Source organism: Carcharhinus amblyrhynchos, chromosome 3, assembly GCF_965287045.1.
Source record: "Carcharhinus amblyrhynchos chromosome 3, sCarAmb.v2.hapA, whole genome shotgun sequence".
Taxonomy (NCBI): domain Eukaryota; kingdom Metazoa; phylum Chordata; class Chondrichthyes; order Carcharhiniformes; family Carcharhinidae; genus Carcharhinus; species Carcharhinus amblyrhynchos.
Genome location: NC_137326.1, coordinates 113209690 through 113281778, shown reverse-complemented (window position 1 = coordinate 113281778; position 72089 = coordinate 113209690).

The following is a 72089-nucleotide window of genomic DNA, read 5'->3' as shown; positions in this document are numbered from 1 at the left end:
CAAGTGTTGGGGGTTACAGATAGTGCGACATGAACCCAAGATCCTTGTTGAGACTGTCCTCATGTGTGTGGAACTTGGCTATCTTCACTCACTGTACTGTCTGGAGACAATACACATCTCTTTAACCTGTGATCAGTGCTCCTTCCACTCACATTGTCGGCCACTTCAAGACTTGAACAGCAGGTTAGGTGTAAAGATTCGCATTCTAATCAGTAATCTGTAAACTGTCTGTGCTTTATATGCTCTGTCTGAGGCCAGAACTCTCCATTCACCTGACGAAGGGACTAACCCGAAAGCTTGTGCGTTTACTATCAAATAAATTAGTTGGACTAAAACCTGGTGTTGTCAGACATTTTACTGTGTTTACCCCAGTCCAACGCCGGCACATCCACATCTTGCCTGCCCAATGCCAGGATTTGGGGCATGTGCTCTGTGCTGGAGAGGAACTTGCAGTGTGAGGGGGAGGATTCCATTGTCGTGGTCCAAGTAGGTACCAATCACATAGATACAATGGGGAAAGAGGTGCTGCATAGAGAGTTTGAGGAGCTAGACACTAAATTAAACAACAGAACCTCCAAGGTTATAATCACTGGATTATTACTTAAACCATGTGAAAATTAGCATAGGAAGTAGAGAGATGGATACGTGGCTCAAACACTGGTGTGGAGACGTTGGCTCAGTTCATGGGGCACTGGCATCAGTAATGGGGAAAGTGGAGGCTGTATCATTGGGAAGGTTCTGGAGAGGGGATACATAGGCTTACAAAGCAAAAGGATATGGCAGCATTGCAAAGCATCTATTTATTTAGGTGATGATATCCAGAGTATGCAAACATGAAAAAACAGGTGACAAATGGTTAAAAAAAAGCAGATTGTAGGCTCTACTTAAATGCATGTAGCATTTGCCTCTCCCGGCGAGATAATAAAGGCAAGTGAGCCTGGACGATTGAGCGCCTGGCTCGTTGAATATATGCAAAACACTATTTAAATACATTTAAATAATTTATTCAGCTCCTCGGTGGAAATGGACGAGAGGCTGCTTGCATTGGAAATGCGGTGCCAGTGAGATCGTGAGAGCTGAGAAATCAGGTGCGACCCTGTTTTCTGCCATTGATGGGTGAACCGGTAAATTGTGGCTATGGTTACAAGGAGATCAAAACTGAGCAATAAATATTCAGGGATCTGTATCTTTTTGTAAGAACAAGCTGGAAGGAAAGAGTCTTGGTATATCTTTGTCGATATAAGATGGAATAAGTACAATAGCAAGTAATGATCTTGAGTTGCAGGATGTTAAACCTATATGGGTGGAGGTAAGAAATAACAAGGGAAAGAAGACACTGGTGGGAGTAGTCTATATGGTTCCTCATGGAAGCTTTGTTTTTATTCATTTGTGGGACATGGGCATCACTAGCTGGCCAACATTTATTGCCCATCCCTAGTTGCCCATGAAGGACAGTTGAGAGTCAACCACATTGCTGTGGCTGTGGAGTCACATTTAGGTCAGACAAGATAAGGATGGCACATTTCCTTCCCTAAAGGACATTCATTTGATTGATTTATTATTGCCTTCCCTAAAGGACATTCATTTGATTGGATTTGATTTATTATTGTCACATGTATTAACATACAGTGAAAAGTATTGTTTCTCATGCGCTATGCAGACAAAACATACCATTCATAGAAAAGGAAATGAGAGAATGCAGAATTGTAGTGTTATGGTCACAGCTAGGATGTAGAGAAAGATTAACTTAATGCAAGGTAAGTCCATTCAAACGTCTGACAGCAGCAGGAAAGAAGCTATTCTTGAGTCGGTTGGTACGTGACCTCAGACTTTTGTATCTTTTTCCCAATGGAAGAAGTTGGAGCAGAGAATGTCTGTGTTGCACGGGGTCCTTAATTATGCTGGCTGCTTTGCCGAGGCAGCAGGATGGGTAGACAGAGTCGATGGATGGGAGGCTGGTTTACGCAATGTATTGGGCTACATTCATAACCTTTTATAGTTCGTTGTGGTCTTGGGCGAGCAGGAACCATACCAAGCTGTGTTACAACCAGAAAGAATGCTTTCTCTGGTGCATCTGTAAAAGTTGGTGAGAGTCGTAGCTGACATGCCAAATTTCCTTAATCTTCTGAGATAGTAGAGGCGTTGGTGGGCTTTCTTAACCATAGTGTTGGCATGGGGGCACCAGATTAGGTTGTTGGTGATCTGGATACCAAAAAACTTGAAGCTTTTGACACTTTCTACTTCATCCCCGTTGATGCTTCCTGAAGTCGATGACAATCTCCTTCATTTTGTTGACATTGAGGGAGAGATTATTGTTGCCGCACCGGTTCATCAGATTCTCTATCTCATTCCTGTACTCTGTCTCATCGAGGAGCATGAGGGAGGTGGAAAGTGTCATAGATAGGAGCTTTAGAGATGTGGTCACAACAAAGATGCTGGCAGATAGATGGGTGACCGCCGGAAGGGGCAGGCAGTCAGTGCAGGAATCCCCTGTGGTCATCCCCCTCTCTAACAAGTATATCGTTTTGGATAATGTTGGGGGAGATGGGCTATCAGGGGATACTAGCAGCAGCAGCCAAAACAGTGGTACCACAACTCGCTCTGTTAAACAGGGAGGGACAAAGAGGACTAGAACTATAGGGGACTCTGTAATTAGGGGTGCAGATAGGCGCGTGAAAATGAAAGAGGCTCCAGGATGGTATATTGCCTTCCTGGTGCCGTGGTCCAGGATGTCTCTGAACGGACAGAAACCATTCTGAAGGGTGTACAGCCAGAGGTCATGGTACATATTGATACTAACGACATAGGCAGGGAGAGTGATGAGGTCCAGCAGCAGCAGTTTAGGAATTAGGTAGAAAGTTATAAAGCAGGACCTCTAGGATTGTAATCTCAGGATTTCCCCCATGTGCCATGTGCCAGTGAGGCTTGGAATAGGAAGATAGTGCAGCTCAACACGTGGCTAAACAGCTGGAGTAGGAGGGAACGTTTCAGATATCTGAATCATTGGGGTCTCTTTTGGGGCAAATGGAACCTGTACAAGAAGGTCAGGTTGCATCTAAACTGGAAAAGCATAAATATTCTGTCCGGGAGGTTTGCTAGTGCCACATGGGAGGATTTAACCTAGTTTGGCAGGGGAGTGGGAATCAAAGCAAAGGTGAATTAGCTGAAGGGGAAGCAGAGAGTAGGATCAGTAAGACTCAGAGAAACAGCAGGCAGAGTGGGATTGCTTATCAGAGAGGATCTGGTGGACTGAAGTGCATTTGTTTCAATGCGAGAAGTGTAACAGGTTAGGCAGATGAACTTAGAGCTTGGATTAGTACTAGGAACTATGATGTCATTGCCATTACAGAGACTTGGTTAAGGGAAGGACAGGATTGGCAGCTTAACATTCCAGAATACAGATGTTTCAGGTGGGATAGAGGGAGATATAAAAGGGGTGGGGGAGTTGCACTACCGGTTAAGGAGAATATCATAGCTGTACTCCGGAAGGACACCTCGGAGGACTCATATAGCTAGGCAAAATGGGTAGAGCTCAGGAATAGGAAAGGTGTAGTCACAGTGTTGGGGGTTTACTATAGGCCACCCAATTGCCAGCGGAAGATAGAGGAACAGATGTGTCGGCAGATTTTGGCAAGGTGTAAAAGTGGTAAGAAGTCTCAACACCAGATTGAAGTCCAACAGGTTTATTTGGTAGCAAACACCACTAGCTTTCAGAGCGCTGCTCCTTCGTCAGGTGAATAGGATTTTAATTTCCCCTATATTGACTGGGACTCACTTAATGCTGGAGCGGGGGGGTGGGGGGTGGGGGGGGGGGGGGGGGGGGTGTTGCTGGGGCAGAGTTTGTAAGGAGCATCCAGGAGGGCTTCCTGAAACAGTATGTAGATAGTCCAACTAGGGAAGAGGCCATACTGGACCCGCTACTGGGGAATGAGCCCGGCCAGGTGGTCGATGTTTCAGTAGGAGAGCAGTTCGGGAATAGTGACCACAATTCAGTAAGCTTTAAGGTACTGATGGATAAAGATAAATGTAGTCCTCAAGTTAAGGTGCTAAACTGGGGGAAGGCTAATTACAACAATACTAGGCAGGAACTGAAGAATGTAGATTGGGGGCAGATGGTTGAGGGGAAATCAACATCTGGCATGTGGGAGGCTTTCAAGTGCAAGTTGATAGGGATTCAGGACTCGCACATTCCTGTAAAGATGAAGGATAAGTATGACAAGTTTTGGGAACCTTGGATAATGAGAGATATTGTGAGCCTAGTCAAAGAGAAAAAGGAAGCATTTGTCAAAGCTAGGAACACATGAAGCAATTGTGGAATACTAGGAAAGTAGAAAGAAACGTAAGTAAGGAGGGCTAAAAGGGGTCACGAGAAAGCGTTGGCCAGCAGGATTAAGGAAAATCCTTAATATATATAAAAAGAGCAAGAGGCTAGCCAAGGAGAGAGTTGGCCCACTCAAGAACAAGGGAGGGAATCTATGTGTGGAGCCAGAGGAAATGGGCAAGATATTAAATGGATACTTTGCGTCAGTATTCACCAAAGAGAAGGACTTGGTGGATGATGACCTGGGAAAGGATGTGTAGATAGTTTGAGTCATGTTGAGATCAAAAAGGAGAAGGTATTGGGGTTCTTGAGAAACATTAAGGGAGACAAGTCCCCGGGGCCTGATGGGATATACCACAGAATACTGAGAGAGGCAAGAGAGGAAATTGCTGAGGCCTTGAAAGAAATCTTTGTATCCTCACTGGCTACAGGGGAGATCTCAGAGGGTTGGAAAATAGCCAGTGTTGTTCCTTTGTTTAAGAAGGGTAGCAAGAATAATCGAGATAATTACTGGCCGGTGAGCTTTATGTCAGTGGTAGGGAAATTATTGGAGAGGATTCTTCGAGACAGGATTTATTCCCACTTGGAACTAAGTGGACATATTAATGAGAGGCAACATGGTTTTGTGAAGGGGAGGTCGTGTCTCACGAACTTGATCGGGTTTTTCAAGGAAGTGACGAAGATGATTGATGAGGGTAGGACAGTGGATGTTGTCTACTTGGACTTCATTAAGGTGTTTGACAAGGTCCCTCATGTCTGACTGGTGCAGAAAGTGAAATTGCATGGGATCAGAGGTGAGCTGGCAAGGTGGATGAGAAACTGGCTTGGTCAAAGAAGACAGAGGGTAGCAGTAGAAGGGTGTGTTTCTGAACGGAGGGCTGTGACAAGTGATGTTCCTCAGGAATCAGTGGGACCTTTGCTGTTTCTAATATATGTAAATGATTTGGAGGAAAATGTAACTGAATTCATTATTAAGTTTGCGGACGACACAAAGGTTGATGGATTTGCGGATAACGATGAGGATCATCAGAGGATATAGCAGGATATAGATCAGTTGGAGACTTGGGCGGAGAGATGGCAGATGGCGTTTAATCCGTACAGATGTGAGGTAATGCATTTTGGAAGGCCTAATACAGATAGGAAATATACAGTGAATAGCAGAACCATTGGGAGTATTGATAAGCAAAGGGATCTGGGTGTACAGGTACACAGGTCACTGAAAGTGGCAGTGCAGGTGGAGGAGGTAGTCAAGAAGGTGTACGGCATGTTTGCCTTCATCGGCCGGGGTGTTGAGTTTAAAAATTGGCAAGTCACGTTGCAGCTTTATAGAATCTTAGTTAGGCCGCATTTAGAATATAGTGTTCAATTCTGGTCGCCATACTACCAGAAGGATGTGGAGGCTTTGGAAAGGGTACAGAAAAGATTTACCAGGATGTTGCCTGGTATGGAGGGCATTAGCTGTGAGGAGAGGTTGGAGAAACCTGATTTGATCTCACTGGAGTGACGGAGGTTGAGGGGAGACCTGATAGAAATCTACATTATGAGAGGCATGGACAGAGTGGCTAGTCAGAAACCTTTTCCCAGGATGGAAGAGTCAATTACTAGGGGGCATAGGTTTAAAGTGTGAGGGGCAAGCTTTAAAGGAGACGTATGAGGCAGATTTTTTACACAGAGAGTGGTGGGTGCCTGGAACTTGTTACTGGGGGAGGTAGTCGAAGTGGATATGGTAGTGACTTTCAAGGGGCATCTTGACAGGTACATAAATAGGATGGGAGTAGAGGGATCTGGTCCCTGGAAGGGTAGGGGGTTTGAGTTAAGTTGGGCAGCATGGTTGGTGCAGGCTTGGAGTGCAAAAGGGCCTATTCCTGTGCTGTAATTTTCTTTGTTCTCTGGTTGAGATCTGATCCACTATGGTGGTGTCATCAGCAAACTTGTAAATCGAATTGGAGGGGAATTTGGCTGCATTGTCATAGGTGTATAAGGAGTACAGTGGGGGGCTGAGAACACATCTTTGTGGGGCACCGGTGTTGTGAATGATCATGGAGGAGGTGTTGTTGCCTATCCTTACTGATTGTGGTCTGTGAGTAGGAAGTTCAGGATCCAGACGCAGAGGGAGGTGCCGAGACGAAGGCCACAGAGTTTGGAGATTAGTTTCGTGGGAATAGCAGTATTGAAAGCTGAGCTGTAGTCAATAAATAGGCATCTGACATAGATGTCCTTGTTATCTAAGTGTTCCAGGGTTGGGTGCAGGGCCAGGGAAACGGCGTCTGCTGTGCTTCTGTTGTGGGATAGGCAAACTGTAGTGGATCCAGGTTGACCGAGAGGTTGGAATTGATTCGGGCCATGACTAAGAAGCACTTCATAATGATGGACTAGATGGCTTTTTCTGACAATTGACAATGATTTCATTGTCATCAGTAGATTCTTAATTCCAGATATTTTTTATTGAATTCAAATTCCACCATCTTTCTTTATTAATTTATGGGAAATGGGCAGTGCTGGCTGGTCAGCATTTATTGTCCATCCCTGAGGGCATATTAAGAGTCAACCACACTGCTGTGGCTCTGGAGTCACATTTAGGCCAGACCATATAAGGATGGCAGATTTCCTTCTCTAATGGACATTTGTGAACTAGGTGGGTTTTCCCGACAACGACAATGGTTTCATGGTCATCATTAGATATTTTATTCCAGAATTTTATTGAATTAAAATTCACCATCTGACCTGGTGGTATTTGAACCCAGGTCTCCAGAGCATTATCCTGGGTCTCTGGATTACTAGTCCAGTGACAATCCCACTACACCACCGCCTCCCCTGCCTGCCATGATGTGATTCAAACCCGAGTCCCTAGAAATTAGCTGAGTTTCTAGTCTAGTGATAATATCACAAAGCTATTGCCTCCCCAATACACTGTTGGATGGAGCATAAATTAATAGATAATGAGGGCATTGGCAACTTTAATCTTCATGTGGATTAGGAAAATCAAATTGTAGATGTGACCATATGGAAGAATTCAGAGTGTATTCCTAATAGGTTCCTAAATTAATCTGTTGTGGATTCAGCTTGGGACCAGGGTATTTTGGATCTGGTAATGTGTAATGAGGCAGGTTTAATAAAAATAGGATTAAATTGAAAGAAAAGCATACAGTGTAGCAAAGATTAATGGTGTAACATCCCAACTATGTCAAGAGGTTGTGGATTTTAAACAAAGGAAAATGTGGTTTGTAGATGTAGATTCAAATTAACAACAGCAGATTTATTGAAAGGGATGTTGCTGGTACAGAATACAAACTGAAACTAAAAACAGGAACCTCTAAAACACCCCAATGACATCACCATGAAATGTTGTGACTTGCCTATAAAGAAATCATGCTGCTACTTAAATATATAACAAGTGGTAGGTTAGAGGATTGGCAAAGTTCTAAAAACAAGCCGAAATGGACCAAAAATTAACGAGAAGGGAGAACATTATCTAGGAGCATAAACTAGCAGTAATATAAAAACGGACAGTAAGAGCTTCCTTAAATAGATAAAAAAGGCCAAAGTAAACATATGCCCTTTAGAGAATGAGATTTGGGCAATAATAGTGGGAACCCGGAAATGTCAGAGGATTTAAATACTTTGCATAAATCTTCACTGTAAAAGACACTGATAGCATTCCAAAAATACTAAATAATCAAGGGGCAAATGGTGGGGCTATTGGTGGGTAGTGGGGGGGGTGTGCGTGGGGGGTGGTGGTGGGCAAGGAGGAAATAAATACAATAACTATCACTAGAAAAAAAGTACTACAGAAACTAATGAGACTAAAAGCCAACAAATTGCCTGCATCTGATGGGTTGCATTCTAGCATAATAAAGGAAATAGCAACTGAGAGAGTGGGCGCACTGATAGTAATCTTTGAAAAATTGTTACATTCCAGAAAAGTCCTAGAAGAATGGAAAACTTTCAATGTAACACCCTTATTCAAAAAGGGAAGTAACCAAAAGCAGGTCAGTTAGCTTAACGTCTGTAATTGAAAAAATGTTAAATTCTATTACAAAGATAGTAAAAGCAGAGCAATTAGAAATGCATAATATTATCAAGCAGAGCCAGCATGGCTTCATGAAGCAGAAAATCATGCCTGACAAATTTATTATAATTCCTTGAGGTGTAATGTGCATGATAGATAAAGGGGAGCCAGTAGATGTAACGTACCTGGATTTTCAAAAAGCCTTTGATAAGGCACCGCACTAAATGCTACTTAATTAGATAGCAGCCAATGATGTTAGAGGTAGTATATTAGCATGGATAGATGATTGACTAATGAATAGAAGACAGAGAGTTGGGATAAGAGGGGCACTTTCAGATTGGCAACCTGTAACTAGTGAAGTGCGTGAGAGATCAGTGCTGGAGCCATAATTATTTACAGTATATATTAATGACTTTGACAGAGAAGTGAATATACTATTGTCAAGTTTGCAGATGATATAATAATTGATGGGAAAGCAAATGGAGAGGATGACACAAAGAGTTTACAGAAGGATATAGATAGCTAAAGTGAGTGAGCAAAAACTTGACAGATGACATTTTGGTAGGAAGGATAAAGGAGCTGAATATTATCTAAATGGAGAAAGAATGCCGACAGTTGCAGCTGAAAGATTTGGGGCTCCTAATGCATAAATTACAAAAAGCAAGCATGCAAGTTCAGCAGGCGATAGGGAAGACAAATGGAATGTTAGCCTTTATTTCAAAAAAGAATGGAGGAAAGAAAAGGAAGTTTTACTAAAAATATACAAGGCATTAGTTGGACCACACCTGAAATACTGTGAACAGTTTTGGTCCCCTTTTCCAGGGGAAGATATATTGGCATTGGAGATAGTCCAGCGAAGTTTCGCTAGGTTGACTCCTATGGAGGAACTTTCTTGCAAGGAGAGATTGAGTAGGTTGGGCCTGTACTCATTGGAGTTTAGAAGAAGAGGCAACCATATTGAGATATATATGATTCTCAAGAGGTTTGATAGTCTAGATGCTGAGAGGTTATTTCCTCTTGTAGGTGTGTCTAGGATCATAAGGCATAATTTTAAAGTAAGAGGTTACCCATTTCAGACAGATGAGAAGGAATTGCTTCTCTGAGGGTAGTAAATCTGTGGGTTGTGACGGTTGGGTCTTAAGTAAATTCATACCTGAGATAGACAGATTTTTAATCAGTTAAGGAATCAAGGATTCTGGGGATAAGTCGAGAAAGTGGAGCTGAGGATTATTGCATCAGATCAGTCAGGATCTCATTGAATGGCAGGGCAAACCAAGTGTCTACTTCTACTCTTATGCCTTATGGCCTGATGGAATCTTTATTTAAAAAGGGAGAAAGGGATAGCCTGAGCGATCCAGCTGGTCTTATCTTGGTTTTGAGAAAGTTATTGAAAATAATTTCTGAGGGCAATGTTGATTATCATTTAGAAAGATATAATTAATCCATCAGCATGGATTTGTTAAGGGCAGGTCATGTTTCAGAAAGTTGTTTGAATTTTTTCAGGATGTAACAAGGAGTATTGATGTGGATGGTTCACATGGATTTTCACAAGGTTTTTTGATAAGGTCCAACATGGTATCCCGGTGTGAAAAGTAGAAAGTCAGTTGGATTCTCAGGAAAATGGTGAGTTTGATCCAAAATTGGCTCAGTGGTGGAGAACTAAGAGTAATGGCTGACTATTGTTTTAAGACTTGGAGGTCTTTGCCCAGTGGGGTTCTATACGCGCTGTACTAAAGCCATTGCTTTTCATAGTATATATCAGTGATTTACACTTAACTATAGGAAGAGTAATTTAGAAGTTTGCAGTTGATACAAAAATTGGCTACATGGCTGATAATGATGAAGAAAATGTAAACTGTCAGAAGGTATCAATGGCCTGATCAGGTGAGCAGAAAATTGACCACTAGAATTCAGTCTGGAGAAATGCGTGGTAATGCATTTTGGAAAGAGCAAATAAGGTGAAATGGTACACAAAGCATAACAGAAGACTCAAAAGTGTAGAGGAACAGAGGGACATTGGCATACACAAATATAGGAGCAGGAAGACAATACTAGAAATGAATAAAAGAACAAGTTAAGTCATAGCTAGAATAATGCTGTTTGGTCATCACATTATAGGAAGGGGGTGGGTGCACCAGAGGGGATACAGACGTTTACAAGGTTGGTGCCAGGAATGGAGAATTTTAACTTTGAGGAAAGATTTAATAGGATTGAGTTGAGGAAAGATGCAATGGTGCATCCTCTGAGGTTTTGATGCCCTTCTCTTCAGTCAGTTGCAGGATCTTGCACAATGGAGCAGATCATCCTCCGGAATGCAAGGACCTGTGGTGGATAGAACAAGGAATTTGGTTATCAGAGAAGAAATTATAGAAACCCTACAGTCCAGAAAGAGGCCATTCGGCCCATCGACTCTCCACCAAACAATCCCACCCAGGCCCTACCCCCATATCCTTGCATATTTTGCCCACTAACCTACACATCTCAGGACACTAAGGCACAATTTAAGCATGGCCAGACAACCTAACCTGCACATCCTTGGACTGTGGGAGGAAACCAGAGCACCTGGAGGAAACCCACGCAGACAAGAGAAGAGTGTGCAAACTCCACACAGACAGTGACCCAAGGTGGGAATCGAACCCAGGTCCACTGGAGCTGTGAAGCAGCAGTGCTAACCTCTGTGCTACTGTGCCACCCACAGTAGCACATGGATAGCCCATTGTGAATAATGGTTAGCATTATTCACAATCTCACTTCTCATCCGTTGGTATCAAGCTTCTCCTTTCTGCCCAATTGCAACATCAAGCATGAGGCTCTTCCCTCTCTAGTCCTGCTTTGCCATCTGAGATTGCTTGTCACAAGGGCAGAAGTCTGAGTAGTGTTGAGGAGCAGAAGGATCTTGGGGTCCGGGTCCACAGGACTCTTAAATCGGCCTCGCAGGTGGAGGAGGTGGTCAAGAAGGCGTATGGTGTACTGGCCTTCATTAATCGAGGGATTGAGTTTAGGAGTCGGGAGGTAATGCTGGAACTTTATAAGACCCTTGTCAGGCCTCATTTGGAGTATTGTGCGCAGTTCTGGTCGCCTCACTATAGGAAAGATGTAGAAGCTATTGAAAGGGTGCAGAGGAGATTTACAAGGATGTTGCCTGGACTGGGAGGCATGCCTTATGAAGTTAGGTTGAGGGAGCTGGGACTCTTTTCCCTGGAGAGACGAAGGTTGAGAGGCGACCTGATAGAAGTTTACAAAATGTTGAGAGGAATAGATAGGGTGGACTCTCAGAGGCTATTTCCCCGGTTTGAAATGGTCGCTACGAGAGGACACAGATTTAAGGTGCGGGGAGGGAGGTTCAGAAGTGATGTTAGGGGTAAGTTTTTCACTCAGAGGGTGGTGAGTGAATGGAATCGGCTGCCGTCAGTGGTGGTGGAGGCAAACTCGCTGGGGTCTTTTAAAAGACTTCTGGATGAGTATATGGGGTTTAATGAGATTGAGGGTTATAGATAGGTCTGTAGGTTGGTAGGTGATGTGGTCGGCGCAACTTGTGGGCCGAAGGGCCTGTTTGTGCTGTAGTGTTCTATGTTCTATGTTCTATGTTCTATCACTCTCCAGCTAATTCCACTGAGCGCTTCTTTGCAGATTAGTGTGCTAATTTGGCACTCTTTCATCTGTTTTTGCATGTTTTCTGTCATGTGCTATTTTCTGCTGCAGTTAGAAGATGAGAACAAATCTTGGCCACTTGGACAACCAACTTCTTTAACTTATAATCTTCTGATAGACACTGAGGCTTCCTGAGTAACTGGTGTACACTCCCACTTTCATGCCATTTGTGCAATGATGCAAGTATGAACCTTCAACTCTTGCCCACTAGTACTGCTGTAACAACACTTCATTTGCCCATCAGCCCACTCCTTCCCTCGCTGGCACTCATTATTCGTAGTCCTCATGAATACTACCCTGTTCTAACAGCAGTTCATAGTCACTCTGACAGTGCAGAAGATGTTGCTGACCCTCTTTCTGTATTATGCCCAGGTATGCCTATGGACACCACAGCAATTACCCTCTGTTACAACCTTTGTCCTGGCTTCCTTGATCAGGCACAAGGGTCTCCTGGTGCCATTGGTGGAGAAGACCACTTCCTGGCATTCCTGGAGGAGAACCTGGTAGGAGACTTCGCTGAACCATGGGACTATGCATGTTTCCCATGTTCCAGATGAACATGCCTTTCTTGATTGCAGATCAAGACATTAAAGGCTGAGTGAAAATCAGGATGATGAGCTGGATTTCTATCAAACTCTTCAACATCATTGCGGTCACTGCAGGCACTAGGTACCACTTAAAAATGGTACCTGGACCTCCTATCCAATCAGATCATAGTGAGTTTGGTGACTCCTTGCCCACCTCCACCACATAATTATCTGGGCTTCACATCTCCACGGCATTTATTGGCTGGCCACTCAACTGCTAAATTTTTCTGCTATGTGTGGAAATGCCATTCATTACGGGTCACTATGGGGACCCATGCCGGCATGGCTAAATTCCACTTTTTGGCACAGACTTGATCCTCATTTCCTTGCGATTCATTGTCTCATGTGGATTTATGGGAAATTAATAGTAGGAAACTTGAGAGCTGGATGGCTAGGTGACTAGCATGTAGAACAGATTAATGCCAATAGCAAAGGGTTAGATCCATGTCCTGGCTAAGGTAATCTGAGGGCCTGCCTCTTTGCCATACTGTAGTTAAAAAAATCACTGTATTCAGCTGTGGTTCAGTGAATAATCACCAAGGACCTGCCTTTGGACAGAGGACTGATGAAGAAAATATTCATTAGAAAATTAGTCAGAAATTGCTGAAAGGAAGAAATATTTTATATTGTCTCTTTCCTTATTTTGTAAGTTTTCAAGTTGGGGATAATTAATTGATACTCACTGATGTTAAAGAATCTTGTTCATCAGCAGTGCTATTGGAATATGAACTCTATCTGTGTCACTAATTCAGTATTATACTTATAGTATCTTGCTGTACTTAGCTGATATTGTGCTACTTATAAATGGATCTTAGTTTTGTGTGGTAATTATCTCTTTTTAGACTGTGCAAGAAAACAATGGTGTGCATTTCATCTAATTTCCAGTACAATACATTATGGTTAAAGGGTAGTAGTTGGTCCTAGGGCATGCTGTCAAAAGCATGCAAAGAGCTGCAAATTTCTATTCAAATGTACTTGATCTGCTTGTGAAACAGTTAAAATGGTGGTAAAAAAACAAAGCTGTATTGCGCCAAAAGGTTTTTATTTGGTAACGTTATAAATTTTTTTGAACTGGTCTGATTGGATTCCTTAGGAAGTATTAAGGTATGAATCCTTGATCTGAGCATAAAATAGATTATAGCTTTTGATTTTAAAATTGCTGCTATTAATGTTCCTGCATAGGAGCTTTCTGTTAATGCAGTTTATTGTAGTAAATGGATTGTTTCATCAATTGATGTTTTGCAAGGAATGGTTTCTTATTCCACTTGGCTGCTTTATCTCCAGTTGATGTAGAAGGAGAAGTAACTCCACTTTGGATGTTGGGAATAGCTCAGAATTATTGTTTGCTCTGTACTCCAGAACTCTGGGGATTCAGTTATTTGTTGCACTTTAAAGTCATCCTGTAGGTTAAATTTACTACCTGTGGCTCAGACATTGATAGGTGACTTGCATTGGTTTTGACACTTACTCTAAAATCTATGAAGAACGTATTTATTGAGGGGGCAAATTCTTCTTTGATAAATATAAAACCTAGTTCAATTTTTCAGATGCTTATCAAGTTACTGCATGAAATTATGGTGACATTAACGTGATTTAATATTTTTCCTTTGTTCACTTCATCGAAGTTTCCCATCGTGTTCCCATCAGGCTTTTAACTACCAGTCGGGCTAAATGGCAATGCTTTGATGTTAAGTTGTTGCATTTACCTCATAATTGTGCACAACCAATAGTTAGATTGAACAGTTGGATGAAATGTTTGAATCAGAAAAAAAACCTAACTTTAAATTAATATTCCTAAGCAATGTTGTGAAGTGACTTGTGTCAATTATGCTACATTCAAAGCAGGATTGCAAATAACTTTTAACACCAATATGTCAATGTTTTATGCCTGTTAGATTTGGAAATATAAGAACTTCTGATTATATTTTCTTCTCTACCTCTAATTTAAAATGCGCAATGGAGGCAATTTCTGGTTAATAGGAACAAATAAAACATAAAAAGTGTAGGTAACTAAAATACATCACCATTTTCATCTAAACCTAAATGGCAATAAGTTTAGGCATATGGTTTGGCATGGATCCTTTAAGTTTTACCTAGTTTTTAAAAGATGGGTGGTTTCTATCAAACAAAGAAAATTCACTATTTTGTTTGCTACTACTACAAATTGTGGATGACCTTCCTTGACTGTGTTGCTAATAAACGATAATGCACTATTTTAGATAAATCATCAAAAGAACTTAATAATGCAATTTAAACATATCCTTGTGAGTAAGTAAAATCCCACTTTACTATGATGTTGCAGATCTTGAGTCAGCCAGTGGGGGGCACTCATAGCATTCTGATGGCTCTGCATGAGAAGATTTCCAGTATCTTTTGGACTTCACAGAAGTTGACCAAGATTTAGTTTTAGTATAGTTTGGGCAATGAAATTTTTGCATTTTACCGAGAATAAAGGTTTACATCTCGAAAATATTTCATTTTCTAAGATTTAAAAATAAATCTATAAAGAAATTAACTGTACATTTGCATTTTAAGTCAATATTTCCAGGCAGTAAGATTTGATTTATAACCCAAATGAACTCCGTAATACTTCATCTTTCCAATATAGCTTTTTTTCAAAGCATCTTCCATAAAAGGCATTCAGTATGTTTCCACTATTCCAACATGCACAATTTTTCACTTCACTTGTTTCTGCCACTCTTGCTACCTGTATTGTAGTTGCAAATGGATAAGTTTGTCTTGACTATGGCCGAGCATTTGTCTTTTGGATTGGTGGGCAAAATACACTTGGTACAGGACTGAATCAAAGAGGCCACAGGCTCCAAGTTCAATTCCTAGTTTTTTAAAGGTAGCTGACCTCCGCTGCAGCAATGGTTGCTCTCCAATTGGCCTCAGTACCAGGAGAAAACTGAACCAGGTTTTGAATTGCTATTTAATGACAACTGATTGAAATTGTACTGGTGTGAACGCTGGATAACAATCAGCCAAGGCTCAGTTATGCTGCCCTCTATAATCAAATACTCTGCTATCAGACCTGAGTATCATGTATAAATAGAGGCAATTCAGATGAGGTACTGGAAATCTACCAATTCTCGTGCAGTGAAAACCCATGAAGAATTAGATGGGAAAAAATGTAACCAAAATAACATGGAATTGAATACAAATCCAATTTGATGTGCATCCTGCTTTTCCAAATAACTTGTACTTGCTGTTTCTTATTTACAATAGATAGCTCATGGTGTAGAATATGATGCTGTCCACTGTATTTACTGATAGTCTGTGTTGACTCTGTGAAGGATTAATCAAGTTTTGAAATGCAGTAATGAACTATGAAAATCAAATAAATAGCGAGGATTTTTATTTTCTCTTGGCTAAAAATCAGAAACACGTACATCATACTTGAAGATACAGGCATTACGTTGAAGTGGCATGGCTTTTTTGTTGTATAATTGCAAACCCAGCAACATCTAAGACCATTTGTTAAAATTCTTCTTGTGTTACAACCTATATGGCATTCTGCATTAAGCTTTGAAATTAACTTTTAAAGTTTAAAAACCCCAGGCTAATCATTTTGCTACATTTTTATTTCTGATGATTGAAATAAGCAATCCTCAGAAATGTAATTAGCAATTAGAATTTAGTAGAGCTCCATGCATTCTAATGGAAGCTGCCCATCAGTGCAACTTTAAGCAAGTATTCAATACTGCGAGACCCAAAGATAGTGGCCACAATCTTACCAGCTCTCCCTGCCAGGAAGGTTACGAGGCTGATTTTAATATTAATGACATGATTAATGAGTGCCAAATGCAATTGTCCAGGCTCACTTACTGAAGTCCCCTTGCTGATCACGGTCCTCACCGGCGAGGATCATAGGCGGTCCCCACCAAAAGGGACCAGATGTGATGGCTGCACTGGTGGGACCGACGCCATTGAAGCCCCTTGAATGGTCAGTTTTATGGATGGGCAGTTCTCTTGGGGCATCTTGGGATTGGTACCCTGGCATTGTCAGCATGGCACCCTGGCAGTGCTAAGATGGCTGGGCCTGAGTGGGTGGGGCCTGATGGGGGCATGAAGGGGGTGGAGTCTGACCGGGGAAGGTGGGTATAGCTCCATAGAGGGGGAGAAGAGGGGGGAGCTCCGCAGAGGGGGTGATTATGGGTGCGGCGGCAATTGGGGTGTGTGGATGATGATTGGGGACAGGGGGCATTGATGGCTGTAGGGACAATGTCCAGGGTGTTGATACGGAGGGGGGCGGGGGAGGGCGATGTCTGTTTTTGGAGGGATTGGTGTCAGATCTCCCAGTGTACTGAGATTGGAGCACCTGCACAATGGCACCCCTAGAACTCAGCAGCTGACTTCACAGGGCAGCTGAGGCTCCACCTCCCCCAACTGATGAGATTCACATTATGGCCACTGTACGGCAGAGGTGATCGGTCTTACCTCGTTGAAAAAACTGGCTAGAAAACCAACCACTTTCTCACCGGTTCGACACTTAGAATTTTTTTGAAAAAATTCTGTCCAGTATAATTGAGGCATTGAACATTGAATAATTTGTCTTAGTTTTATGATTTAAAAAAGTTACATTTATCACTGTCTCTAAGCATTTCTCTCAAACTATTGTCCAGCACAATTTTTTCAAATCCTTTTATTTAACCTTTTGTTGATAAAACAGAATAGCGACTGTTAGATTTTTGATTTGCCTACAGGACTTGAGTTGGAGGTCTCATGACACAGTGCAGTATCCCTGTCTCTGAGTCAGTAGCTCCAGGTTTGTGTCCCACCCAGCCCACCTGTGGTAGGTTTTCTTCTGGCGGATCCAGTGAGCTATTTGTTGCTGGTGGGATCTTTCAGTCCTGCCAAAGCCTTTTGTTTGTATTTTCGGCCTCACTGTGGAGGTTGACTTCAGTAGAATTGGAAAATTCCCCCATAAAATTTGATGACCAAGGGAGGTGCCTTCATACTGTGGAACATGATATGGAGCTGCAAATTCTCTCAACGCAAGTAAATGTCAAGTAGGAGAGATTCCTGTTGAGCCATGTGATGGAAAGAAAGTTGAAGCCTGTACCGTTACTATCGTCACTCCAGACTAAAACATACATGTGAAAAGGCATGTTACCACAGGAACTCAGACTTTTTGAATGACCTATAACTTATTGTATCACCTCTGTTCAGGATTGTCACAAGAATATCATTGTTCTTATCAGTTGCTTTGTGCACAATAAAGGAAATTAATTTTATACAAAGGTTATCTGTCAAATACTATTTACTTACACAATTCAGATGTTCTCTCAGAGTTTTTTTTACCTGAACCAGCGTGCACATACTGTAGCTGCCAAAGAGAGGGCCACCCATTGCGTTAGTATTTGAGGACGATTTCACTAGTCTAAACACACAAATAACTTCTAATATAGTTCAGGGCCTGGAGCAATCCTCTCATTTTATTTTGTAATGGGATGTGGACATCATTGGCAAGGGCAGTATTTGTTGCTCATCCCTAATTGCCTTTCCGAAGATGGTGCTGAACTGCCTTCTTGAACCAAAAGATGTGAAGTTAAGGTGGATTGGCCATACTAAGTTGCCTCTTTGGGCCTGATTTTACCATTTTCATTCTAAGTGCTGAATCTGGGCGCAATTCAGATCAGATTTGGAAATCTGCTTTCAGGTGCCCCGATACACACTTAGCCTGAAAAAAAAATCGTGGGTCTGAATCGTGCTGTGGGCAGGGCTTAGTGTGCCTGAAACAATTGGAACTCTGAACTGTGCACACACAGTTAGAAAAAAATTTGAAAAAGTGCGCTGCTGTCACACTGCTTCCACGCCGCAGAAAGCAGAGAAACTGGCCTGGAAGCAAAAAGCTGAAGCGATGGCCCCCACCGACATCACTGTCCCCAGTATCCACCCACCCCTTCCATTACCCAGACTGATCACGACTCCCTGCCCCCTACTCCCTTCCCCCCTACCCAGAGAGTGGCAGCGGACACCCCCCCCGCAACAAACAGACAACAATCGGGCCTCCCTCCCCCCCACCAGAGAATGACCTGACCCTCCCTCCTCCTCCTCCTCCACCTCCAATCTGAGTCACAGAGGCATTGGAAGCTCTAAACTCGCCACTTCAGCAGCTGAAGTGCCCGAAACAGACTTTTATTCAGCATGTCCATTTTGGCGCGATTCCAGATTGGCGACCGCAGTGGTAAAGGGGGAAATGCTGATAAAGTTGGGCGGGCAGTTCATTAATTCAATTGAAATGCATGCAAACACACTTAAGTCACTGTTGCGCCTGTTTTGGGTGTGAATTTGGGTGTTCCTGGGTCTTGGTAATGTGGGCATCTGCACGGACGTGGATGCAGATCACGTTAATGGCCTCACACCCAACTTTATCACGTTTTTGCGCCCATTTGCAATGGTAAAATTGGGCCCTTAGTGTCCAAAAGGTGGATTAGCATGGTCAGTGCACGAGGTTATGGGAATAGGGCAGGTGGGCCTGGGTGCAATGCACTTTCAGAAGGTTGGTGCAGACTCAATGAGCCTGCTGGCCTCCTGTGGTTATGGCTCTAACTACTATAGTCCATCTGGTGGCCAGAATTTTAAGTCTCACTGGTAACACCAATAGCTGCATTGGCTGAACTGTCAAGGAGACTGAAAAAGAACAAGGAAAGAAAGAGGAGCCATAGTGCATTCTTTTCAAACTGTGATTACATGGGATACATAGATATTCAGGTTGGTGTCTGTACTCATAGAAATATGACAGGGGTACCCACTGCGCTGTGGAAAAAAAGTGGTGATCAACACTAACAGTGACATGGGTGAGGAATGGAATTGATGGAAAGTTAATATTTTTATTTATTTATGGGATGTGAACATTGCTGACATTTATTTTCTATTCGTAAATGTCTATGATGAGCCATCTCCTTGAACTGCTGCTGTGGAGGAGGAGTGCTGTTAGGAAGGAAGGAAATTTTGACAGTGCAAGAATGGTGATGAAGGACAAGATTCTCTGAGGCCATTCACCAAGCATGAAAGTTCCATTATGGCCACTACCTCCCTCATGAGAGGACTAAAATGGGATTTGTGCCTTCCAGGTTACTGAACGCTATGTTCCCAGTCTCTCCCCTGTGACATGATCAGGTTCACGCCCAGAAAGGGTTTGAATTTGATTTTCATAAGTAAGAATACAATTAACTATGATTACATGGTCATTGCATCGGGCCACGCCAGATGCTGTAACCTCCCTTCCCCTGCTGGAAACCAGTCACGATGACCATACCACGGGTGAGGAGGTAAGTATAGCTCCTGGGCGGTCAGGGGCATAGCTGGGCACCCTCATATTGTTGTAAAAACTCATCTGGTCTCGTTTAGGGAAGGAAATCTGCCATCCTTTCCTGGTCTGGCCTACACGTGACTCCAGATACGTAGCAATGCGGTTCACTCTTAAAATGGTCTCTGAAATGGCCAGACTCAGTTCAAGGGCAATTAGGAGGGATGGCCAATAAATGCTAGCCATGCCAGTGATGCCTATGAATGAACTTGTATAAACTTGACCACCACACTGTTTGGGCAGTCAGGGGCATGGCTTCTACGGTACCCATGGGGGTTTGCATTATGGGGGTGGGTGGTGGGAAATGGTAGTGTGGAGTGGCTATGCATGCATGGCAGTGAGGGGGAGTTCATTGAGAATGGAGGGGGAGGGTGGCGGTCGGATCACCTTGATGCCTGCATGGTGTGGGAGAGTTGACCCGATCATTGAGTGGTGGGGGCCTTTTGAGGGTGGGGTGTTCCCCTTGTTTGCCAGGGATCCCAGTGTGCATGGTGTGGGGGGAGGCTTTAACTTGACTTTGCGATTGGGATGCTGGCCCTATCCGGCCAGAATGATGCTGCAAAGCTTGCGCCGCCGCCCCCCCGCTGTTTTTTGAAAAGGTATGAAAAAATCTGGAGTGAAAATCTGGCTATGTTCTGGGGAGAAATGTGCTGGTTTTCAGTCAAAACCTGATTTTTGCCATTTTTGGAACAATCTACCCATAGTTGCAAGCCAGGCTGTGTGTGTCTTGGAGAGAACTTATAAGTAAGTGGTGGTGTTCCCATAGGACCTTTAGCTGATTGAGGATGCAGGTTTGAAAGGTGCTGTTGAAGGAACCTTGATGAGGTGCTGCTATGCATCTTGCATATGGTATATACAGCTGTCATTGTATACCTGTGGTGACTGGTGTGCTGGTCAAGTTTGTACAAGTTCATTCAAAGGCATCACTGGCATGGCTAGCATTTATTGGCCATCCCTCCTAATTGCCCTTGAACTGAGTCTGGCCATTTCAGAGACCATTTTAAGAGTGAACCGCATTGCTACGTATCTGGAGTCACATGTAGGCCAGACCAGGAAAGGATGGCAGATTTCCTTCCCTAAACGAGACCAGATGAGTTTTTACAACAATTAGCAATGGTTTCATGGTCACCATTGGACTTTTAATTCCAGATTTTATTGGATTGAAATCTCACCGTTTGTTATGATGGGATTTGAAATTTGGTCCCCATGTCCTGTGTCTCTGGATTATTAGTCCAGTGACAGTACTACTGCACCACCCCCTTTCTGGGTCGGCTGCTTTGTTCTGGATAGAGTTGAGCTTCTTGAGTGATTTTGGAGCTGTATAATCCAAGCAAATGGAATGTATCACTCTGTATCAATATCAAGTTTAATGAAGGGTCATCCATACTCGAAACATTAGCTCTATTATCTCTCCGCAGATACTGTCAGACTTGCTGAGATTTTGTGTCTTGTAGAGGGTGGAAAGACTTTGGAAAGTCAGGAGGTGAATTACTCACTGCAGAATTCCTAGTCTTGTTTTAGAAACATAGAAGATAGGACCAGGAGTAGGTCATTCAACCCATTGAGCCTGTTCCACCATTCATTATCATTGCTGATCATCCAACTCAGTAACATGTTTCTGCTTTCCTTCCATATCCTTTGATCCCTTTAGCTCCAACAGCTATATCCAATTCTTTCCTGAAAACAATTTGATCGTAACTGCTTTCTGTGGCAGAGAATTCCACAGGCTCACCACTCTCTGGGTGAAGCTATTTCTCCTCATCTCACTCCTAAATGGTCTACCCTGTAGCCCCAGACTGTGACCCCATGGTTCTAGACTTCCCAACCATCAAGAACATCCTTCCTGAATCTACCATGTCTAGTTCCGTTAGAATTTTATAGATTTCTATGAAATCTCCCCTCATTCTTCTAAAAATCCAGCAAGTGTGATCCTAACCGACTCAGTCTCTCCTCACACGTCAGTCCTGCCAATCCAGAAAGAGTCTGGTAAACCTTCACTGCACTCCCTTCATACCAAGAATATCCTTCCCAGATAAGGAGACCAAAACTGCATAATATTCCAGATTTAGTCCTCCTCATCAACACTCCTAGCTACATCCTCAAAGAATTCCAGTAGATTTGTCAAATGTGATTTCCGTTTTGTAAATCCAACTAACTGTCCAATCCTTCCACTGTTTTCCAATTGCTCTGCTATTAAAGTCCTTTATAACAGACTCTAGGGCCAGAATGTTATTGCCGTTCACGCCGGCAGGTTTTGTCATCCTGCTGCAGTGAATGGAGATTTGGCTGGGCACCAAATCCTCCGACTTCGCTATAGCGGGAGCATGGTGTCAACGGCTGATAAGATCACCCTAGCATTTTCCCCACAACCGACGTTAGGCTGATTGGTCTATAATTCTCTGTTTTCTCCCCACCTGCCTTTTTAAATAGTAGTTGTGTTAGCTACCCTCCCATCTGTAGGAACTGTTCCAGAGTCTATAGAATCTTGGAAGGTGACCACCAATGCATCTACTATTTCTAGAGCCACTTCTGAAATGTTCTGGGATGTAGGTTATCAGGCTCTGGGGATTTGTTGCTTTTCAATCCGATCAATTTCCCCAACACCTTTCCATACTAATACTGATTTCCCTCAGTTCCTCCCTCTCACTAAACTTTGTGCTCCTCAACATTTCTGGTTTATTATTTGCATCCTCCTTTGCGGTGACAAAGTATGTCTGTATATATCTATTTAGTTGGTCAGCCATTTATTTGTTCCCTATTAAAAATTCCCCTGTTTCTGACTGTAAGGGATCTACATTTATCTCCATTATGTTTTTCTTCTTCACATACCCAAGGAAGCTTTTACAGTTAGTTTTTATGTTCCCCACAAGTGTTCTCTTGTACTCTATTTTCCCCTTCTTAATCATTGCCTGAGAGTGTGGAGGTAGATTCAATTGTGACTGTCAAAAGGAAATTGGATAAGCACCTGAAAAAAGAAATAAAAAAGGACTAAGAGAAAAGGCAGAAAGTTGATATGAGCTCAACAGTTTGAATGGCCTCCTTCTCTTCCACTGACCATTGAACGGAAATCAGGTGGGCTGTGAAATTGGCAGGTGATGTGTTACTGACAATTTTGCGTGACTGCCAAAGTTGAATTTTATCTGTAAAATACCTTATCAATCAGATATGGTAAATGGTGACTATTAATATGTTTTGATTTGGCTAAAGCAATGTTTGGGCTAAATAAATGGAATGTCTTGTTTTAAGGTATAAATAACATAATGGCAGGAAATACGATGTTTTCAAGTAAGATTTTATCAGTGGTGTTTCGGGTGGTGCATATGCACCACCTTTGGTAGGTAGGTGAAATCCTGACCATTGACTCTTATATTTTTCATAGAGACTCTAAAAAGTGAACATCTTCATGAATTTCAATCCTCAGTGAGAATATAACTGTTGCATCAAGGCAAATTGTTGAAAGTTTGTGGTTCAGTTGTTGTTCAGTAGGTGTCACTATAGCCAAGACAAAAATTATAAATATGCATTTTTATTCCTCGCACTATTTTGAAATGCAGATTAATGAAGATAGCTAATTCACTTTCAGTGAATCTTTGACACACATATTGAACTTCCCAAGAAAGTCAATGTATTCCTATTTTTAAATTTGTGGAATTATTGGGCTTGTCTGTACTTTCAAAGTTAGCCCCACTTGTTGGAATGTACCCTCTGGTGAATTATTTTGTAAATCAGACTAAGGAAACCTGGCATGATGCTCCATTTATTTATATTTTATGAAATTCTTGAAGGGGATAGATTGTGAAATTTGTCTTTCAGAACAGCTTCTAACATTTTATACAGCTTGAAGAGTCTTCGGACTTCTTTTTATAAATGTTGCTTAATTTGGAGAGATTCTGCTGTGTTTTTCTTTACTTTCTAACAATCTTTCATTATTCTTAATAATGAACAAGTTTCAGCCCATATTTGGTTGCAAGAAATAGATGCTATTGAATTGATGAGTTACCTACTAGCAAGTTTCAGCTGTAGTAATTATACAGACAAATACTTCAGGTTTGATTCCTAATCTTAAATGAGTTGGTAGATATGATAATTCACTTTGGTATCCCTGTATTATAGAGGTAAAATTAGAATGCCTGATCTGAGTTCAGTGGCCCTGCAAGAAATGCTTCAATGTTAATGTCAGGCAGGGAGAACAGCCTGTTGTTACTCATTTTAAATACTCTCAAATGAATAGGTACCACTCAGTTTATATCCTGGGGATTGTGTACCAAATTCCAACACTTCCTGGAGGGAAACTGAAAAATCTGTCAAGGAAGAATATAGGTTATACCTTTAGTATAACATATCCCTTACAGGATGTTGTATATCCTGGACTGGAGAGGCGTGACTAGAAGTAAATTTGATGACTGAGGCTTTGAAGAGGCTTTTGAAGGATAACTAAAAGAGAGCAAAGTGAGAACATTTGGAAAGAGAGATTTTTGCTTGTGAAATGTATTGTCTGAAGACTTTTCCACTATAGGTTGTATGGAGGGCCAAACTAAATCCAAATAATTTTCTGGTTGGTGAGATGTAATGAGTGGTGTACCACAGGAATCAGTGCTGGGGCTTCAATTTTTTACAATTTATATAACTGACTTGGATGAAGATACGTTTGCTAAATCTACTGATGACACAAAGATAAGTAGGAAAATAAGTTGTGTAAAGGACATTAGGAGACTGCAAAAGGGATTTAGATAGTTTGAGTGGCCAAAGATCTGGAAAGTGGAGGGTAATGTGATTTCATCCATTTTGGCAGGAAGAATGAAAAAATGGCATATTATCTAAATGGTGAGAAGTTGCAGAGGGATCTGGTTTTCCTCTTGCATGAATCATAGAAGGCTAAAATGCAAGTATAGCAAGTAATTGGGAAAGCGAATGTTATCATTTATTGCGAGGGAAATTGAATCCAAAAGTGGGGAGGTTATGCTTCAGTTGTATAGGTCTTTAATGAATCCACATCTGGAATACTGTTGTTATGATAGCTCCCCAGGTGAGGTTCCCCCTGTTTGTTATGATTCTGGATCAGATACCCCCAGATTCTATGATCCTAGTGTGAGGAGGGATGGTCTAGCTCTCTGTCTTTATTCAACCCCCGGTTGGTTGCAACAAAGTCAGATTAAAAAGGATCCCTTCCCTTGTAAGTACCTTTTCCCATTTCAAATATATTTATATTTTGAAAGGAGCCAATTTAACCAGGCTTTCTTAATTTCAGAGAAGAGTGAATTGATTAGTTACTAAAGCTCAAGAGAAAAATAATATAATGCACCATACATACATACAGATTAGAAATGAGAAGCGAGTCCAAAAATGATAGTTAAAACAAATGTGCAACTTAGTCCTTGGCTTGTCAATGAGGGATAGATGGTGAAACATTCCAGATGTTAAATTGGGTGATTCCAATAGCACTGACTTCTGCAGTTGAACAGTTGGTTTAGAGATTCTTGGTTCCAGTAGGGCAGCTGGAAGAGTTGGAGATTCTTAATTCCAGCCAGTTAGCTGGAAGGAGTTTTCCTACTTCCTTTTTCCTTTTCAACTGTGGCTTTGCTGACTTCATCTCTTCCAGCAATTGGAGAGAGAGAGATTCTATCTGCTAGCGCACGATTGCCTAGGGTGTTCTTTAGCTGTGATCATCACAGCGCCCACTAGCACAGTGGAATTGGAACATCAGACTAACACATAGAGACCAGAGTTGAAGTTGATTTTTGACCCCTTTTCTTGTGTATTCGTGAAAGAATATATAAGAATACCTGGATTACAGGAAAGAGATAGAGGGCGGTATTTTACCATTTTTTGTCTAAGTGCCGGATGGGTTTGAAACTGGGAGAGTTTCAGATCTGTTTTTAGGTGCGTCTTTAGGCCCCCTATTTATACTCTGGCGAGTCCGTTTTTCGCAACAGAAGCCTGTGGCGGGGCTTAACGTGCCCAAAAGCCTGCAGTTCCGAATGGTGCTTCTGACTGTGCATGCGAGCAAAAAAAACCATCTCACCTGCCAGAACCATTCTGGGTTGGATAATGCCTTGCCCTGGCTCCCATGGGCATTACACCCCACCCCCCAACAACATTACTGACCCCCTTATCCCCCACCCTCTGCTCCCCAGACCGATCACGCCCCTGCCCCCGCTTATCGCAGGCAGAGTGGCAGCGGCTCCCAGATCCGCGTGCATATGGCCCCCATCTCCCCCGGTTCCAATAGCAGTCTGGCACCTCCCTCTCTCCCCTGCTCCCAGTCACCCTCCCGCTCTCCCCCATCAGCGCATCTGCAAGTGCTCACTTGCCTTCCCCTCAGTGGTAACAAGCAAACTGCATTTAACTTGCTTGGTTGCTCTCCCAAATTGTCTGCAGCTGATCTGCCCTAACAAGGGGCAATGCCACAAAAATCCCAAGAAGTGCAGGAAAAAATGTCTAAGAAGGCAGCGTCCAGATTTGGAGTAGCGGACCAGAACAGGTTGCTGGATGTTGTGGAGACAAGATGGGGCGCACCCCCCCCCGCCAAGACGCTGTCCAAGGGGAAGTGATGGCAAAGTGGTGTGGGAGGCTAGGGTGAGTGTTTGACCCCATCTAGCATCTTCCCTCAATTCACCCCCAGATCCACCATCCCCAGCACTCTGCATGTTTCCAACTCCTGACCCCCAAGCACCTCCTTCCTGTGCCACCACCGCCCCACCCTTCCCCATCCCCCAAGAATATCACAGCACTTGCCCTCTGAGGGCCACCCTTTGATACTCTGCAGGAGTCATGCCATCATTCCTTTCATGGCTCCTTCTGTCCCCACAGCAGAAGAATGCCCGTAACTGTTGGGAGAGGGCAAAGACACAGCGCAGTGAGCTTGACCTCTGAGTCCTCTCCTCTTTTGAGGAGTGGGCACTGGAGCTGAAGGAAGAGGAGGCCATCAGCGACAGCATAGTTGGGCTGTAATTGAGAAATAATCACCTGTTAATCCTTCACTCAATTGGAATCAGTTACTAGGAGGCATAGATTTGAGGTGCAAGGGCAAGGTTTAAAGGAGATGTATGAGACAAGTTCTTTACACAGAGGGTGGTGGGTGCCTGGAACTCACTGCTGGGGGAGGTGGTGGAAGCAGACATGGGGATGACTTTTAAGGGGCATTTGACAAATACGTGAATGGGATGGGTATAAAGAAATATGGTGCTCGGAACGGTAGGGGATTTTAATTCAAATGGGCAGCATGGTTGTTGCAGGCTTGGAGGGCTGAAGGGCTTGTTCCTGTGATGTAATTTTCATTGTGCTTCGTTCTGTGTTCAGTGGAGGAATGTCAAGCAAGTTTCTTGCATCCCACATTTCTCTCCCTCCCTTGCACTTAACCTCATGATCTATGTTGCAGGAAGAGACCCAGATGCCCCAGAGCCATTTGGCATCGCGGACCCCACTGCTGCTCCCACCCATCCTGCCCCTGACACCTCTGATGACCCCTCCAGAGGAAGAGGATGAAGGGACATCTGAGGATGGCACCTTTTTCACATCAGCTTCCACCTCACAACTCACCATCCCACATACTGTCACATCAATGGGTCCAGTTAATAGTGAGACATCTGAGTCACCCTCTGGTGACAACGGCACATCCCTGCACTCTGGGCTCCTCCTCAAAGACCTCTGGTGTATCTGAAGATGTCATGCATGCTGCCAGGGTGTCTGGTGCAGACGTGCATGATGTTCATCTTGTGGTCACACACCAATTACACATTTAGGGAATGGAAGTCCTTTCTGTTGATAAGTCATCGTGGATTCTGAAGTGGGGCCTTGAGGGCAACGGGGGTGCAGTCTATAGGCCCCTGCATATTAGGACCCCAGCAATGGCTGCGAATCCTGCAGCCTGGGCTTCCTGCTGGGCCTGGTGCAGGTCAAATTTTAAGATACTGGCCAGCTCAGGCATCTGTGCCCTCCTTCACACAGTTGTGGATGGCTGGCTGGGAAATACCACATAGATCTCCACTGGGAGTCTGGAAGGAGCCAATGGCATAAAAGTTTAAAGCAGTCGTCAATTTACCAGCCACCGAGAATGGGTGCCTCCCCGCCCTGGGGTGTCAGGTCCTGCAACAAATAGCAGAGGTATTGTACTCTCTCCTTTTGGAGCTGGAGCCGTTGGTGGCATGCAGAATCCGACATTTGTTCAAAGGACACTTGTGTGCGGGACTGCAGGGCTCTCTGTTCCCTCCTTCTCCTGCGCCTCTCCTCTAGGTGAATGGTGTCCATGTCCTATCTGCTACAGTCATCTCCCTCTACTCTTGTGAGTGGTAAGGCCTGGGTCTCCTTTGCCCGCAATTCATCCTCCTGCTCTTCCTCCTCAGCTCCAGCAGCAACCAACAGAACAGCAAGGTCAATTGGTTGCAATGCAAAAGCCATCTCTTCAGTCTGAAGGGTGGAGAGTGGTTATTTAGAGAAGGGGAGAGACAGCTGGAGAAGTTAAAGAACTCTGCTTGCCTGTAACCCAGTAGCACACACTGCCCATATTGCCCATTTCCACCTCCCCACAGCCTCCCAGCAACACAGCTCCCCAATCTTCTCCCACAGGCCCCCCAGTGACACTGCACCCCCATCCCCCCACAGCCCCCCAGCAATCCATCTCCCCCCAACAAGCCCCCGGCAACACAGTCCCCCCCATCCCCCCATTCCCCCCCCCCACAGGCCCCCCAGCAACACAGCCCCAAAATCTTCGCCTCAGTAACATGCACCCAGAATCCATGCAGAAGTGAGCACAGACACTGCTGCTTGAAAAGTCCTGAGGATGCAACACTACCATTTCAAAGAGTTTCCAGCACATCCCCACCTTGAACAGCGCTGCTTGCACTAGGACCTGGCAGCATCCACAAGACCTGAGGTCAGTGCTGAACATGGGATATTGTGATGAGCAACAGCCCCTAACCTGTCCACGTGCTCGCAGACCCCTCCCGACCCAGAACGCAACACGGCTGCCATGAAATGACCTCTGGTGAACAGCATGCAGCCTTCCAAAGGTAGGCACTTACCTCCTCACTAATCTTCACTGAATGAGTGTCAGAAGCCAAAATTTAGAGGAGGTGTTTTCCAGACTGATCTGGACTGTGTGAACATTGTGGTAAAGGCAGGCATGCTGGTAAATTGGGCTTACAGCTCGCTAATTGCATTAAGATGCATGCAAAAATATTTAAATTTACATTGTGCCCATTTTGGGCGGGCTCCTGATCGCGCCAATTTTCTTTTCCAATGGTGAAGTGGGAACTGGTGCGATAACGGGCTCAAATCACACTAATCGCCTGACACCTGGCTTTACCACTTTTTCGCGCCCAAGAATCAGCGTTACGTAATGGTAAAATTCCACTCAGAGATTCTGGCGAATTGGTGTGACAGCAATAATCTCTCCCTCGATGTCAGTAAATGAAGAAGATGGTCATTGAGTTCAGGAAGCATAGTGAAGGACAAGCCCCCGTGTACGTCAACAGGGATGAAGTGAAAATATTCGAGAGCTTTATGTTTCCAGGAGTCCAGATCACCAACAACCTGTTCTGGTCACTCCGTGCCAATGCTATTGTTAAGAAAGCCCACCAACACTTTTACTTTTCAAGAGGCTAAGGAAATTTGGTACGCCCTCTACAACTCTCCTGAACTTTTACAGATGCGCCATAGGAATAATTCTTTCTGGATGTATCACAGCTTGGAATGGCTCTTGCTTTGACTGAGACCACAAAACATTAGAAAGGGTTGTGAACATAACCCAGTCCATCATGCAGGCCAGTCTCCCATCCATTGACTCTGTCTACAATTACTGTTCCCTCGGGAAAGCAGCCAACATAATCAAGGACCCCATGCATCCCATACATACTGTCTTCCACCTTCTCCCATTGGGAAAAAGATACAAAAGTCTGAGGTCATGTACCAACTGATTTAAGAACAGCTTCTTCCCTGACACCATCAGACTGTTCATCTTTCTGTACAGCCTAGCAATTAATGTAACACTACATTCTGCAACCTCTCCTTTCTTTCTCCCCTATGTATTCCCCTGTGTACTCTATGAACAGTAGCATGTAAGAAACAAAACTTCTCACTGAATATCAATAAATGTGACAGTAATAAATCAAATCAAAATGGAAAAAATGGCAAACATGTATTGGATATTACTCACAGGAGATAGTTTCTGCTCAGCTGGTAATCAGCTTCCATTATCATCACATATGATTAGAGTTCAGTTTGCTTTGCATCTGTTCCTCTGAGAGGTCTCTGACAATTTGTGATGTTCTATTGTCTCTCTCAGAACTGATTATCTCAATATAGGAATTCCAGCAAGTCTCACCTTTTACTTGTTTGTCCTTTTTAAAGGAAGTCTAATTTAAAAGTTCAATATGTCTATACTGTGACGTTAATATTTCTTCAAGGATTTTTTAAAAAAACATGATTTGTGCAGCTCACAACTTCAGTGGTTTCTGGGCTTACAGCTTCAGTGATGTCATTGTTGCCGACTTGACTGGAATTGTCCTTTTATTGCTACTTCAATAGCTTAAGTGGGGGTTGTTTATGTTTACTCTGGGATTAGTCTTGTTAGGGATTTGCATTGTTAGGAGGAAAGGCCTCGTGTACATGGACAGTTTTTTTTTACTTTCCAGTGAGTTTAAGGTTTCAGTTCTGAAAGTTCGAAAGGTGCAGTTTAGTTTTTAGTTTTAGTAGGGGCATCAAGCAACAAAGAAGCTGAAGTCTTTCTCTTTGTTTCCCTGTTCTATTTGGAAATTCTGCTGGTTATCTCAAGGCAATGTTTTGTCTCGCAGAAGAAAAGTGCAAGCTTCATAAAGACTCAATTCTCGAAAAGTGAGATTTTAATCTATGCTGTGTTAAACCTGTGAAAAGAGTTTTGTCTGTGAAAGGTTTGGTTTGTTGGAGCAGCTTTAATATTCAATTAAGTGTTAGTACATTATTGTGGTTTTCTTTCTGTTTGTAATTGATAAAAGATATTGCTAATTTTCTTTCTAATGCATGTTAGCTATATTCTTAAACAAACTTTGTTTGATAAATGCTGTCTAGTAGGTTGTTAAAAGTAGCATGTCACCTGGGTAAAGTTTACTCATGTACCAGGAGAAGTGGCTAAAGAAGTTAAAGTTTTAAGAGAAATGGGAGCAAGTCAATCTTTGATGTTACGAATTGTGGTTTGGGAGTGGCATTGCCAGAAAAAACAGTAATATGTGAAATTCAGGATGAGATGAGTAGAGTTCCATTATACAAGGTGAGGTTGGAGAATCCAGTGAAAAGAGGTGAAGTGCTGATCGGATTAATAGAAAAATTATCTTGCCCAGAAATACAGCTTATCTTGGGTAATGATATAGCTGGATACAGGTGGGAGTCATGCCTACTGTGGTTGAAAACCCAATGGAGAATCAAACAACTGAGTTGTTGAAGGAGGAATATCCTGGGATTTTTCCTGATTGTGTAGTAACAAGGTCACAAACTCATAGGTTAAGACAAGAGGAGAAATCAAAATGACGATGAGAAAATTGAAGTTCAATTATTAGATCTGATTTTTGATCAGACGGTTGGAAAAAAATCAAGAACAGGTGGAGGATGAGGTGGATATTTTTGGTTTAAGAATGTTGGCAGACTTACAACAGAAGGATATAGAAATAAAACAATTGCATCAGGAAGTAGGCACAGAAGAGGAATCTGAGTGTATACCAGAACGTTATTACCTTAAAAATGGTGTCTTAATGAGGAAATAGAAACCTTTACATATTCAGGCAGATGAAAAGTGGCAGAAGTTCATCAAGTGGTATTGTCAGTAGGGTATAGAAAGGAGGTGTTGTGAGTAGCACGTGAGGTACCAGTAGGAGGTCATTTGGAGTAAGGAAAACTCAAGCCTGGACTGCATGAAGATGTAGTTAAATTTTGTCAGTCATGTCACACATTTCAAATGATAGGGAAATCTCAAGCAGTGATAAAACTAACACTCTTGATACCCATTCCAGCATTTGAGGAACCTTTTACAAGGGTCTTAATTGATTGCATAGGACCCCACCCTAAAACAAGATATGAGAATCAATATCTATTGACTATAATGGATGTGTCTACTAAGTTTCCAGAGGTCATTCCATTATGCAATATTACAGCTGGAAGGATTGTAGAGGGATTACTTCAATTTTTTACTAGAAATAGACATACAACCAGAACATGGATCGAATTTTACTCCAAAGTTATTCAAAGAGGTTGTGGATAGCTTAAGAATAAAACAATTTAAAACAACTGTGTGCCATCCAGAATTGCAGGGAGCATTAGAGCATTGGCATCAAAACTTTAAAGATGATGTTGAGGACTTATTGTCAAGATTATCCAGAAGATTGGGATAAAGAAATTCCATTTGTACTTTTTGTAATTAGGGATGTGTGTAATGAGTCAACCAAATTCAGTCCATTTGAATTGATTTTTGGTCATGAGGTAAGAGGACCACTGAAATTGATTAAGGAAAAATTGGCGAGTGAGTGTTCTGAGACTACATTATTAGACTATGTATCAAATTTTAGGGAAAGGTTGAACAGAGCAGGTGAATTGGTTAGACAATATTTAAACATAGCACAGCATATGATGAAACAGGAAGCAGATAAGAAATCAAAAATTCACAGTTTTGCTAGTGGGGACAAAGTCTTAGTACTGCTACTAGTGGTAAGTGAACCTTTAAAAGCAAGGTTTAGTGGGCCTTAACAAATTGAAAGGAAATTGAGTGAGGTGAATTATTTCATAAAAATGTCAGATAGAAGGAACACTCATTGTGTCATGTGAAAATCATCTAAAATGAACTGCTGATGTAATGGACCCAGTTTCATCATCAAGTTGCGCCTGTTTTCGGGTGCATGCATTTAAATTGACGTAATGTGGTGCACACCCAACCTTACTGCCTCCTTCCCCCTTTACCACTACATTCGCTCATCCAGAATCGGCATGAAACAGACATTTCCACAGAAGTTCAGTTCAGAGGCTCCAGTTAGTCAGGTGATAGGTGCCAAGTGTCCGATGGCTCTCTACTTGAGATCAGTGGGGTGGGGAGGAGGGGATGGGTCTGACGGCTCTCTGCTTGAGATCAGTGGTGGGGGAGAGGGGTCCGATGGCTTTCTGCTTGAGATTGGCACTGGCGGGGGGCGTGAGGGGGTGTCCACTAACACTCTTCCTGTGATCAGTGAGGAAGAAGGGGGGTTCTGCTGCTATTCTGCCTGTAATCAGTGGGGGGGGTGAAGGGAAGGTCCAGTACCACTGTGCCTGAGATCAAGCAGGGGCGGGGGAGGGAGTGCCTGCGATTGGTTTGGGTGGCGGAGGGAGTGAGGGGATAAGGGGGCCAATGCCTGTGGGTGGCATTATCTAGCCTGGGTGTAATGTAGCAGGGGAGTGGTGTTTTATCTTTTTTTTCCTGCACATGTGTAATTGGAGGCGCCAGTCGGAGCTGCAGGGTTTCGGGTGCGCCAGGTTTGTGCAGCAGGATTTGGAATTGCTTATATTTTTTCAGGTAGAGTGCGTATGGGGGCACCTCATATGGGGTCTAAAAGTTAGATCTGAAACACTCCCAGTTTCAAGTCTGCCCAGCAGAAATGGTAAAATAGGGCCCAATGATTCTGTACAGTGTGCGGAGATGTTAATGCCCAGTGAAACAGCATTGTACATAGCTGGTATTCGAATAATTTCCAGTAGTTTTTGCAGCAGCGTAACTGCCACTATGTTATGTGGAAGCATGATCTAAATGGGTCTGACACCAAGAAAAAGAGTGCTATGTGTCTTTGCCAAAGTGTATGAGAATGTGATGGTGCAGATCCAAAGCAAACAAAGGAGTCGAGTTGCTTAACGGAGGAGGAGCTAAGACCATTGAACAAGAAAGGGGACAGATATGGTGACCTTTCTGAATGGCCCTGACCACACACATGTAATGTGTTATCCTAGTTCTGTGAGGACATTACCAGAGATAATTTATCATCGCAACAATAAACTGAGTTTGAACTTGGAATCAATGCAGGATTAAAGACTGAAGGAGAATTTTGGAGATGAAGCAGTTTGTCACAAATGTGATGCAAAAAGTGAATATTCAATGGTAGAAGACAAGGACTGAAATTGACTATATTGCTATTATGTTTGCATGTTTTGATTTTGTAAAATGGAAGTATCTTTATTGTGGAGTACTAGTACTGTGAAACTGTAAGGGTTTGAAAAATGAAGTTGATAGTTTGTTTTTATCTTAAGGGGAAGGTGTGATGTTAATATCTCTTTAAGAAAGTTTTTCTTTAAAACATGATTTCTACAACTTCAGTGATTTCCTAGCTCACAGCTTCAGTGATGTCATTGTTGCCAACATGACTGAAATTGTCCTTTTATTGCTACTTTAAAAGCTTGAGTGGGGATTGTTTATTTTTATTCTGGGATTAGTTTTACAATCCTGCATTGTTAGGAGAAAAGATCATGTGTACATGGACAGTTTTTATTCCAGTACGTTTTAAGGTTTCAGTTCTGAGAGTTTCATTTTTAGTTTTAGTAGGGACATCAAGCAAAAAAGCTGAAATTTCTCTCTTTGTCTCCTTGTTCTACTTGGAAATTCTGGTTATCTCAAGGCAATTTTTGCCTTCCGGAAGGAAAGCGCAGTCTTCGAAAAGATTCAATTCCAATCAAGTGAGATTTTAATCTCTGCTGTGTTAAACCTGTGAAAAGTGCTTTGTCTATGAAATGTTTTGGTTTGTTGGAACAACTTTAATATTCAGTTAAGGGTTCATACATTATTGTGGATGTTTTCCTTCTGTTTGTAATTGATAAAAGGTATTGCTAATTTCTTTCTATACATGTTAACTATATTCTTAAACAAACTTTGATAAAAACACTCTAGTAGGTTGTTGAATCATATCTGAAGTGAAACATATCACACTCATCCTAGCCAAATTCAAGATGCAAAACGTATGGTTTGGGCTGTCTCCATAAAGTCCTTTGGAGTTTCTAACCTGACCAACAAAAGTATGTAATTTGGGGCTACGTTCCGCTGTCATGACACTATGTACAATGCTGGATCTCCTTATTTAAGGAAGGATGTAAATGCATTGGAAGCAATTCAGAGAAAGCTAATGATTAAAACCTGGAATGGGCATATTGTCCTACGAGAAAGGTAGGACTTGATCGGGTGGATGTGAAAAGGTTGTTTTCCCTCATTGGAGAACCTAGCACTAAGAATCACTATTCAAAAATAAGGGTTCACCCATTGTCTACCATCACCCATTTAAGACAGAGATAAGGAGAATTTTTTTCTCTGATGGTCATGAGTCTTATGGAATTTCTGTTTCTCAAAAGATGGTGGAAGCAGAGTCTTTGAATCATTTTATGGCAGATGTACATAGTCTTGATAAACAAGGGGTTGGAAGGTCATTAGGGGTAGGTGGGAATGTCAAGTTACAGGTTAAAATCAGATCTGCCATGATCTTATTGAATGGTGGAGCAGGCTCGAGGGTGTTAGCCTCCTAATCCTGCTCCTAGTTTGTACATGTTGATAAGTAGGCCTGGAGAAAACTGCAGGGACATGGTGAAATAAGGCCATTTAGGGTTCAAGGGTGTGAATGTTGAAGTTGATGTGGAACATGATTCATACAAAAGCTGTATTACCAGAATAGAAAAGCAAACATTACTCCTAAATAGAACAAAATACTGCAGAAGCTGGAAATCTGAAACAAGGACTGAATTAATTCAGTAGGTCTGGCAACATCTGTGGAGAGAGAAACACAGTAAATGTTTTGAGTCCCTTCTACAGACTTTTGATCTTGCTATTTTTTCTAGCTATGGACAGGTAGAATTTCCAGGTGACTTGCTCAGTCAGAGATGGACTCACTAATATTATTAATCAATGTTCAGCAGTGATGTGTACAGTAAGTCTGACTGTAATTTATCAGATCAGGTGTTCAGCTTGAGACGGTGCAACCTGGCAAATTAGAGAGGAGTTTGCAGGAGTAAACCAAAATGTTGCAGATATTTATCATACTAAGTACCTGATCTCTGAAGCAAGCACTTGTAATAAGCACCAATATCTGGTGCCACGTGATTAATTTCTATAATCCAATCTTATATTCTCGCTGTCCCACAATTTTTATTATAATTTACTGTATTTATGTTGGTTAATCATTGTGTTCGAGACAGGTATGTTCAATATCACCATGCAGGGATTCAGCTCTAAAGGGCTCTAAAATGATTGTTTAGGAAGTAGGAAGTGGCACAGTGGTTAGCACTGCTGCCTCACAGTGCCAGGGACCTGGGTTAGGGTTGGGGTTGGGTTCAATTCTGACCTTGTTTGTGGAGTTTGCACATTCTCCCCGTGTCTATGTGGGTTTCCCCTGGATTCTCCAATTTCTTCCCACACTCCAAAGATGTGCAGGTTAGGTGGATTGGCTATGGCAAATTGTCCCTTAGTGTCATGGGGATTAGCAGGGTAAATATGTGTGGTTATGGGTTAAAGACCTCCGTGGGATTGTTGTCAGTGCAGGCCTGTTGGACTGAATGGCCTCCTTCTGCACTGTAGGGATTTTATTATTCTATGAAGATTATGCGATTTCAGCTTTATAGAATTGTTGTAGTACGTTTTTGGTTTCACATCTGCATCACTGGTGCAATCCAGCAAAAAAATCAAAATTGCACATGTGTCCAAAATCATTGGTGTCAGTGATGATCCAGATTGGCCTTGTGATTCATTAGAATTTTATTGCTTTAATAACGTTAACATGGAAACTGATTTTAGGGATTAAGGAAAGGAACTAACAAATAGGATCAAAACTGCAGAAGTCTGTGGGTTACTCCTAGAGCCATGTGCTAGTCCTGGAACATTAGGACCTATTCTTTTTAAAGTTTATGTATTATTGTCACAAGTAGGCTTACATTCAGACTGCAATGAAGTGACTGTGAAAATTCCCTAGTTGCCATATCCATTCAGGTACACTGAGGGAGAATTTAGCATAGCCAATGCATCTAACCAACATGTCTTTTGAACTGAGAGGAAATCGGAGCGCCTGGAGGAAACCCATGCAGACTCTGCACAGACTGTAACCCAAGCTGGGAATTGAACCCAGGTCCACCTGGGCAGTCTGGGCAAATGTCCTTGCAGGGTGGTTTGCTTGTGCTCTTGGAAAGGATTTAAGCTAACTTGGCAGGAAACAGAAACCAGCAGATATCACTAAAGAAGATAATCAAGGTGCAGAAAGAATTGAGAGAGACAGAAAATAGAATAAGAAATAGTAAGGTATTAAATGGGGTCACAGTAAGAAGGAGTACAATAAGGTCTAAATTAGGTTTACAGTGTATATATATGCATGTATGGAGTATGGTAAATGAAGCTGGAGAGTTGCAGGTACGGATGATCATGTGGGAATATTATATAGAGGCAATAATGAAGACCTGACTCAAAAATGAGCATGATGGTGTACCAAATATTCCTAGATTTATAGAAAGGGGGAGGAGTGGCACTGCTAAATAAAGATTGTACTATGTTCCTGGAAAAAATGGATGTCCTAAAGGGATCAAGGACACAATCTTTTTCGTTAGAGCTATGAGGTAATAGAGGTATCCTTCCGCTCCTGGGTATATCCTATAAATCTCTACCCAGTGGTAAGGCTATGGGTGAACAAATTTGCAAGGAAATTATGGAGAGGTGGAAGAATTATACAGTCATTAAAATAGGGACTTTAATTATCCTAATATAAAGAAAGATTGCAACAATGTAAAGGATTATTTCATAGTCTGAACAGATGGATGAGGTATCAAAGAAAAGATTGAAATAAATGGTGCAAGTTACACAAAATCGGAATCTCAACAATGTTCAATGCAGAAAAACATTATCCAGTGGATAATGTACTCTCATACGTTTGTAGTTTCCTTCCACTTTCAAAGTTCTGACCAAGCTAGTAGTCACTTTTCTAAACAAAGCTCTATCAAAAAATTACTGTATTTTGAATACATTTAATGTATCATACATGCATCATTACATTATGGCTTGTAATGCAGGCAGTAAAGTTTGAACTTAGCTATCAAAATGTTCCTGACTCAAGACATGGGTTTCTCATGGTTCATGAATCTTCTGAGATGTTGTGAGCTTTGTCACATATCAAAACGGGCCTGATTCTATGTAACTAGTAGAGGTCTAAAACACTAATTCCTACAAAGAGCTAGCGAAGTCAGGAGTGTTGTGTACAGGCAGATGACACTCACCCTTACCCCACACTGTTGAAAATAGCCAGCAATGGGGATGGGCACCCTGGAATTGTGTCCCACCTGTCATTCCTACATGGCTAGAATTATGAAAAATTGGTCTATAGAGTTCCAAATCAAGGAGATTATGGTGAACATTTATAATACGTTGGTTTGGCTTCAACTGGAGAATTTTGTCTAATTTTGGGCGTCATACTTAGAGTGGTTGTGCAGGCATTGCAAAGGGTGCAGGAAAGATTTAAAAGAATGGTTCCAGGGTCAGAGACTGCTGTTACATGAAGAATAGCAAAGCTGGAGATGTTCTTCTTAGATAAGATGAGAGGAGGTTTGATAGAAATGTTCAAAATCGTGAACGGTCTCGACAAAATAGATGTGAGAAATTGACCCCACTGACAGAAGGATTGATATGATGTGGAGATGCTGGCATTGGACTGGGGTAAACACAGTAAGAAGTCTGACAACACCAGAGTTAAGTCCAACCGATTTATTTGATAGTAAACTCGCAAGCATTCGGGGTTTGCCCCTTCGTCAGGCGAATGGAGAGTTCTGACCTCAGACAGAGCATATAACAGCACAGACAGTTTACAGATTACTGATTAGAATGCAAATCTTTACACCTAACCTACTATTCAAGCCTTAAAGGGGCCAACAACGTGAGTGGAAGGAGCATTAAGCCCAGGTTAAAGATATGTGTATTGTCTCCAGACAGTACAGTGAGTGAGGTTTAGCAAACCCAGGCAAGGCATGGGGGTAACAGATAGTGCGACATGAACCCAAGATCCCTGTTGAGACCGTCCTCGTGTGCGGAACTTGGCTATCAGTCTCTGCTCAGCGACTCTGCGCTGTCGTGTGTCGTGAAGGCCGCCTTGGAGAATGCTTACCCGAAGGTTAGAGGCCGAATGCCCGTGACCACTGAAGTGTTCGCCTACAGGAAGGGAACAGTCTTGCCTGGTGATTGTCGAGCGATGTTCATTCATCCGTTGTAGCATCTGCATGGTCTCCCCAATGTACCATGCTTCAGGACATCCTTTCCTGCAGCGTATTAGGTCGACAACGTTGGTCGAGTTGCAAGAGTATGTACTGTGTACCTGGTGGATGGTATTCTCACGTGAGATAATGTCATCCATGTTGATGATCCGGCATGTCTTGCAGAGGTTGCTGTGGCAGGGTTGTGTGGTGTTGTGGTCACTGTTCTCCTGAAGGCTGGGTAGTTTGCTGCGAACAGTGGTCTGTTTGAGGTTGTGCAGTTGTCTGAAGGCAAGAAGTGGGGGTGTGGGGTTGGCCCTGGCGAGATGTTCGTCTTCATCAATGATATGTTGAAGACTCCGGAGAAGATGTTGTAGCTTCTCCGCTCCAGGGAAGTACTGGACGACGAAGGGTACTCTGTCCACCGTGTCCCGTGTTTGTCTTCTGAGGAGGTCGGTGTGGTTTTTCGCTGTGGCGCATCGGAACTGTCGATCGATGAGTCGAATGCCATATCCTGTTCTTATGAGGGCATCTTTCAGCGTCTGGAGGTGTCTGTCACGATCCTCCTCATCTGAGCAGATCCTGTGTATACGGAGGGCTTGTCCATAGGGGGCGGCTTCTTTAATGTGTTTAGGGTGAAAGCTGGAGAAGTGGAGCATTGTGAGTTTGTCTATGGGCTTGCAGTACAATGAGGTGCTGAGGTGACCGTCTTTGATGGAGATGCTAACACAAGGGGACATAGCTTCAAATTATGGGGTGGTAATTATAGGACGGATGTCAGAGGTAGGTTCTTTACTCAGAGGGTAGTAAGGTCGTGGAATGCCCTGCCTGCAGCAGTTGTGGACTCGCCAACTTTAAGGGCGTTCAAATGGTCAGTGGATAGGCATATGGATAACATTGGAATAGTTTAGGTTAGAGGGTCATTAGATTGGTCCCACTGGTCGGTGCAACATCGAGGGCTGAAGGGCCTGTACTGCGCTGTAATGTTCTATGTTCTATGCGTGTGTCCAAGAATGCAACCGATTCTGGAGAATAGTCCATGGTGAGTCTGATGGTGGGGTGGAACTTGTTGATATCATCATATAGTTGTTTCAGTGACTGTTCACCATGAGTCCAAAGGAAGAAAATGTCATTGATGTATCTAGTGTATAGCATCAGTCGAAGGTCCTGTGTGGTGAAGAAGTCTTGTTCGAACCTGTGCATGAAGATGTTGGCATATTGAGATGCAAATTTGGTCCCCATGGCTGTTCCGTGTGTCTGGATGAAAAACTGGTTGTTGAAGGTGAAGACATTGTGGTCCAGGATAAAGCAGATGAGTTGTAAAATTGCACTTGGAAACTGGCAGTTATCGGCGTTGAGTACTGAGGCAGTTGCAGCAATGCATCGTCGTGGGGGATGTTGGTGCAGGGTGCTGAGACATCCATTGTGACGAGGAGTGTCCCTGGTTCAACTGCTCCATGTGTGCTGAGTTTCCGTAGGAAGTCCGTAGTGTCGCGACAAAAGCTGGGGGTTCTTTGTACAATGGGTTTCAGGATGCCCGCGACGTAGCCGGAGAGGTTCTCGCACAGGGTCCCAGAGGATTCAGAGGACATCCACTGACAGTGGCAGAGAAAGTGACCACTACACTTCCAGGGGTCCACTTAAGATTGTGTGGAATCTTGCAAACATTGACCACAAATGTATACAGGAGGTTGCAGATGCCAATGCATACAGTTTTTTCAACTTTGACAGAGATTAGCTGAGCCAGGAAGCAAGAGCACTGGGATTTCCTGCAATTTCTCGATTCCTACACATGCAGTGTGCCATTGACTTCATGGTGTGCCATCACCTAGCTCTTAAATCTCCCTAGCAACAAGCAGTCTGATGTGTGAACTGCAAATGTTTCCACTCTGTGTTCATAGCAAATGGATTGTGCAGATTTGTGCAAGATGCCCTGGAAGCATGTACAGTTCATACATCCTCAGCTGCTCTTAGATCCCTGACACCTTTCAGGGATAGTGCAGCCATCAGGGTTGGCTTTTTAGGGACCAAACTACCTGTAAACGACGTGGCTGATGACACCCATTTGGCAGCCTCAGATTCCTGCTGAAATGAGGTATGGTAAGGCTGATGCTGCATCTCAAAGTTTAGGAGAGCAAACCATTGGCATCCTGAAAATCTGGTTCTGGTAACTTAACAGATCTGATGGAGCCTTCCAGCATACACCCCAGAGATATCACACACGTGTGACTTGTTGCATCCTATACAGCCTGGCATTGCAAAGTGGGGAGGATCTGAATAATGAGGAGATGGCAAAACTGCATGTCTTCTCCGATGATTGCTGAGCCCTGGAAGGCAAGGATGCAGGCAACGAGAGAATTACATTGGCCAGATGAAATAGGTGCGCTCATGAATCCCTCATAGATACATTATTCCAGGAGGATAATGACAAAGTGCAGTGATCACACTCCTGAGATTTGCACATTGCATCTGTAAATGTCTGAAACCCGTCTGGCTGAAGTCAGCATGCACATGCTCTGTGAAAAGAGTAATTTCGTGGAGATGCTCTTGAGATATAGCAGGCATGTGGATTTTAAAAGTACTTATTCCTCGGGCAAGCTTAATCAACTGTTCTGTACAGCACCATCTATCAGGAATGCTGTCAAGGTGGGGGCAGCCCCAACTCTAAGATGCTTAAAGCACACAATGATGATCAAGGAACCTTTGACATTTGGATACAAGATTCTTGGTGAAAACACAAGCAGGCATCACTGATTGGGAGAGTGACTTTGAAGCCCAACAATCACTGTGCTCATAAGGTTATACACTGCATAGGGGAAAGGCCTCGGACTGTGGCAATTGCTTTCATTCTGTGCAGGAGCCAAGGTTTCACACCTGATTAACACAAACACTGTTCATCATAAAAAGGAATATTGATCAGAAAACATTCTTGGGAGTGTTTGTACAGTGGTCAACAATACATATCAGATTAACTACCGACACTGTGCAACCAAACCTTCCTGATCTTTCTAATCCTGCTGCTAAGTCTTTGTGCATCCCCAACATCTACGTTGGAGCTAAAGCGGCCCACTGAATGCTGTTTTGTGTGTGTGTGTGTCTAAAAATACTCATTCACCAGTTTAGGGAAAGCACAACTTGTTTATTTACAGATTTAGCTATACATAGGCTTGCAGCCTCATAGCTGCAATCAGCTTCCGAGGTGATTCTGAGTATAGAAGACTCTGCTTACCAGGGTAGTCCTCCATCCTGCTCCTTAACTGGTTCCCCAGGTAATGTGATCCTTACTCTGTACCTTTACCCTTTAAGGAACAATCACCACATCCCTCCCCCCCAAGTCCTTTTATACAAATGTTAATACTCAATTTACATCATCCAAAATAATAAAACATTTAGTACATGAATTTAGTCAATTATAAATTAAGTCTTTTAGGTGGTTTCCAAATTCTTGTGGAGTGGAGTAACTTCTCTCTCTGAGACTCTTCCACTGGATTGCTGGCAGCCAAAATCACAGGTGCCACTCAGGCACAGGCAACTCAGTTCTATCTGTTTCCATGAAGGCATTGACTATGCTGCCATAGGCCAACCAAGTACTTTAATATTAAAACAGTTGGCAACATTTCCTGATGGCAAAACTGGCTGCTGAGGCATCTCTCTTTTTCTCAAATTGTAAATGAATTTTCAGATGATCCTTCCTTCCATGTCCACTTGATAAGACAGAGGTCCAGTTTTAGAGACAGGGATGCCAGGGATCCAACTTGACTCTGTACCAAAGTTCCTCACATATACAGTTCATAAAAAGACACGAACTAGGAGCAGGATTAGGCAATTCAGCCCCTCGAACCTGATTCACCATTCAATACAGTTGTGGCTGACCTCTCAGCTTCAACTCCACTTTCCTACCCATTCTCCAAACTCTCCAACCCATTACTAATGAAAAATGTCTATCTCCTCCTAAAGTTTATTCAATGTCCTGGCATCCACTGCACTTTGGGCAGAAAATTCCACAGATTCACAACCCTTTGAGAGAAATAATTTCTCCTTACCTCTATTTTAAATCTGCTACACTTATCCTAAAATTATTACCTCTTATTCTAGATTGCCCCACAAGAGATACTATCCTCTCTACGCCTATCCTGTCAATTTCCTTTATCTTCTTATATACTCAATTAGATTTCCTCTCATTTTTCTAAACTCTAGAGAGTATAGGCCTAGTCTGCTCAATCTCTCTTCATAAGATGAACCTTCATCATCTGGAATCTCCTCTGAACTGCCATCCACCATAAGCGGCCATGTTGACTGCCATAAATCATGATGTTTTCTGGCCTCTACCTTCCCTGGCAAATTTGGAAATACTAGGCTCAACCTCATTTTGAACGATGGTTCATTAACATCTCTGCTGGCAGGACTCACAATGTTGTATGTGGAGTTGTCTGGCAGTCAAGAAAGAAGCATGATATTCTGGTCTCCAGGGTTACTTCTGACTGCTTCTTTAGGCTAGACTTAAAAGTTTGGATAGTTTATTCTGTTAGTCTGTTGGATGCTGGGTGGTAAAGTGCAGTCCTTATGTGTTTTATACCATTGAGTGTGGTGAAGTTTTGAAACTCAGCACTTGTGAATACTGTTCCATTGTCAGACCCTGTGACTTCAGGTATTCCATGGGTGGAAAAACACTGGTGTAATCTTTCCATGATAGCATGCGATGTGGGAGGCTTCATCTCAAAAAGGTCCATCCACTTAGAGAGTGCATCAAGAAGAGCAGAAATGTTGTGCCCATGAATGGACCAATGCAATCAATATGGTCTCAAGCCCATGACTGGCCTGGCAATACCCAAAGGTACGTGAGGCTGCAGCAGGCACCCTTTATTGCAATTGTCACTGTTCACAATGTTTGAGGAGACTTGATTTCCTTGAGCTATCACGGCTGAGTAGGCTTGGTTCTTCGCCTGTCACTATGATCGCTGAGAGTTGGACAGACTGTTGCCCATAGCTTGCAGGTATCATTGCAGCACCCACTATTTTTATTTCTTCTCCAGTGCAAGTTAACTTGGCCACAGTACCATTCAAATTGAATGGTTGAACTCCTCAAGTATGTATGCTCACCTATCACAGTAGCTGATGCTACTGTATCAACTTGCATCTTAACAGGCTTTCTATTTACATGGAACATTAGAATAATAGGGGCTATCTCACCCGCTCTGAACAATGAATGAATATTTTAATTGTTGTTGTTAGACTTTTCTACATTGTATACTTGATTTGTGTGTTAGGTCTTACGACAGAAAGAAAACCTCTCAGCCTCCACACACCTGCAGGATTTTGGGGGGTGGTTACGTTCACATTAGTAACATTCTGCTTCAAACTTTGCTGATTGATTGCCTCTTGTAAATCTCCTTGTCTTATTTATGGCCGATCACATTTCTACCTAGTGGTTTCTTCTTCGGTTTTGGCGTCACTGCTAACTGCAGGTTTCCACTCTATGGAATGGTGCAAATTTGCACAGCTCTGTAATTCTTGTGCACCTTTTCAGTGCTTTTTATTGCCGGCACTATCTTCATAACTAATTTAAAATTTATATCGATCTATCTGTAGTTATTCATGCCACAGACTAACCTGTCCCATAACGTATCATTGAAGGTAGCTACAAAGTTGCAATACTCCAATATCTATTCCAATTTAATGATGTAAGTCTCAATTGTTTTGCCTGGGGCTCTCCCCCTTGAATTAAACTTGAATCTCTGGAGTATCACTGATGGGTTCGGCTTGAAATGTGACTTCACCAATTGTGTGAGTTTATTGAATAAATTGGAGTTGGGTGCACTTGGGGCTGTGGAACTGCGAATCAGATTATAAGTTTTCATTCTACACGTGCTTGGGAGAATTGCCTTTCTTTTCTGCTTCCCCCTTTTTTGTTCACTTGGAAGTAATACCCAAGACACACTATGTGTTGTGTCCAGTCCTCTGAGGAGGAGTCAGATGGATCTATCCATCCAAAGAGGAGCATCTTGGCAGGTACTCTTTTCTCTTCCCAGCATCATTCAATTTCAATGTAAACTGGATGCTAACGGTTTGAGGATTTTGTTTTTATCTTCGGCACTAAATGTTAAGATTGTTGTTCACTAGTTTAAGGAAAATGCACCCCATTTATTTACAGGTTAAAGGTATACAGAGGTTTGCAGCTTCATGGCTGCAGCCAGCATTCTAGATGACTCTGAGTATAGAAACAAATGCTTACCAGGTGATTCCCCCCATTCCTGCCCCTTAATTGGTTGCCCAAGTCATGTGACCCTTATTCTGCAGATGATTCTTAAGGGACAGTTGACACAGTGTGATAGCAGGCATACTCTGAAAGGCCACAGCCTGCTTTCGGGTCCTCCTATGTGTCAGTCCCACCCTCTTTTCCCTGTGGAGCTGGAGCATTTGGGATCAAAGGAAGAAGAAATTTTCTTGGGCTGGACACTGCTAGAATCACCTGGATAAATTTTCCCCAAGGTGTGCATCTGCTTATCCTCGTACCAATGGGTGCCAAAGGACCCCTGGCTGACTCCTTCTGAGGGAGGAGTAGTGGAGTAAGTTCAAGATACTCCACTTCTCCTCTTGTGTTGACACTGATTGATGGATGTCAGCGAATGCCTCAATGATGAAGTGCAGCTCCTGCAACAGTGAATGACTGATATCGTACACCATGGTCTCTACAATGTTGATCTTGATGCGTCAGCATGCTGCTGCTATCACTTCAGTCTGAAAGTAGATCAGTTCTTCCATTATGCATTGCAATCTGAGCAGTGCAGCAGACATCAGTTTCCAATGTTTCCGAGCTTGCCTTTGCAGCTCCAGCACTTGAGGTACAACCAACTCCAGAGGCTCCTCACCTGACTCAGACTCAGTAGATTTTTTTGCCTTCAACAATCAGTCCAGTGCCAGTGCCCTGAAATGTCCCTCCCTCCTCCTGCTATGGATCAAACAGTGAGATGAGCTCACCAGATTGTGATCCTGAGGCTGCTCTAGAACTAGTTCCCAAAGAGATGTTTTGCTTCTGTGCTGCTGGAGGTGTGGATGAATGCTGTGATGTGTCAACAATGTATGTATTTTTGATTCTTCTTCTGCCATATTCTCGGGGATGGAGTTAAGGACTGGCTTGTGAACCCCCTTGGCTGCTTCCCAGATCTAGCTGCAAATGAAAGGAGAAATAATTAGCACATGACAGGACCATGAGATCTAGCTCACAGCATGGATGTTGCAATGGTAGATCCTCACTTGGTTGAGCACTGCCGACCTCTCCATCTGCACAGGAACAGTCCACATCCTCGCCAGCCAGCTGAATTGCTCTGTTTTCAAAGTGTGTCAGGACCTTGAGTTTGGCTATTCTTCACCATTCTAGGTACTCTGCCTTCTGTTGTGTGCCAGCTTATCCCGCATGATGACAAATGGAGAGAGTGCAAGCAGGGTGCCTGCCAGGTCAGATAAGAAGGATCAGAGCAAAATAAAAGCATATTACTGTGAATGCTGGAATTTGAAACAGTAACAGAAAATGCTGGAAAATCTCAGCAAGTCTGACAGCATCTGTGGATGACTCTTCGTCAGAGCTGGAGATGCAAAGATGAGAAGGGTGTCTGGCATGTGTGGGTGGTGAGTGGTGCCGTGCTGTGATGAGGACATGGTCTGCATATGTGTAGGAGACTGGTGGTGTCCCTCTAGCCGGCAGTGATGAGATCCATGTGGATGTGTGATGTGTTTGTCAGTGTGAGAGTTGAGAGTGAATGAGAATTTACACTGGCAGAATGAGGGAGATTGTTCACCCTCTCCATGCTGTCCTCATTTGGAGTGTGTTGGTGTTGTTGACTGCTGTACTGTCTCCCATGCTGCATTAGTGGACTTGTTTGCTGGTCTTCGCCCAGAGAGGGGCCTGTAGGCATCACACCACTGCATTTAATAGATGTTCAAGGGATTTGTCGCTAAATTTGGGGCAACATATTTCCTAGCTTTGGCAGCTATCAGTTTCTAGCAGCTTCCTTTTCCTTGAAGAGTGCTTGCTTTGTGTAGGGGCAGCCTTTAAATATGTACATGGATTACAGAAGCTCTGAGGTCAAGCAGGATGGGTAAATCATAGGCTGCCCCACCTGCGATCTGACATGAAAACTGCGTTTGTATTTTTAAAGCAAAGTGCTATACAATATGGCAGGAAAGCCACCAGTGGTATTGTGCAGGTCAAATGCTGCTTCACCAACCCCACACCACCACCGCCCCGCCCCCCTGAAATTGTACATTAACAACTTCTAGGACAATTTTGCTCTTACCTTTTTTTTGTCCCTTAATCTAATCTTTCTTTCACATTTTTTTTTTCCTTCTGCATCAGATTTCATTTACATTTCTAATTTAGATTTCTTTCTCAGTCCTTGTGCTGTTAATTTCATAATCCTGAAATCTGATTTCCCTCAATGCAATATAATCACTTCACCCTTTCAGCAACTTGTGGTGAAAAATACTATCACAATTAAGCTGCTGAGGGTAACTAATAGTGGATGTGTTTCATTGCCTAGATTTGCACAATATAGTCTGTTACCTTTATGAACTTTGCACAATAGTTTGACTTGGGTTCCTTTTTTTCTGATAGACAAATACTAGTTTGAATCAGTGAAAGACTTTGCAATTTCTTTCAGATTTTCACCACTTTTTACAAATGTAAAAAAGGTCATTCTTTGTAAAAAGGTCTTGCTCAGTTTTTAAAAGAAGTACGACAAAGGAAGGTATTGGTTATTACTCTGACACCATCAACATGTTTCTGCTTGGAAAATGTTAGTAAATTGGTGTTGCAAGTGGTACTGTGGTGTACCCCCTGCCTCTAGTAGTCTTTGTACTCCTGAAACATGATGGAAGATAATTTCTATTTCTAAGGTTCTTACCGTCCAGAACTGTCATGCTCAAAATAAGAGTGAAATTGGCTTGTTGCTACGAGTCAATTTCTGATGACACCAGTCTGTTTTAGATAAAATGTTTGATACTATTGTCACAAAGTAGTTAAAGAAGAGTCTCATCATCAATGCTTATTTAAGAGAATAAAGTTACAAATAATTCAGTGTAACATTACCAGTGCACAAAGCTATTTCTATTTTTTGTTTTAAATATTTTCATTAGATTTGTGATGGCTGATGACATTAACAGCAGAAGCAGTGGGAGGCATTACTGAGGCTGATCAGTGTGAGGAAGCTGAACTGATGTCACTAGATCGGGCTGGATTTTCATGGAATCGGAAAGACTCTATAGATCTTTATGGCAGGTGGGACCTGGACGTGGAAGTCCTGCCCCAATTTCCTTCTAAAGCCAAATTTTCTGATAGAGGGAAGGAAGCAGTGCACATATCACACAGACATGAAAAATGAATCTGCTGACGCATTTGAAACTAGTTGAGTTGAAACAGATGCAATTTTTGCTTCTCCAAATGACTTAATCCATAGTGTGCATTTATGGTAGAGGCGTAAGTCCCTCATAATCAGTGTGCATACCTTGCACACAGTCTGCAAAGCAACATTTGAAACACAGAAGTTTTACTTCAGAGATAAAGGTTGATGGCAGACCACAGTGGGGGCGGTGGTGAGGGATATTGTAAGAGGAAAGGTAATGTGTGGCTCCTCAGGATTATTTCTTGTTTCCTTGGGTAACCACATGGGAGACAGGACAGACAGCCAGGCCCGCTAAGTGAAGAATGTAGTGAAGGGAGGAAGTTGAAAAAATGAGCTTGGCATCTTCTCACATAGGAGCAATATATGTAGGGCAGCAGCAGAACCTTGTAGCCAGAACCAGTGTAATCAGCCAGGAGCTGGTATAATCAATCAAAAGAGAAGCGGGAGCTGGGAGGAAGAAAGATTCTGCTGAGTGAAGGGTGTACAGTTTCTAAAGAAGTTTTCTTGACATGATCAAGAGGAAGATCTGGCACCATGACTAATGGATCCTCATACTTGGCCTTTTGCACTCAAGATTACCATGGTCCTCAATTTAAATGTAGCCTGCTCTTTCAGGCTGTCTGTGGCATCACTCAATCAGCCACCCACTGCTATAGCACCACTGTCATCAATGCATTCTTTGTTTGGGTGAGGGAACACATCAATTTCCGCATAGATGTTACATCACAGACGCAGAGGGCAACAGGTTTTTCCTTCTAGCCTGGTTCACATAAATTCATGGAGTGGTAGATTGTTGTTATGTGGGCACCATTGCAGCAGGCAGAGATATTCGTGAACAGAAAATGTCCATCAGTGTGCAGGTTGTGTTTTCCCACAATAAGCCTTTCCCTACATAAGAACATAAGAACATAAGAAATAGGAGCAGGAGTAGGCCGTCTAGCCCTTCAATCCTGCCCCGCCATTCAATAAGATTATGGCTGATCTGTCGTGACTCAGTTCCACTTTCCCGCCCTCTCCCCATAACCCTTAATCCCCTCTCTTATCAAAAACTGTTTCCTTGTTTGTTTGTTTCTTTGCATGTTTCCTTGGCAGCTGCTGTGACTCATTTAGTCTGAGGTATTCATACCTGCCATAAGTTTTCTAGCTCAGGTCCCAAATCTGTCGTCAAATTCTTGGGAACAAAGGATACCTGTGAAGGAGGTGGCTACTTAATCCCTTGAGGCAATTGGAGATAGGGGCCCAACATCACTACAACAACGATCACTTGCAGCTGAGAACCATCACCAAACTGGCTTTGGCCTGGTAAAGATACGGTTCAGTTAACAGATGCTTTGACTGCTCAGAAGGAGCTTTCCGGTATTTGTGACAAGGGTTTCAAGGACAATGGTTATTGACTGCATGCTTCATAATATTGCAGAACAGAGGGGCCAGGGGCTGACAATTGAGCCATATTGGAAGGGAAGGAGGACAAACAGCACCACATCAACTCTGATGGAAACATCAGTGAAGAGGAAGGCAACAAGGGAGGCATGAGGGGAAGGCCTGGATACTCATGGCTGGATCCATGCAGGAATACATTGACTCACCCCCCAGCTGGGGCCGAGCCCGCCCCAACACTCTGACTGAGAACTAATATCCATTCCACTACCTAAGTCCCAACACCCACTCCCCCTCTGACACCCAGCATAATTTCCTTGTGCTATCCTTCAAGTTTATATTCTATAATTGCACCTCTGCCAGTTGTTATAGAGTCATAGAGATTTACAGCACGGAAACAGGTCTTTCAGTCCAACTTGTCCATGACACCCAGTTTTTACCATTAAGCTCGTCCCAATTGACCGCATTTGGCCCATATCACTCTATACCAGTCCTACCCATGTAACTGTCTAAATGCTTTTTAAAAGACAAAATTGTACCCACCTCTACTACTATCTGTAGCAGCTCATTGCAGACGCTCGCTACCCTCTATATGAAAGAAATGCCCCTCTGGACTCTTTTGTATTTCTACTCTCTCATCTTAAACCTATGCTCTCTAGCATGTTTTCCTTTGGGAAAAGATGTTGATTATCTACTTTATCTATGTCCCTCATTATTTTGTAGGCCTCTATAAGATCACTCCTAAGCCTCCTATGCTGGGAAAAAAGTCCCAGTCTATCCAGCCTCTCCTTATAACCCAAACCATCAAGTCCCAGTAACATCCTAGTAAATCTTTTTTGCACTGCTACTAGTTTAATAATATCCTTTCTATAATAGGGTAACCAGAAGTGTACACAGCATTCCATGTGTGGCATCACCAATGTCTTGTACAACTTCAACAAGATGTTCCAACTCCTGTATTCATTGTTCTGACCAGTGAAATCAAGCATGCTGAATATCTTCTTCACCACCCTGTCCACCTGTGACTCCACTTTCAAGGAGCTATGAACCTGTACCCCGAGATCTCTTTGTTCTATAACTCTTCCCAATGTCCTACCATTAACTGAGTAAGTCCTACCCTGGTTTGATCTTAGACTCTTTCTCTCAGACTCTTAGACCGTTTCTTAGAATCTTCATGCTGTTTTGTGAGAACTTCTTTCTCTTGCACTCCAGGTTCCATTTAAATTTACATTTCAGCTATTTCATTTCTCAATGGCTCAGTGATTTTCAGTAAGTTGGAGGTATCTGATGTTTTTCCTTCATGTTCCTTGTTTTGAGCTTCAAATCTACATTTTCAGATCTTGTTTGTATATTTTCTATATCCACTGCAGTTGGGAACACTGTTGTTTTCCTTCAATCATAGTCAGTTGGTTCAGCATTTCCACCTGCTGTTGCATTTGGATAATAGAACATAGAACACTACAGCACAAACAGGCCCTTCGGCCCACGAGTTGCGCCGGTCACATCAACACCTACCAATCCATAGACCTATCTATAACCCCCAATCCCACTAAATCCCATATACTCATCCAGAAGTCTTTTAAAAGACCCCAGCGAGTTCGCCTCCACCACCACTGACGGCAGCCGATTCCATTCACTCACCACCCTCTGAGTGAAAAACTTACCCCTAACATCACTTCTGTACTTGCCTCCCTGCACCTTAAATCTGTGTCCTCTCGTAGTGACCATTTCAACCCAGGGAAATAACCTCTGAGAATCCACCCTATCTATTCCTCTCAACATTTTATAAACCTCTATCAGGTCGCCTCTCAACCTTTGTCTCTCCAGGGAGAAGAGTCCCAGCTCCCTCAGCCTATCTTCATAAGGCATGCCTCCCAATCCAGGCAACATCCTTGTAAATCTCCTCTGTACCCTTTCAATAGCTTCTACGTCCTTCCTATAGTGAGGCGACCAGAACTGTGCACAGTACTCCAAGTGCGGCCTGACAAGGGTCTTATAATGTGTTGGAATTTTCAAAGATTTATTTTTAAGACTTGTGGAATGTTCACTGTGTCTTTGATGCCACCTATTGCTTCAGAATTGTCCTTTATTTCCTCTTGTAACTTAACTGGAGAGTTTCTACGCTTCTATTTAAGCTCTATATGCACCACATATTAAAGCATATTAACATTTTTCTGATTTCCTACTTAGACATGATGTACTCTAGTAATTTCAAACTTTTCTCCTCCAGGGCACCCAATTTTGAGTTGGCTTTGACCCTTGCATGAGCCAAAGCTGGCTTGTACAGTAGATTCATCAGTCATTAAATTTTAAGCATGTATAAGAAAATGCTGTAAGGAAATCCAAGATGGTGCTACAATATGCTTTGCAACAAGATTTTCCTGTGTTTGTCAGTTTTGGTGGACCTTTGCAGTAATGGTGTTTGCAATTTCTGTGTTTCAATTTTTCCACAACAACATCCTGGATGAACTGTTTTGGGTTTTTGAATTGCATTAAGGTGGATAAGTCGCCGGGACCGGATGGGATGTACCCCAGGTTACTGTGGGAGGCGAGGGAAGAGATTGCAGAGCCTCTGGTGATGATCTTTGCGTCATCAATGGAGTTGGGAGAGGTTCCGGAGGATTGGAGGATTGCGGATGTGGTTCCTAAATTCAAGAAAGGGAACAGGGATTGCCCAGGAAATTACCGACCGGTGAGTCTAACCTCAGTGGTTGGTAAGTTGATGGAGAGGATCCTGAGGGGCAGGATTTATGAACATTTAGAGAAGATTAGTATGATCAAAAGTAGTCAGCATGGCTTTGTCAAGGGCAGGTCGTGCCTTACGAGCCTGGTTGAGTTCTTTGAAAATGTGACTAAACACATTGACAAAGGAAGAGCAGTGGATGTGGATTATATGGACTTCAGCAAGGTGTTTGATAAGGACCCCCATGCAAGACTTCTTGAGAAAGTGAGAGGGTGTGGGATCCAAAGGGCTGTTGCCTTGTGGATCCAGAACTGGCTTGCCTGCAGAAGGCAGAGAGTTGTGGATAGGTCTTTTTCTGCATGGAGGTCGGTCACCAATGGAGTGCCCCAGGGATCTGTTCTGGGACCCTTGCTGTTTGCAATTTTGGATATGGAAGTGGAGGGATGGGTTGGTAAGTTTGCCAATGACACAAAGGTTGGTGGTGTTGTGGATAGTCTGGAGGGATGTCAGAAATTGCAGCGAGACATAGCTAGGATGCAAGAGTGGGCAGAGAAGTGGCAGATGGACTTCAACCCGGATAAGTGCGTAGTGGTCCATTTTGGCAGGCCTAATGGAATGAAGGAGTATAATATCAAGGGTAAGACTCTTAGCAGTGTAGAGGATCAGAAGGACCTTGGGGTTCGGGTCCATAGGACTCTTAAATCGACCTCGCAGGTGGATGATGTGGTCAAGAAGGCATATGGTGTACTAGCCTTCGTTAATCGAGGGATTGAGTTTAGGAGTCGGGAGATAATGCTGCAGCTTTATAAGATCCTTGTCAGACCCCACTTGGAGTACTGCGCGCAGTTCTGGTCGCCTCATTACAAGAAAGATGTGGAAGCTATTGAGAGGGTGTAGAGGAGATTTGCAAGGATGTTGCCTGGATTGGGTGGCATGCCTTATGAGGATAGGTTGAGGGAGCTCGGTCTTTTCTCCCTGGAGAGATTAAGGATGAGAGGTGACCTGATAGAGGTTTATAAGATGTTGAGAGGTATAGATCGGGTGGATTCTCAGAGGCTATTTCCCAGGGCTGAAATGGTCACTACGAGAGCACACAGGTTTAAGGTGCTGGGGAGTAGGTACAGAGGAGATGTCAGTGGTAAGTTTTTCACTCAGAGGGTGGTGAGTGAGTGGAATCGGCTGCCGTCGGTGGTGTGGAAGCGAATTCATTGGGGTCTTTTAAGAGACTTCTGGATGAGTACATGGGATTTAATGGGATTGAGGGTTATAGATAGGCCCGGTAGGTAGGGATATGATCAGCGCAACTTGTGGGCCGAAGGGCCTGTTTGTACTGTAGTGTTCTATGTTCTATGTTTTCCCCATGCTATTTGACGATTTGCGAGTTGATACCTGGCTTTTTCTGGAGTTGAAAAATTATTTTCTTTTAAAAATGATTTTGGTCTGGGGTGAGCTTGGCTACCATGTGGTCTGATGCTGACTCCGTACCTGGAGCAGTTCATGGTGCTTTTTAAAATGATAATGCTTACTACTGCTGTCTTAAAAGCTTTTTTAATCTCTTTCTGGCCAAGAACTTATAGTAGAGGTTAACTAAAAAAAAGTCTTTTTTCTGCACCTTCGGGTATTGAAGCCAGACGGCTACAGATTTCAGTGGAGTCTGCTGCTGCAGTACGGAATTGTATTCCTATCTTCTGCTTCTATCCTGTTTTGGAGTTTTTAATGGTGATCTTCTCTGCATCTTTGTTTCTGTTGCTTTTAATCAGGTCAGAATGCTTTTTTTTAGTCTGCCATGTTTGAAATTTCTTTTCCAGTCCCTGCGAAACTCTATGTTTTTCCAATCACTAACACTGGGACCGATTTCACCAAGCATTCGCGCCCATTTCCGGGCGCGAAATTGCAGTAAATTTGGGCGTCAGGTCTGTAACGCAATCTGCACCCGAAACCTGTTGGACTTTAACCTGGTGTTGTGAGACTTCTTACTGCACTCGTTGGACATCCTGCAGCACCTTTCTGGCCTTCCGCCAGTGTCTGCCACAGGAGGGGGGCGGGCTCAGTTGGGGGCGTGGGGGGTGATGGAGGATTGGTGGGGGAGGATGGACTTGGGAGGATCTCCACCACCCATCCCCCAACCAGAGATGCCAGCGGAAGGCCAGGAAGGTGCTGCAGGCTGTCCAATGCCTGCAGGTCAAAAGGATGGTGGAGGGAGAGCAGCAATTGAGGCAGGTTTGTGGTGTGCTCTGCCGAGGTGGCGGGGGGGCATGCCTCCTGGGGGAGTCTGACTGTGGAGATGGGTCTGCCGGGTTGGGGCCTGCCTCCCATGGGGGTGGATCGCAGGGCGGGGGGGCTGCCTCCTGGGGGGATGGATTGCGAGGGCGGCTGCCTCCGGGGGGTGGGGGGGGTGGATCGTGGGGGAGGGGGTTGTGCTTTCCCAGGGGGCCCTGCCTCTTGGGGGGGGATGGGGGGGCTTCTGATCTGGGGTGGGTTTGCCAGAGGGGCATGCCTCCCGGGGGGGGTGGATCGCAGAAGGGTGGGGGTGGGGGGTGGTGGTGTGATCGGGGGGCGGCTGCCTCCCAAGGGGGTTCTGATCGATGGGGGCTGCCTCCCAGGGGTGTGTCTTATCGGTGGGGGGGGGGGGGGGGGGCGGCGGTGGCGGCGGCGGGGGTTGCCTCCCGGGGGGGTCCAGTGGGGGTGGGGGAGGGGGAGGGGGGGTCTGCCGGGGGGGCCTGCCTTCCAGGGGCGCATGATCGCGGCTCATCTCCCCTCCCCCCCCATCCCACTCTCTCTGCTGGTTTTGTTTCTCGCGCCCAGGTGTGCTGTTTCAGATTTTTTTTCAAACTGCGCATGCGCAGTTCAGAGCTCCAATCGTACCAGCAGTGCTAAGCCCCATCCAAAGCGCGGACCAGATCAGAGCCAGCAAAAAGCGTATGGGTGCGCTGGAATGAGGATTCTGGGCTTGTATCCGTTTTATATCCGGATCCGGCCCTTAGCTTCCAATTGGTAAAATCGGGCCCATTATGTTGTAAGATGTTGCGCACGGTTCAGTAGGACTCTGCGTCTTGTATAGCTTAACAGTAAATGTTTATTACCTACTACTAACTATACACATATATACAGTATATATACAGACTGACAGATAACTGCCAAGCAGTTTTAAATTTAAACCAGGCAGCTTGATCTGGATTGATCAAGGCATTGGCCTGGGAAATGAATCAAGGAAAGATTCCCACCAATTTTGATTAACTGAAACAGGTGCAATATGTCTACCTGTTCTTCCTGTCACGGTAAACTGTTGTTTTCTCCTTATATTGGTATAGTTGCAAGAGACGTGATGAGTGTGAGGCAAAAAGCTTTGACATATCTCTTTTTTAAGTAGGTTGTTTGTCCTATTTGCATTTTGGGTGACATAAACTTTATCCCTTCTGTAGATTTGCACTGACATGAAAGCCTGTTTCATGTCTTCTTTAAAGTGCAACTCTCAAAGGGTTAAACACTCTTCTATACTTTGTATTTTTGGGATCAGCCGAAAAGTGGGAAATGGAGGAAGTTATCCCACATCTCTCCCCACCTTTAACAATACTTGTGTTTCTGCCAAACAACTCATCTTGCCGGAGCACAAAAAATCATGGAATCACTTATGGCATTGGAACTATGAACAATGGTGTTCTGCTGCTGCATCTACTGTGGCTACTAACTCTTGCCATGCTCACTTGGTAATGCTGGGTGCATTCCTCCTTCCTCTTGGATAGATAATTTTCCTCCTGCAAAATACATCCTGGGCCAGAATCCTGAGATATTGGTCACAAACTGGAGGTATATTACCTCCCACCTGTTCTGGAGCAGTCCTCCCCTGCAACATTCTGGCACAGCAGTGAAGAATCTATGAAGAAATGTTCGTTGTTTCATGTAATGCAACACACAATGACTGGAATTTTACCAGCTTGCCTGTCCCAATTCCAGGAGTGGGCAAGGCTTGGAGAATGGCATTCTCTGTTGGCCTCAGACGGGATCATGTGAACCTTGGGTGGACATGCCAGTAAAATTCTATCTTGTGTGTTCACTCACATGCAGGAACCTGATTATTTAGTTGAGTACAGACTGATGTTGTTTGGGGGTTGGACGTAAGGGCAACTTGTATGCTGGGTGACTTCATATTTATTGTTTTCAAGCCAGTATGACATGGTGAGTTTCTGCGCACACAAGCCTTTGTTGGCCTGCTCTCTCTGAGTCACGCTTGTCTGCAATGGCAACGTGCTGCTGTGAAAGTAATGGACAAGGAACAATTAGGTGCCCACACTCTGATAGATGGGTGGTGAAAAAGTAAATGGAAGGGAAGGGATTCTGCATGTGGCATCTATAATTCAGTCCTTAAGACATTATGATTATCTCAGTTAATGTAGTGTGTCGGAAGCTGCTGAAGCTGCCAAGATTCAGCCATCTGCATGGCTGGGTCTTGTGAAGTTTCCCAGCATTCGGTTATTGTGGTGTGGTTCTTCATTAAACAAGATCAGTTGGCAGAGTTAAGATCTGTAGTTTCCTATAGAAGACCAGTGATGAGCTATCCCTTCTAATGTAACTAATCAGTTGGTCAGCAATTACAGTTGTTTCTCACCTGACTGCTGACAGTTGACTCTTCTCTTGAGCCTGTGATACTCAACCATCTTCCTCCCTCACAGCAAGAATAGTATCTATCGTAGCCCTTTATATTGGGCCCAAGACATGATCCATCCTCCTCATCGTCAATACCCATCTCCGCCTCCAGTTGGCTTCCAACTCAACCATGTCCCCTGGAGTGAAAGTTATGTTTCATTTTTTATTCACATTTTATTGAGGCTAATCTGCTGCGTTGGGAAATTTCCTGACTCAAGCTACCCGCCTTGATAGTGAAAATATGGCGCAAAGTCTTCTAATTATCATTTGCCGTGTATGTGGCAGAATCTACAGACCATTGGACTTATCAGCTATTCCAGAACTAATCAAACCAGAGTTTAAGAAAGTCATCATTGATTCCAAGGGACTGCTTAAGAATAATGAAGGAGAATTGTTAAATTAAGCAATATTTTGTTTTTACTTTGCCAATTTCATAGTCAGACTCTTACAGCACAGAAAGGGATAATTTGGCCCATCGTGCTATGCTGGCCCTTTGAAGGAGCTATCTAACACATTCCACTGCCTTGCTCTTGATCCATAGCCCTGCAAATCTTTCCCTTACATATCTAATTCCCCTTTTGAAGTCTTTCAGGCACCTTCGTCCAGATTATAACAACCTGCTGTGAAAAAACATCTCCTCATCTCCCATTCAGTTCCTTCAATATGTGTCTCCTGTTTACCGAGTTTCTTACATTCAGTTTACTCACACACCATTTGGGATAGAAAGCTGGGGCCCAATTCTCCCATCCCGACGCGCAGATTTTTTGGCACGTCAGGTTGGAAGATGCACGCATCGGCCATTTTGCTGGATTCGCACATGTGTTCCCGATGCATGCATGCCTCCCACAGCCAGAGAGCAGGCACAGTTGGGACTGCGCTGGAAACTGGCAGGAAGACAGATAAGTGATTTAAATCTATTTTTAATGTTATTTAAATGTCATTATTGGGCCTGCCATAGAATTCTCTGGGCCCGATAGTATCTCCCACCCCGCCTGGAGTATTTCACTCTGGCGGGGTTTAGAGTAGACTTGCACCTGCCTCCCCAGGGTGTTGGATGGTGGGGCAGGATGCCCCCTTTGGCAAGGGCACCTTGGCAGTGCCAGCCTGTGCCCATTGGCACTGACCAAGGGGCAAAGTGCTCATGCCCAGGGGCACCTTGGCATTGTCCACCAGGCATTGGGCAGTGCCAAGGGGTGGGGCCTGGGGAAATAGCTATCGTCTAGGGGCGGTGTGAGGGGGTGTGATCTGTTGTGGGCAGGGCCGCGGGACGGGGCTATTGTGTGCGGGGCCTGGGGGTGATTGGTTGGGGTGGGTGGGGTTCCACTGCAGATAGGATTGGTTGGCACTGGAGGGTGGGTGGTCCATGCTGGAGGGGGACTCTGCCTCCTGGGTTGGGGTGGGGAGGGGTTGGTTTGTCACTGCTGAGGTGGGGGGGGGGTTACGGCAGGAGATTTCAGTGTTCCAGGACAGGGGTGGAGAGTGTTGGGGCTGGCCCGGGAATGCTTAGGTGGGCTGCGATCGGGCTGGCCAGCGATCAGGAGGCTGACAGATTAGGGCCACTGCGCATGCGCAGAGCCCTGGAGCTCTGGTGTGAATAGGCTCCGCCCCCACAAGCTTTTAATGATATTCATGATTGTGACCTCTACATTGCACAGAGTAGGGAGATTCGAGTCTGAACTTCTACTGAAAAAAACAATTGCGAATTACATCATTTTTCTTGCCAATTCAGCACTTAGAATTTTTTTTGGGAGATTCGGGCCCCAGATTTGGATTTTCACCCTATTTACTCTGCAAGAAATTCTGTGCTGAACTGATGGTCTGATGATGCTTTCTCTCTGTCTTTCTTCCTTTGTGCTCACATAAGTTAATTGCAACTAGATAAGTTTAAGAATAGTAAACTAATTGCATTCTGCTGAATAGCGAAAAGCAGGAGTGGCATACTCCTTGTTCTTCCACAGAAGGTTATTTGGATTGAAATTTGTAACTTTCAAACAAAGATATTACTGTATGCTTAAAATTCATGGGAAAGAAAAACAGACAGGGTGTTTAATGAACAGCCAATCCAATAATATCCCAGCAGAAGTCAAAAGTTATTCCCTGTCTGTTTTGCTCCTTTATTCATTCTATAATATCCTAGTTTTTAAATCAGTACATTTAAAAATAGTCAATTGATATAGGGAACTTGTGTAATGCTGAAAAAAGATACATACTGAAAAAGCTTTTAGTCTTTCACTCATCAGGACAGGAGCAAGAATATCAAATTTTAAACAATACTGTATCTGAATGCGTATAACGTGTAACAAAATGGACAAATTGTCAGCTCAAATAAAAATAAATATGTATAAACGGATATCCATTCAGAGACATGGATGACAAAGACTGAGGCCTGAGTATTCAGGGACATATATGAGAAAAGGGGCTGATTGGTTGGCAACTGGATTCTAGTTGAGGCACTGCATGGGAAATGCACAAGGGAACAATTGACTCCCCCAAGCCCAAAAGCTACAGTAACTACAGAGTAGTTACTCCTCGGCAGCCTACAAACTCCTGCCACAAGTGACTTCTTACCATTGCTATTTATTATCTTTACCCAATCTGATTCTATACCTTTAGAAGTAAAGTCATCTTTCTCTATTGTGCTGTTGTCGTTAATTAGCGGAGCTACTCCTTCACATTTTCATAGCTTCCAGTCCTTCCAAAATGTTGTGTAGCCCTGAATACTCAAGCCTCAGTCTTTGTCATTCATGTCTCTGAATGGATATCTGTCTATACATATTTATTTCTATTTGAGCTGACAATTCATCCATTTTGTTATGCATGTTATACGCATTCAGATACAGAGCCTTTAGGTTTGTCTTTTGTCTTTAGTTATGAGAGGAAACTACATTGTGGTCACATTTGAAATTTGATGTTAGTTATAACTGCAAATAAAGTCATGTGTATCATGTCTTTCCATAAAAAAAATTACCATATGCCTCCATAGTGATAGTGGTATATCAATTGTTCATGCAAAACCTTTAACAAGTTCATTGACGTTTTTCCCAACTTTTCATTGCTAACATGTTTTTGAGAGTTAGCAGTGCTGAAAGGTGCCAATAGCATTGTGAAGAGTGGCAGTGGGGAAGGGTGGAAGTGGAGGGTTCATTACAAGGAATATCAAAATTAGCTGTGACAGCATGGTACCAAGAATTAGGACTCTTTTGCTTTCTCTGTTACTACTCTTGACACCAAACCTTTACTTTTCATTTATTTTCACACCATCTGCTAATTGGCCATTAGGGCCTCTTCAGGGGAACCATTAGTTACCATTTCCCACAGTGCATGAACATTTTGCTGTTTTGACACAGTGCAAATATTACATTTCTTATTATTTTTCATATTACGTGATAAAATCCATTTGGTCTTTTTACTTATCACTAACATCAGTGAAGTTGATGCAGGATGAAACATAAGCTAAGGGCATTATGGTTTTTGTTTCCTTAACAATAAGCGCACTGTAGGTTATTCCAAAGTGAGATCCTGAAAAGGTTTTACACTGACAGAGTGCTGTTAACAGCAGATGCATACTACTCCTGCTGTTGATGCAGTCTTCAATATAAACATTTTTGTGAGTCTGGCAAGCTGCCACTGGATCTCCAGTTAAGCTTAAAAGCATGGAGGTGGATTCCCTCTGTTTAACAATAGGAATTGTCAGTCTCCAGTCTTGATTTGTTGCAGCAGCAGGAAGAATTTTATTTAAGAGAGCACAGCACGGAGATTGTAGATTTGCATTTGAGAGCTACTCTCCTGAGACCATTTTTGTAAAATAGGAGAACCATTAGGGCCCTTGTGTGTCTTGTATGCCATTGAAGAGGTCAGGTTCTTAAACTAATTTTCTTATTGAACACTCTATTATGCTTGAACTGAAGAGCTGCTGAAAACTCATCTTAATAGTTAATAGTTAAGGCAAAGGAACCGAGCTTTGAGCATTGCAAAATCTGGATTGAAATTCAAATTCTCTGCACTAAAAAAGCTGTATCTTCATTAATCATTTCCTATTCTATAATGTTTATTTTTCTCTAACAAGCTATGTAAGCATTAGCTGATGAAAGCTAAATACAGATTTTCTTTTTTTGAAAAAAATCATTGCACATATATAAGCACTGTGAGACCAATTCAGCAATTTCTGCTAAAATGCCACAGGAACCACCACTTAAAGTACTGTAACTCAAGATTAAAGGGGTGCAGCCACTTGAAGTTAAGTAGCTGCATTTGTAGCTGAAAAAGAATTAGTATTAATGTAGCATTCTATCATGTCCTCCAGATATCTTAATGCTATTCACATCCAGTGACTTTTGAATGCGTTCACTGTTGTTTCATAGGTTAACAGAGGAGACACTTATGGCCCAGATTTTCCCATCCCAATGCAATGCTGACCTGCATCAGGCGGGCTTTAAAAATGGTGGGCAGGAATTGACTCTGGAATTCCTACCTGTATTTCAGTCATCAGCAATGTTCAAGAGGGTGAGATAAGGGTATAGGTTATGAGCTCACATCTAGCAGTCAATTGGAAGGGTGAAAATTTCAGATCAATATTTACTTAAAATGCCTTTCTGAAGAATATGTTGTCATATAATTTTAATTGTGAAGTTTCTTCGACATCCATGGAGGAAAATGTACCACAAAAAAGGGCAGTTGCACAGAACTCTAAACATAGCGGCTTTGCAGTCTGTATTTCTAAAAAGGCAGGATGAAATCTGCAAAGCCACAGATCTCTGAGATCAGGCTGTACTAAATGCTGCTGAGAGTATCAGAAGGCTCTGAATGCTTTCAATCTTGGTATTCAATACTGAATACCACTCTATAGCTTCTTAATAATTCTTTGTGCTTCTCTTTCAGATGGCTGCAGACCCATTGGTCTACAGTGGGCTGGATTTGGGGTGTTAGTTGTCAGTCTCCTAGCACCCTTCAGAATGTCAAACAAGTATAGAGAGAGGAAGAGTTAAGTAGGAGCTGAAGAATACCACCTTCCACCTCATTAGCAACTCTGAGCCTGTGTTTACTATGACTCATTTACATTCAATGGTAAAGCTGTGGCATCATGATTTTTGGCTTAAACTATAATGGATCTCTATCCCTTTTTCCTGTTTCCTGCATGTAGGGAAAGCCAATTCCTCAGATGCAGGGGAAAAAAAATCTCCCCTTAATTATCCAAAATAATTTCAGGGTTGCCTTCCTTGAGGCCATTTCTTGCTGCACTGTCTGTCCATCCTTAGGGTTTTTATGGAGCTTTCCCTTGTAAGGGCAGATCAGTTGCATGCAGTTTTGGTATGTCATGTGCCTGTTAGAGCATTCCAGTGAGTTTAATGCAGGGTTTGCCTTGTTACCATGGAGGGGAAGCCTAGTCAGCACTTGCAGGTGTGTTGATGGAAGTGGAGTGGGGGAAAGGTGCTTCTGTGATGATCGGGGGAGAGAGAGGGTCATGTCACTCAGCAGTTGTGGACATGGGGTGATGAGGGGGCCATGTGCAAGGTGGTCGGGGGGCAGGGGGGGATGTGAGGGAGATTGAGTAAGGTGTTCAGTAATGTTGGAGGGGTGGTCCCCGATGTCTGTGGGAGGGGAGAGATAGGCTGTATCTGGATCAGGAGGGTTCTGTCAGGAGAGTTTTTTAATGCTTTTTTCTGTGCAAGCACAGCTTGTGGCTCTGATCTGAGCGGCGGCTGTCTGGCAACTTAAGTCTTGCCCACTAGCTCTAGTGAGTAGAAATAGTCTAGCCCATGTTTTCAAGACTGAGTGCATCAAACCATCAAAACCTGGGCCATAATTTTATATCTTTTTTCAAGGGACAGTTGAAGTATTTCTAACCATAGTTGTGCTTTCTGAGCACTCGCTATTTACAGGGAATCCCAGTAATGCAATCTGTGTATTGAGAACTTCAGCAAGGTGTTGAACATTTTAGCATGCATCAGCACATTTATGAGTTGAAATCAATGAATTGATTTTCTGTCCCATGTTGGAATGAAATGAGAGAATTCCAAGCTTTGCGAATCTGACATTTAAAAATGGCTGCCTGAACTTCCAATTTTCAGTCAAATTGGGGCTACATTAAGAATTGGGGTGGGCAACCCCAGAATGAGTGAGGTGTCGGAATGAGTATTGTGCAGGTTAGGTGACTTGTGTACGGGGATAAATCTTCAGAAAGGCTCACTTAAGAGGTTGGTTGTCAATGGTGAGGTCCTTGTGCCTTGGAGACATCATTGCCTTGTCACACAAGTGTCAGTGATGTAGATATTTTGTAGAAATAGAATCCCTATAGTGTAGAAAGAGGCCATTCAGCCTATTGAATCTGCACCAGTTCTCTGACAGAGTACCTTACCAAGGCCCTCTCCCCTGCCCTATCCCTTTTTACCAGGGCTAATCCATCTAACCTACATACCTTGGGACACAAAGGGCAATTTAGCATGGCCAATCCACCTAACCTGCACATCTTTGAAATGTGGAAGGAAGCCGGAGCACCCATAACAGGTCCTTGGTACTGAGAGGCAGCAGTGCTAACCTGTTTCACCATGCTGCTACTATGCGGTCAAACTGTTAGCTAACCTTGGGACAAATGGTCCATAATTGGCTTTTCCTATGGTAAATCTGTTGTCTTGCCTCTCTTCCACCTTCCTGGTGTATGTGCAGCAGTCTCTTCCACCTGGCCTTCTGCCCTCCCTGTGGTCTCCGGCTGCTCACAGTGACTGGTTTCTCTGATCTCTGTGTGAGGGTGCCATGCCATCTTCTATCCCCCTTCGCATGAAGAGCTATGTGCCCTTCTCCAGCACGAAGTTCTTCCTGGTACTTGGGTGCATGAGTCATAGGGGCAAAAGTAATTATCCTGTGAGATGAGGAACTTGAGTTAAGGGAGGACAATTGAAATTTGTTTTGTGCATTTTTTGATCATGAAAAAGAAACCACAGGGATATTTGACCTCTCCGAAGGGTTCTTGTGAAACTCCATGAAATCCAAGGAAATAACCAAGTTCAAACCTGCTCTTTTCAGATCTACTTTGCACACTTCAGTACCATTTGTGAGTAATTCAGGCATTATAATTTGAGTAGGATCTGATTCACTTGTTGACTACCCTTTGGATATTCCTGGGGTTTATCCTCTTTCCATAATTGTTCAATTCCCTTGTTGTAGCACCAAAAATGGTTTCTATTCTCATATTTTTCTTTTGTAATTCTTAATTGGGCCCCGTAATAAAGCCAATTCATGATGTGGAGATGCCGGCATTGGACTAGGGTAAACACAGTAAGAAGTATTATAACACCAAGTTAAAGTCCAACAGGTTTCGTTGGAAACCTGTTGGACTTTAACCTGGTGTTTTACAACTTCTTACTGTAATAAAACCAATTCACCAGTTAGGTAAATAACAACTGCAATGTCTATTTACATATAACCACAATATAGAGGCTTGCAGCCTTATTGCTGCCAGTCAGTTTCCAAGAAGGTTTGGAACAGCAAGGTCTGCTTTTCAAGGGGTTCCAACTACTGTAATAAGTCCTCGGAGGCAGAAGACCCTTCACCCAAATTCCTTTATTTACAAGATCCAACAACATTATACAGAATGCTTTCAGTATGCAGGCTTCATCTGAAGTGCAGAGGAACTGACATAAGAACATAAGAAATAGGAGCAGGAGTAGGCCATCTAGCCCTTCGAGCCTGCCCCACCATTCAGTAAGATCATGGCTGATTTGAAGTGGCTTAGTTCCACTTTCCCGCTTTCTCCCCATAACCCTTAATCCCCTTGCCTACCAAAAACCTATCTACCCACGTCTTAAATATAATTAGCGAGGTAGCCTCCACCACTTCAACGGGCAGAGAATTCCAGAGATTCACCACCCTTTGAGTGAAGAAGTTCCTCCTCAACTCTGTTCTAAACTGCCCCCCCCCCTTATCTTGAGGCTGTGCCCTCTAGTCCTGCTGTCCTTTCTGAGCGGGAAGAACCCGTCCACCTCTACCCTATCCATCCCTTTCATCATCTTATACGTCTCAACGAGATCCCCCCTCATCCTTCTAAACTCTAACGAGTACAAGCCCAGTCTATTCAGCCTCTCCTCATAGCTCAACCCCCTCAACTCCAGTATCAGCCAAGTGAACCTCCTCTGCACTCCCTCCAAGGCCAAAATATCCTTGCGCAAGTACGGCGACCAAAACTGCACACAGTACTCCAGCTGCGGCCTCATCAGTGCCCTGTACAGTTGCAGCAAGACCTCCCTACTTTTATATTCAATCCCCCTCGCTGTGAAGGCCAGCATCCCATTTGCCTTCCTGACCACCTGCTGCACCTGTCGGCTGGGTTTTTGTGACTCATGCACGAGGACCCCCAGGTCCCTCTGCACCGTAGCTTTTCGCCCTGTAAGTAGTAGTCCTTCCTACTATTATTCCTACCAAAGTGGATAACCTCACACTTGCCAACATTATATTCCATCTGCCAGGTCCTCACCCACTCGCTCAGCCTATCTAGATCCCTCTGCAGACTTTCCACACCCTCCGCACAACTTGCTGTTCCACTTATCTTTGTGTCATCGGCAAATTTCGACACCTTACACTCGGCTCCCTCCTCCAGGTCATCTATATAAATGGTAAATAGCTGAGACTCCTGTTTAAGTACAGAGCATGTGACTCCCTGATTGGACCATCAATTTGGCCAACTCTTTTACTTATCAACAATATACAAATACAAAAATACACTAATTTATTATGAGATGGCAGTTTGGAAGTGTAAAGATTACACCCGATATACCAATAACATTAAACATGCCTTTTTAAATACATAGCACAGTAACAAACAGCTAATGTGCATTGTGAGTTATTCACAACTTTCCAAGCTTGCAAACAACTCACAACAACAATAAATCAGCAAGTTATAATACAGACAGTACCAACACCTTAACCAATAACAAACAACTCCTTCACAATAAGAAAGGGTTCATTGTAAGTTATCCACAATTTGCCCTCCATATTTTCCCCTTCCGAGGGTTCTGCTCTTGCAACTGCACTTCCAAGGCTGATCCTCCAGGAGTTACATCATAGTACGGTAACAAACATCTCTATCACAATAAAATGACCATTCTGAGTCACCTGCAACTCTCCAGGGTTACTTAATCCAAGGCGTTCATCGTCGGGACGATGATAGATTATAAAATAACAAATAAAGCAAGCAACTCTATTATGCTGGAAATAAACATTATAAATCATCTGTAACCCTCCAGGGCCTTGTCTCCCGGACTTTTTCCCCAATTGGGGGGGGCGGGGGTTACACCTTACAGATTTTTGGCTGGTGTGAAGTGGGGGGTAAGGGGGGGTTGGGAAATGCCACCGTGCAGCTACTCTGTCCGGACCTTCCCTTCCGGATTTTCCCCAGATGATGGGGACCCTCTGGGGTTACTCTGTCCAGGGCTCTACCTTCCGGATCTCTCCCTTACCAGAGGTTACACCCCCAGGAATACTCCATCTGGGGGGGTGTGTAATGCTCCCCAGGCAACAAATAATACAAATGAGAAAGTAATAAATCAACAACCTAATACAATACCGAGACCTAATAATGCAATAACAGACAATCCCTTTTCAACAATAAAGTCCATTATAATTAACAATAACATCCATTGTAAGTAACACTACAGTTCATTGCAAGTAACCTTGCAACATTGTGGGGGCTTCTCTTGCCAGGGCTTTCGCTTTCAGGGTTATGCCTTCCAGAATTGCAAATAGTTCATCCAAATACTTCCAAGGTTCCACCCCGCTGGGCCAGAATTTCCAAGGTTACGTAGACTGGGGTTACACTTTTCTGAATGGCACCTTCCAGGGTTGAACCTTCCTGACTCACATCAGGACACATGAGTCTCAACTGGAACATCACCTCTCACACAAGTCCCAGCTGGGACAAAAGTTCTTGCAAGAGTCCCAAACAAGACAGATGGAAACAGTCTTTGACCCTCAGACAGGAATCAAAGGGAGGCCCAGGAGGAGGAATTTACTGAGACCTAGAAGTGGCTTTGATGCTGCTTCATGGAGATTGCTGGCCTGGAAACTGTTGCCAGGTATCAAAGCAACAAACAACTCCAACTAACACAGCACTGGGAAAAGAAACCTTCACTCTTTCTGGAGAGAGAGGTACTAGGCAATGGAACCAGGCCTAGAAACATAGGCCCCAGGCCACAAAACAACACCACCAGCCCCAAACACCCTGCTCAGTTGTTGCAGACAGCAGTCCTTTCCCCAAGATAGGAATATAACGGAACTGCATACAGCGTGCTCTCAGCATACAGTCTACACATCAGGGACATCTTTTGGTGCCCAACAAAATAAACAAAATCAAATTATCTTAGGGGTTGCATATCAGGGACATCTTTTGATGGTTCATATTCAAGCATGCCAACGTCAATTGTCTTTCTGTGCCTGTTGGGCTTGGGGACAGCAGGGGCTGGGGTGCATTATAGGCCCTGATAATCACATTTTGATTTGATGTTTTATTTTTACTTTGCACCTTGTTTCTGTTCGGGCTGTTCCCCCTCCTTTTGGGGAGCTGCCCCTTTTACTTTGTCCCTGAATTCATTTGCGTTGGTTTATATGGTTTGCCCTAAAGGACAAAAAAATGTCAATTGGCTGATTAAAGTTATTACACTCACCCTATTCCCTGACTGTTTCCTCAGGTCATGTGAACCTGTTTCTGCATATGGATCCTTAAAGGGACAATCATCACAGGCTCTATATTTGAATTGTCTAAAAATGCTGCAGCGTTGTATCCTCCATCTTTGGTGTCATTGCAAAAGAACCCAAAATTTCCACCATAAAAGCAGCTGGAAATTAATGCTTTTTTAAGGCTTCGGACATTTAATCCAAATGTATTTCCCTCTCTATTTGAATCTAACATTGGGTTAAAACCAAGAACCTGATCATGTTTGATATCCTAGTAGAATCTAGTAATTCAAAGACAAGTACTGATTTAGGAATGTCCGAGTGGAATCACTACAATTTTGTATATATTTTGTGAAACTACCATGATGTATTCTTCCAATGAAGAATCATTAAATTTTCAAAATTTATCGAATTTCAGCCGTGCCTCATAGATATTCAATAAGTCATCTGTCATATAAATTTTATCAATTACATTTTAAAGAATGTCCAAATCTTCTTCAGTGTGCAGTTCCTGAGTGTCTAGCCTCAAGAATACTTTTCAGCTGATCTTGCTCCTGGCAGGAAGCAAAAGCACCCTTGCTTTCTTTCCAGTAGGTCCATGCATCAACTTTATTTTTCCATTGATCGTAATGTTCCATTTCACAAGATAGTGGTAGAAAATCATATCCTGCCACGTTATACCTGATTTCAGTCATCCTACTCCAGTTACTGTCTTCTCTCAAAAATAACATTGACTCCAATTCTAACCTGTCTGGAAGTAAATCTTAATCTTCAATCTTCATTTTCAGGCAACCATCTTCTGCGGCCAATATCAGAGGAAACTCTTAAGTCTGTTTGTGAAGAAGACACTAAATCTAGGATGTTTTGGTAAAGACTGTTTATTATTCACCACAGAGCTTACTTCTCCACTCTCCACAATCTCTCCGTTGCTGGTTGACTCAGTATACACATATCTGAATATAATTATTTAATCAATATCTAACATCTGCTCAACACATTATCTTAAACTTTGACATCCATTAACAGAGTTTGATGGAACATTCTTTCCTTAACTGGATGATTGCAGCTCCAACAATGCTCAAGTAGCCTGAGAATGTCCAGGATAAAACAATCCAATTGATTGACGCTCCATTCACCATTCTTTCCATCAATGGCAGTCTGTAGCTGCTGTGGGTATCAGCTACAAGATGTACTGTAGTAACACATCAAAGCTTCTTTAACAGCATCTTCAAAATCCATGATCTCTACTCCCTAGAAGAACAAGGCAGTAGACACATAAGAACATTATCATCTGCAAATTCCTTTCCAGTCACACAACACTTTAGATTGGCAAAATGTCACAATTCTTCTATTTACATTGTATAAAAACCCTTGAACTTCCTACCTGACAGTGATGTGGCTGGGCCTACAATATAAGGACTACCGTAGTTCAAGAAGACAGTTCACCATTACCTTCTCAAGAAAATTAGGTGTAGACAGTAAATGTTGGCCTTGTCATTGAGACACAATGCTGAGCTACTAGCCTATCACGATGAGATTCAATCAAGCAATATTTCTCTTATCAACTTAAATTTTTATTTAAAATTAATTAGCAAAAAAGAAGCATACTTGTTTTAACTTTGTTACTAGGTTTGGAACTTTCAAAAAGTGTTTGGAGAGACAGAGAGACACTGTTTTCTTCAGGCAGCCCAGACAGCAACTGCTTGTATTTTTAAAATGAAAATGAAACTGGTCTGTTCTTACAAGTTTATTCCTCCCATTAAGTACGTGACTCGAACCCTGTCAATCAGCCTAATCAAATCTCTACTCTGAAACCCAGGGGGAACACAAATGCATTATTTGTTCTTAAACAAACATGCCATGTCTAAAATAAGTAATTACCTATTTCCAGCTTCTACTTTAAAGATTTTCCTAGACAAACTGCCACCTTGCAAAACAGATCTGAATTTTAAACATACCCCCTTTCATGAAACAGGATATAAATATACTTCTTAAAGGCACAGTACCATCACATATTACATCACATATTGTTTTGACTACAGCATCCCCTTCCAATTGTGTGCAGTGCGCAATTTTTAAAATTGTTCTTTCAACTTCCATGTGCAAATCCTTTATGTAGTGCATGTAGTAGTTCAAGACCAACTTATGCCTATTAATAACGAGTGCACAAGTTCCTAGGGAAATTGTTGTATAAATTAAGTTGAAGGGTTTGGATATAAAAAAAGCTCAACACATTGTCAACTGGGACAAGTACTTGTATGGCATGCAAGAATGTTATGTGACCTGAAAGGGAATTTTGAGATTTTATTGCTGCTGTTGTTCTCAGTGATAAAGATCATAGGGGAATAATTTGCTTTCGAAAGAATCTTAATGAGTTGCTGCAGTGTAATAATTGGTACTACAAGCCACATTGTGCCCTGATGGTGTGGGTGACAGTCCAGTCCATTGGCAGTTGCTCAGCTGCTTGATATCTCATGCCACCTTGCACAGTGGCACTAGAGAGATGAGTCTGGGAACAACTCTCATACAAGAACAACCAGTCGTATTTGTGTTTAGGGCATTAACTCAAACTGAACAACACCAAGCAGAGATTGAGAAAGAATGCCTGGCCGTTGTATTTCCCTGTGAATATTTACATCAGTAGCTGCATGGGAGAGAGAAGGTAATGGTGGAGTCTGACTACAAGCCCCTTCAAAGCATTTTTCGCAAACCGCTACTATCTGTTCCAAAGAAAATGCAAAGAATGTCACTTTGTTTGCAAAAATATCATCTGGACATGACATACAAACAAGGGAAACAGATGTACATTGCAGATATATGGCTGAGAGCAATGCTCCCCATGAAGAAAGTTGAGAAGTCTATAACAGAATGCAGCAACAGCTAGATGTGATCTGGAAGCTATCAACAATTAGGTGGATTTTTTTGTGTCAACGAGCAAAACGTTGTGTTGCCACTGACTGCACTGTTGGCTTTTCTTGCTGAATTTTTAAACATCTGGAGGTGGGTCCCAGGATGTAATGCTGATGGAATGGGCTCTGATTGAGACATCATTTTTAAAGGCCCAGAGCCAGTGTCGAAGACATTGCCAAGAGATTGCCTAAGCATGACCCTCTCTCCTCTGGTGTACATGCCTGTGCACCACTGGCATGTTCTGGTTGCCAGGTTTGTGAAGGCCTGTTGTAAACGTTACTGACTTGATACCATGCTAGGGCTGGCAGGGGAATTCCTATGTGGGGGAATGATACAGTGGAGAGGCCCACTAATGACATGTATGATAATGGGATTCCTGACCTTTCTTGGGTGGGGTGGAGGGGATGGTTTGCAGGATAATCTTGTTGGCATAAGAGTCATTTTGGAACTCACATTGGATTTTCCACCCTCTCCAACTTTTCCGCCACTGAAAACAAGGGCAGAAAATCCCAATTAAATCTGACAGACAAAATCAAGGGAAATACCCAACAAATTGCAACTTTACAACCACTACAAGAACTAGTAATGTAATGATGACCAGAGAACATCAAGGACCCACCTGTGGTCACAAGAATATATTGAGCATACCAAGACTAATTAGCATCCCGGGATGGCATCTTGCACAAAGATAATAAGGACAAAGAACAAAGAACAACCCAGCATGGGAAACAGGCCCTTCGGCCCAACAAGCCCGCGCCGCCGCATCACCCTACACCTATTCTACCCTGCGTGTCTATGAATAGAACCCCTGACTTAGCCAGATTCAGGGGAGAATAGTGTCAATTTGGTAAAACCAATCAGCCTAAGAGCACATCTTTGGGGTGTGGGAGGAAACCGGAGCGCCCGGAGGAAACCCACGCATCCACAGGGAGAATGCACAAACTCCCACAGACACAGGCCCAAATCCATGTATCTGCACAGCTAGCAGTGCTAGTCACCGAGCTGTTGCGGCGCCCATCTACCGGTCCAGGATCAAGCACACACACCGACACGAAGTACTAGGCCACTCCCGGAACCTCCAAGAGCAGCCCACGCACGACCCACCATGTGCATGCCCCTCGTTTGACAACGAGGTGGACCTCCACCTGCGGAATAAAAGACAAAAACGTTAATCACAAGCCTGCCTTTCCAGTGTCTCCCGAGGTTCTAACCCTTATTTAATAACCCCTACCATAACCCTCCATCCTCGTTTCACTCATGTGCCTATCTAACTGAACCTTAAACGAGTCCAACGTTCCCGCCTCCACCACCCTACTCGGTAGCGCGTTCCATACCCCCACAACTCTCTGCGTA